Source organism: Oryza brachyantha, chromosome 6, assembly GCF_000231095.2.
Source record: "Oryza brachyantha chromosome 6, ObraRS2, whole genome shotgun sequence".
NCBI classification, from domain to species: domain Eukaryota; kingdom Viridiplantae; phylum Streptophyta; class Magnoliopsida; order Poales; family Poaceae; genus Oryza; species Oryza brachyantha.
In genome coordinates this window covers 16,273,831-16,338,071 of record NC_023168.2, presented here as the reverse complement: position 1 = coordinate 16,338,071, position 64,241 = coordinate 16,273,831, and the positions used below count along the sequence as shown (strand labels likewise).

The 64,241-nt window shown below is 40.6% G+C and overlaps 7 protein-coding genes and 1 long non-coding RNA gene across 8 annotated transcripts; 2 read left to right on the top strand and 6 right to left on the bottom strand.

Moving 5' to 3' along the window:
* Positions 1-5,900: 5,900 nt before the first annotated feature.
* Positions 5,901-9,773, top strand: LOC102712264 (adenine nucleotide transporter BT1, chloroplastic/mitochondrial-like). Its single transcript, XM_006656150.3, has 4 exons — positions 5,901-6,184; positions 6,749-7,438; positions 8,838-8,999; positions 9,074-9,773. The coding sequence occupies exons 2-4, from the start codon at positions 6,806-6,808 to the stop codon at positions 9,548-9,550; spliced, it is 1,272 nt and encodes a 423-aa protein (XP_006656213.1). The 5' UTR covers positions 5,901-6,184; positions 6,749-6,805; the 3' UTR covers positions 9,551-9,773.
* Positions 9,774-10,806: 1,033 nt separating this feature from the next.
* Positions 10,807-12,386, bottom strand: LOC102711983 (uncharacterized protein At2g34160-like). Its single transcript, XM_006656149.3, has 5 exons — positions 12,072-12,386; positions 11,679-11,727; positions 11,321-11,383; positions 11,163-11,227; positions 10,807-11,071 (listed from the first exon to the last, which is right to left on the bottom strand). The coding sequence occupies exons 1-5, from the start codon at positions 12,186-12,188 to the stop codon at positions 10,967-10,969; spliced, it is 399 nt and encodes a 132-aa protein (XP_006656212.1). The 5' UTR covers positions 12,189-12,386; the 3' UTR covers positions 10,807-10,966.
* A 2,682-nt stretch (positions 12,387-15,068) lies between these two features.
* Positions 15,069-17,628, top strand: LOC102711707 (putative receptor protein kinase ZmPK1). Its single transcript, XM_040525294.1, has one exon. It carries the CDS (start codon positions 15,092-15,094, stop codon positions 17,528-17,530), a length of 2,439 nt encoding a protein of 812 aa, XP_040381228.1. The 5' UTR covers positions 15,069-15,091; the 3' UTR covers positions 17,531-17,628.
* Positions 17,629-18,501: 873 nt separating this feature from the next.
* LOC121054799 lies at positions 18,502-19,627 on the bottom strand. Its single transcript, XR_005812087.1, has 3 exons — positions 19,486-19,627; positions 18,902-18,969; positions 18,502-18,800 (listed from the first exon to the last, which is right to left on the bottom strand). It is a non-coding gene; the product is annotated as an uncharacterized LOC121054799 (long non-coding RNA).
* A 6,768-nt stretch (positions 19,628-26,395) lies between these two features.
* Positions 26,396-33,513, bottom strand: LOC102711439 (DEAD-box ATP-dependent RNA helicase 52A-like). Its single transcript, XM_040525345.1, has 6 exons — positions 32,969-33,513; positions 29,847-29,930; positions 29,301-29,543; positions 28,808-28,975; positions 28,601-28,714; positions 26,396-27,426 (listed from the first exon to the last, which is right to left on the bottom strand). Exons 1-6 carry the CDS (start codon positions 33,506-33,508, stop codon positions 26,767-26,769), a joined length of 1,809 nt encoding a protein of 602 aa, XP_040381279.1. The 5' UTR covers positions 33,509-33,513; the 3' UTR covers positions 26,396-26,766.
* Positions 33,514-43,797: 10,284 nt separating this feature from the next.
* On the bottom strand, positions 43,798-46,574 carry LOC102711359 (putative cellulose synthase A catalytic subunit 11 [UDP-forming]). The gene is given in 8 exon segments (XM_006657047.2): positions 43,798-44,177; positions 44,179-44,802; positions 44,881-45,094; positions 45,183-45,307; positions 45,384-45,516; positions 45,588-45,942; positions 46,027-46,310; positions 46,507-46,574. Coding segments are annotated over 8 exon segments (2,112 nt in total). The 3' UTR covers positions 43,798-43,868.
* A 698-nt stretch (positions 46,575-47,272) lies between these two features.
* On the bottom strand, positions 47,273-54,276 carry LOC102711078 (transcription factor HY5). Its single transcript, XM_006657046.2, has 4 exons — positions 53,999-54,276; positions 53,571-53,778; positions 48,399-48,555; positions 47,273-47,742 (listed from the first exon to the last, which is right to left on the bottom strand). Exons 1-4 carry the CDS (start codon positions 54,117-54,119, stop codon positions 47,680-47,682), a joined length of 549 nt encoding a protein of 182 aa, XP_006657109.2. The 5' UTR covers positions 54,120-54,276; the 3' UTR covers positions 47,273-47,679.
* An 8,865-nt stretch (positions 54,277-63,141) lies between these two features.
* LOC102711161 (uncharacterized protein At1g15400-like) lies at positions 63,142-64,237 on the bottom strand. Its single transcript, XM_006656146.3, has one exon. It carries the CDS (start codon positions 64,023-64,025, stop codon positions 63,594-63,596), a length of 432 nt encoding a protein of 143 aa, XP_006656209.1. The 5' UTR covers positions 64,026-64,237; the 3' UTR covers positions 63,142-63,593.
* Positions 64,238-64,241: the final 4 nt, after the last annotated feature.

The window sequence follows — 64,241 nt, the reverse complement described above, 5'->3', positions numbered from 1 at the left end:
TTTATCACTAACGTAAGACCCACGTGTCACCCCCATAGAGTTTTTATTCTTCTATCTAAGCTGATTATAAGCTTACAACCCGCTTCTAATCTCTTTCCTCTCCTCGCTTCTTTAGATCAGCATTTGGCCAGTTTACGACGTGCTATTATACTTATTATACTTGTTCTAATGATAGTGCAGCTACCCTTAAAAAAAATAGTGCAGCTAGCATTTGTTGTGGTGTCAATCCCGACCGGTGAACACGTGTAATGCACTTCAACTCCTTTTCAATGGTCCAAAGTTGAACAATACTTAATTGCTTGATGCACACGAGCGCAGAAACAAAAAACAAATTCCTCCAATTCTGTATTGCTCTTCGCTTCAAATATTTATGCTTTTAAAAAAAGTAAAATCACACAGTACGTAAACTTAGGTGATAAGTGAAATAAGCACAAATACTTATAAATTATAGTGTTCCGGTCAGTGGCATAGCCAAAAAGAATTTTTGATAGTCCTTGCTATAAGTCAATATCTTATCTCAATATAGGTATAATTTTAATTAAAATATAATACATCTTAGAATAAATATAAAAGGAGTTTTCTTGGACAAAAGTTGGGACAGTCATAGGTCCACCTGTCCCTGACTACGTTGTCTGGTGAGGATACAACAAAATATTTAGTTGGTACAAAACCAGAGCCCATAAACTATCTCTAGCTACGTCCCTTGATACCATAAAGCTGATTGTTTGGCTTATATATAGAAAAAATAAATATTATATTTGTAAATAAAAAATATTTTATAAATAAAACTTTTATATATGTGTTCAAGGTTAAAAAATAAACTATGGTAAAAAAATCTAAAATCTATTTTAAATTTAAAGTTCAAAATTTAAAATCTACCTTATAAACGTAAATGAAAACACATACGAGGCCGAATGACATATTTGGTTGGTACGAACCAGTGCCAAATCAGTCAACGCAATCAAAATAAAATGACACGTGCTGAGATGGATCCCACATTGGCTTCATATGGGATGATTGTTTAGTTTTTTCTTAAAAAAATAAAAAAACATATTTAGAAACAAAAAATAAATTATAAATAAATCTTTTATATATATATATTCTTAGCAATCTAAAATCAATAAACATCGATGAAAAAATCCTAAAATTAACTCTAATTTTAAAGTTAAAAATACAAATTTTAACTTATAAGTAACCATAAGTCAAAAAGTGATGGATTGGTCATCTTTCTTTGAGAGAACACCGTTGGGCATTGTATTGGCATAATGGCATCTAGGCTCCATTTATAAGGGTAATGTTCAAATGTAGAGTTCATTATCGACTCGTATCTGATTCAGGTCAACAACAAAAACTTATTTTATAATAATACGTATAAAGATAGAGTTAGGTTATTTTCTTCACTAATGCAATAAAATATTTTTTATGACACTAGTTTCCTTTTTGTCATCCTCGTACAAAAAAGCTTCCTTAATACTAAATGCTAAGAGTTATTGCCATGCATGACAATAGTTTTTCTCTCTCCTTCCTTCTCTTTGTTCACGTCACTAAATTTACTTACATGACAATTGAGAGAGTCAGCTAATAAACGTATTTGTACGTGCCCTAACACTCTAGCACACTTTTGCCCATCTTACGCAAATGATACAAGTGAGAGGTGAAAGACAACCTTAATGACAAATTATCCTTATTGTCAGGACCTAGATTTCATATAAGATCTTATGTAAATATTTTAATGACCATTTTCATCTTGGTTCGCATCAACTAAGTAAGTAATTGACCAAAATGAGCAACTTATAAGTTATTGGCATCTATTTGCGGTCAGCCCAAGTTTATGACCGTATATACGATTTACTCTTCCAATAATATACGCCCTCAGGCAAATTCAAAGTATAACTTTGTAACTCGATAATTTGGTTGCACCTCCGTATTTTTGCTTATGTTTATTTTTATAAGCCAAAATAAATTTTTCGACCTTAAATGTGGAGTTGATTTTGGAGTTTTTTCATCGAATTTTATTTTATAGTCTTAACTTTTAGAGCGCCGCGAATTACGAATACAAATATAAAATTTCTATTTATAAATTATTTTTTATTTACTATGTCGTTTGGTTTTTTCCATAAGACACCAAATCAATCATTTTTTTCGAAGATAGAAAAAGACATCTTTTGAGACTTTAAAAACAGGTGAGATCCTCAACATCATTTGAATGGCTAAGATACAATAAAATCACTACGCTATATTTCTTTCTATATGACAATATACACTAAGTGAGAGGAGATGCCTTAAATTTGATTTATCTTTTTGAAAGTTTACATGCCAATATTGATATGCTAAAAGAGTCACATGTTTTATATCATGCAACTGGAAAAGTTAATTCATAACTGTTGATCATCTATGCCCCCTTTCAAATATAACATGCTTTGGCAATGGCAAGTTGATAGATAGGGACGGATCCAACATGGACGTTAGGGAGGCTCAAAGACCCCCTTATCCACTGGATCTCGATAGAAGATAAGAGGGAGATAGGAAAGGAAAAAAAAGAGAAATAACGAAAAAGTAAAAAAAGGAGGAGGTAATTAGCTCTCCTTCAGTGGACTGGATCCGTCCCTATTGATAGGTGTAGCAGTCCAACCTTAGATAGAAGAGAAAACCATCCTAACATAAAAATAGGCTGCAGCCGAAAGCGTTCTAGGTATAAAAACAATTACATTAGTAGAGTTAGATCCCAGTTAGAATGATATCATCGAAATAAACAAATCCACCAAGATATGCACATGAGTAGATATAAAATGTGGTGCTTAAAGTTGCAATCTCTAATTGGTTAAATTATTATTCAACCAGTAAGGCGAAAAGTAGATAATCACATTCTAAAGCAAGTAATTAGAATCGATAAAACAACATTTCCACCTCTATGGCTTGCTCTTCTATCAAGTGAAGAGCTTGCTATAGCTGAACAGGAAACGGTACCAGAGGGTGCTAACCCTGTTTTACCCAGTTCTCACAAGTCATTTTTTGTTATATTTTTTTACATGTGTAATTTTTGGTGATTTCTCATCATGGAGTCAACTTCTTATCTCGGTGGAGCCTCCAGCACGGTGTTGTGGTCTTGTGGGTGTGGGCCGTGAAGTTGACCTCTATTATCTTAGTGGTAAAAACTCGCACCAAAAGCCAAACAATAGTTGTGGTATCCTCTATTTCTGTAAGAATTTTAGAGCGAGTACTATATAATGCCGCGTTTTTAGATGGGTTATAATTTAGCTTTTCTCGTTTTTCACACGCACACTTTATAAACTACTAATTGATGATATTTTTTTTAAAAAAAATATAGGAAACTAGCTTAAAATCATATCGTTTCATCTTTGAAGTTTTTTATAGCTTAATTAATCATATAATAAACCACTGTCATGTTTTCCATATCGGTTAGTATGTGATGTAACCCTTTCACTAAAGAGTTTTATTTGGTCACATAAATATTTATATAAAATGACTTTGTTGGTGAGCTTGTGATGAACGAGCGGCTATAGAGAAAATTGCTTTGTTGTGCTCTCCTGTAGTGGCGTTTCCATAGTACGGAGTTAAATGAGTTACGTGCGCTCTGTCGCCGAGGTGGCGAGGCAACTTCGCTGCCCGGCACGATCCGTTGGAGGTCCAAGAGGCACAACAATTACTGCATGACTAGAAATCGCTTGAAATAAATCGGGGATGGAAAAACTGAAAGAGAATTTCGTTGGGTAAATTTCGTAAGATTGAACTTCAATAGTAGTAGTATAGTCAACTACTGGCTCCAATTTATCTATAATCAATCTAATAGTTAATTTATATAATAGCTATCAACAAAACATATACTACACTATCATACCTGTTATATATACATTATATCTTGGAGTCCGTGCTATAGCTGACTATAAATCTATAGCTCACAGTTCTTCTCTCTTCTCTCTTAGAGCATGTATAATAGTAGACTATAAGCTAGTTATAACTATATTTTAAAGAGATAAGAGGGGAGAGATAAGAGATGTGGACTACTAATTTGTAGCCAGCTGCAGCACGGACTCCAAGATACAGCGTGTATATGACAGGTGGGACATGTTATTATATGTTTTATAAGTAACTATTGTATGAATTGACTATTAGATTGACTGTAGATGAATTGGAGCCAGTAGTTGACTATACTATTGAACTTGCTCTTATCTTTTTATGTTTAAAGTTGGCTTATAGTCTATTATTGTACCTACTCTAAAACTACGGCTATTTTACATATCCTATATTTCTATCGCAAAACTATATATTCAAGAATGTATATCACAAATTGATTTAATGTAACATAACAAAATTGATTTAAGGACTTACAATAGAATATGCAAAGGTCATATATTTTGTGATATTACTTATACTAAATCTCTTGTTTTGAGATATATGCTATTAAATTTGTAGCTTTGTGATACTATGGATATATAAAATACATGTAGTTTCTAAAATTTACACAAATTGATTTGTAGTAGGGTTTATTTGTGAAATTAAGTAGTAGAGGGAGTGTAAAAACGGATGATTTGTAGGGAACTACTCTGTCTATATTTTTAATGTGTGACGTTTGTTATCGTACATCTTTTTATATATGTTTGGCTTTACAATAAAAATATGTTTAGTAATAAATTTAATTAGAGCAAAATAAAAATAATTATATAAGTTTTTTTATCAGATCAGTGATCAAACATGTCAAAAGTAAGTGGCATCGTCTGTTAAAATAAAATATAGAGCGAGTATTTGGACTAGCCCCATTAGTATGGTCACGGTAGTCACACCCTAGTTGGACTCAGCGTTACCATTGTCACCCTCTACCGTTCTACAGGCTCGTTGTTTTGCTTATAAGTAGAACTATTTATTAGTAATTAAAAAATAACTTATGATATAACTTTTATATACGTGTTGTTATGGACTTCAAAAACAAAATTAAAAAAATAAGACGTAGAAAATCATAAAATCAACCTACATTTAAATTTTAAATTTTATAATTTTACTTATAAGTATAAGCATTTATAAAAAGATGATGGACTGAACCTTGACGGCTCGACGCCGCCCCTCCACTGTTAACAAGTTGTTGTTTTATATTTCGTGATGTATCTCTGCATTAATATAGACTGCATTAATATAGACGTTTCTCTATGCTACCATACTTAGACAAAAAGAAAAAAATAAAACGGGCTATAGGCGGCAAAATGGGAGCAATTATACGGGGAATAAAAACAACACTGAAAAAACAAGGTCGCACAGAAGAAAAACATCGAGGAAGACGGAAAAGCGGCCATGTCTACGTTCGCCTATTGCTCGACGTGCTAAACGCTCGTTTTTGTGACGCTGCCCTACCTGGGTTATATCGGCTGCACGAATCTTAATGCTGCCTTCGATTTCATGAGGTGATTAAAGGCAGATTGAAAAAAATAATTTATATAAAAATTTTTTAAATATGTATTCTTCACGAGGTAAAAATAAAAAAATAAACTTTACCGAAAAACCCTAAACAATTTTAAATTTAATATAAAATTTTAAATTATGAAAAAAAAGCAAGGCATGTGTGTTGGACAATCTCTATCCTGTCGCTTTCTTGTCCGCGCCTGTTAGTTCTTGTCAATGTTTTCTAAAAGATAGAAAATTTATTTTACCTTTTTACTATAAACGTTAATCTATCGCTCAGGGATAAATCTTTTTCCGACCAACGCAAAACAAGCCGGCCCAAAACAATCTATAATCTAAAACCATCGAAAACCGGTCCAACAAATAGTAGAAAAAACAGTCAACAGACAAAAACAGCGGGAATAAAAATATATCGCAAAGAAAGCGAAATAAATAAAAAAAAGATTTTGCGAGTCCAAACCACCAACCCTCCTCCATTCCCTCCCCCCTTCCCTTTCATATCCTCTTTCCCTTTTCCATCCTCCAAAGCCAGCCGCCGCCGCCTCCTCCTCCCTCTCCGGCGGAGGCACGGCCGTCCTCCTCCCCCCCTCCCCTCGCTTTGCCTCCGGCTAGCGGGCGCGGAGGGCGTGTGGGACGGCCTCCTCTCCATCCCTCCCTGCCCCGGCCTACCCCACTCTGCACGCGCGGCCGGTGAGCGAAGCTTTGGTGTGGAGGAGGCGGCGCGGTCGGCCTCGTTCCGCCGGACGGGCTCCCACCTCACCTCGGTCGGAAGGTGTTAGCTCTTCTCTAGTGTGTAGCTTACCTCCTCCTCCTCTAGCGTTCCTTCTCTTGACCCGCTGCCGTCGTAGGCCGGCTGGCCGGCGTGGGGTAGGGTGGAGTAGGGATTTGTACAGAGTGGGATTGGTTTCATTCCATCGGATTAATCTATCCGGTTTATTGCCGTTTATCTGTATTTGATTTTGTAGTGCAGTACTAGCAGCAGTTGTTTCCACAAATAAATTAGGGGTTCCGCTGAACCAAACACCCATGCTAAAGTTTAGTTTCGACTACCCAACAAATAAATTTCGGTTGGAAGGTGTTCAGCTTCTTCCTTGCTTGATGTGATGATGTATCCTTCAAAGGAAGTTTAGTTTTTTGCCTTTTTCTAATGCATAGTGATTTCTGGAGAGTGCGGCTTGGTTCATTGAATCTGCCCATGTTTATAGTCAAGAAGCGAAAGCGGAAATGTTCAATTGGTCCGTTAAGCGTTAGTGGAGATGGTAGAGCACTTGATGCATCTTTGGTTTTCAACCTTTTGGATTGGTGGCTAAGAATATGCTCCTTGCTGTGGCTGCAGTGCTGCCGCCCGCCTTCGCTGTGTGGTGCAGATTGAAGTAAAAGCATTTTCCAGGAGATGGCGGCGACAATGGTGGCGATGTCGGCCAAGAGCAAGAATGGTGTGCTGACCTTGGAGAAGAAGCAGGGCTGGTCTGTCCCACAGCTTCCGGAGCTCCGGTTCCCTTGGGATTTGCATGAAGACAAAAGATTCTCTTTGAGCTTACATAGCTCTGCTTCCCCTCATGGTGGGCTGTTTGCTAGTGTTGGTCTCAAAGTGTCGACAGCTGCACCAGCAGTTGCACCCAGCCCTGCGGAGCATGACTTCAAGATTCCATTCGCTGATCATTGCATAAAGTATGTCTCCTCAGCAGTGGGTTACCAAGTTCCTGGGACTGAGGCTGAATCCGTCAACGAGGAAGAGGTGGTGGATGGGAAGACTGTGAAGAAGGCCAAGAAACGTGGGCTGAAGCTGAAAATTAAGATTGGGAACCCACATTTGAGGCGGCTGGTTAGTGGAGCCATTGCCGGGGCTGTCTCAAGGACTTGTGTGGCACCTCTGGAGACAATTAGGACTCATTTGATGGTTGGGAGCAATGGGGACTCTATGACAGAGGTGTTCCAGTCAATCATGAAACATGAGGGGTGGACAGGGCTGTTCCGTGGGAATTTCGTCAATGTTATCCGAGTTGCACCAAGCAAGGCGATCGAGGTACGTCATACTTGTTGGTTTATGTTGATGCTAGACTAAAAGTCTTGTTGCCAAACTTTATCAGGACATTTAACTTTTTGTCACTATTACGAATGTTCATAACAAATTTATCACTGGACCCACATGTCATAGACTCATGAGGACCCACATGTCATAGTCAGCGAATGGTAAATCTGTTTTAAACACTCGTAAGAGTGGCAAAAAGTTAAATTTCCCAACTTTATCATGTGATACTAGCTAAGCGCCTGTGCGTTGCATCAGGTTATCGAAAATAACAAAATTAAGTTTTGTTGAAAAATATTTTGATAGGCTAAAACAAGATTGCATGTGTGTTGTACTGTGTTTAAAAATACCAAAACAAAATTCATCTAAAAACAAAAACATGACCATACAAAATTGAGTTGTAGAGCTGTGCAAATACAAAGAACAGCTAGAGTATTCACACATATTGTACTGATACAATGACTTACTTAACAGAGGTGGTGGTGGCAGACTTACCACCACCACTATTGTCTTTTATAGTAGTATAGATATATACCTAGTACCTGTTATGTTTGAATAAAGGTGTGACTAATACTTATAAATTTCCCTACTATATATTAGTTGTATGATGATTCTAACCAAGTTTTTATAAAACCAATTAACCATTCCCTTTTCAACTTGAAGCAAATAATAGTTTTTTAACCTTTCATTGAGATGTTAATCTTTGGTGGATGCTTAGGAAAATATTGTTTGGTATTAATACTACTACATAACTACTTTCATTCTGCATATGACCTATCGGAAGCAGTAAAGCATTCCATGAAAGATGGGTTTCCCCCAATAATAAGGCAGTGCATATTGTAGTGAATTTTATGTAGCACTCAGCCTTATATAAATAAAATATGTATCAATTAATGGAGTTTGAGTTCACCTAAATGGTGCTTTAATGTTTTCCTTCATTTTTTTCCAAGGGTGACTATAGTTTTCTATGACAAAAATGATCTATATTGCTATGTACTACTAGTGATCTTGAGACTTTTAGCAAGTCAAAGTTTGGATTATTTATCTTAGGTTTAGATTTGTTTATACGTAACAATTTTTTGCTTTCTTATATTTTGGTTATTGTTCTGTTCTGATATTTTGAGCTCACTCATTTAATTTAAGTGTAATAGCACCTTTGCTTTTGTTAATCTTCACTTCCATGGTCTTACATTGCTGAAGACATTTATCTTGGTTGTTATGGGACTGTGGTAGTATACTTGTTATATGTTGATTGTGAGTCTATGTAACCATTTTTTCCTGCTTATGAATACAGGATGCTAGGAGGACCTAGGATTCGTAGCAATTAATTGAACTTTGTTTCACCTATTAAGACAACAATACCTTATTAACTAACTTTTGTCTTGTCCAAATGCAGCTATTTGCTTTTGATACAGCCAAGAAATTCTTAACTCCAAAGGCTGATGAGTCCCCTAAGACACCATTCCCTCCTTCGCTTATTGCTGGAGCACTTGCTGGTGTTAGCTCAACATTGTGCACATACCCCTTGGAACTGATCAAGACCCGATTGACTATTGAGGTGAACAAAACTCTGCTAACTTACAGAAGTGCGTTTGTCTATGTACGCCCACTTACCCTACTCTCTTTCTGCAGAAAGATGTCTATAACAACTTCCTCCATGCTTTCATCAAGATAGTACAGGAAGAAGGCCCGTCAGAGCTCTACCGTGGTTTGACACCAAGCCTGATAGGAGTGGTTCCATACGCTGCAACAAACTACTATGCCTATGACACCCTGAGAAAGCTCTACAGGAAGACATTCAAGACGGAAGAGATCAGCAACGTTGCGACCCTTCTCATCGGTTCAGCTGCGGGTGCCATCTCGAGCACCGCCACTTTCCCTCTCGAGGTAGCTCGCAAGCAAATGCAGGTCGGAGCAGTAGGCGGCAGGCAGGTCTACAAGAATGTCTTCCATGCTCTGTACTGCATAATGGAGAGTGAAGGGATTGGCGGCCTTTACAAGGGGCTTGGACCCAGCTGCATCAAGCTGATGCCTGCAGCTGGGATCTCATTCATGTGCTATGAAGCTTGCAAGAAGATACTGGTTGAAGATGATCAGGACAGCGAGTGAAGCACTGTAGCATGTGCTCTTTAAGGAAGATGAGTCCCTAGTTTTCTTTCCGTCGAGAAATGCAAGTTGAATGATTAACAAGTCAAGGTTTAGGACTAAAGATATCTCAAGTTTTGGCTTTGGCTTGACGTCAAAGGAATATTGCTTCTTTTATGCTCGAGTTGGAATCTATTTAACAATCCTGCCTTGATAGAGTGGAAACAGTTTTGTCGTGATTTTGTTCGATCTATGCTTATTAGTGTCGTCACACTTCCTCGAGCGAAATTTCTTCATGTTCCTATGATTTCGATCCCTTTAGGCAATTTGCTTTCCTTTATGCCCTTGAGATTTGCTGGATATATTATATACCCCTAAGTTTTTATCCAAATCTCTTGAGTACCGTTAATCATCAGTTTGATAGCGAGTTATTCTAGAATTGACTTTATTGTTATGGGTATATTACTGAAAGCTAGAAATGTGATGTATGTTTGGGTTGGAAAAGAATAAGGCTAAATAACCAAATATAATATTTGTTATAATTAAAGGAAATTATTTTAGCACAAATTGAAAGGCATATTTACAAATTTCAAATAAATTTTCAATCAAATTTGATGAATTTTGTACATCTTCCCAAAATTTTAAATCTAAATAACATATATTTTAGTTCTTAATTTCCATGGATTTAATCATATTTTTTTTGAAAACAAATCAAAAATTATATATTTTCAAGTTTGACATTAAATGGTTCATTCCTATTTATTTTAGTATAAATTATTTTTTCACACGAAAATTTATGAAGTAGCACATAGTATGAGAGAGGGATAATATTGTCATTTTAGTTATGAAGTAGGTATAGAGACCGACATAGAGAAGGTCGAGATAAGTTTAATAAAATTCAGAAGCATGGAGGGGATTGAGAAAATTTCAAGGGTACCGAAGAAATTTCATATACTTTTCTCAAATTGAAACATGTTTAGAACATATGCTTATAAGTCAAAATTTGAACTCCTAACCATAAATTTAGAATTTATGATTATAAGTCAAAATTTGAACTCTTAACCATAAATTTAGAATTTATGATAGTGTTTTTTACCAAAGTTTATTTTCCAGACTTACAAGTGTATAATTTTTTTTAAGTATGCCTTAATCACCCCGTGATACATGCTTCTGTTGTTCAACAGAGAAAGTTCTATTACCTTGTTATATTGTTGTATTCGTATCTGGGTAAAATGATTTAAAGAGGCAAAGAAGCTGTGCGTTGCAATACACATAAAATAAACAAAAATAGACGAACTATGAACTACCATTCAAACGAATCAAATAAGCAGAGCTTTTCGATTACACAAGATGTCTCTTGCTGTCCAAAATAAACTGAAACATAAACCTAAGTAGCAGGGTACTAAATTTAAACTCAACAGCCAACTTAAAATAGTTTATTCAATCTTGTTCTTCGCCCTCGGCAGCAGCTGCGGCTTCCCTCTCCTCAGCAGCAGCCGCCATCAGCTCATCAAAGTTCTCCGTCTTCCCAAGCACAATTTCAATCTGGCCAAGGCAACATTATCAGAATAAGTCATATTGATAAAGAAGTGGCTACATCCTATCATTCATGGAAAAAAGGGGGAATAAGTCAAACCTTTGCCTTCTGCATTGGACGACTCCTTGAGTCGTCTTTAACATCAACAGTTGATGTCATAATCTCTGCAAGAAATTGATCAAGTAATTAGGAGACACTGACTTAAGAAAGAAACTTCCAACATCAACCAACAGGGTAATGATGCAACAGGAACTTACTCTTCTCAATAGCAAGGCCATTATTTTTGAGAATTTCTGCAACAGTCACCACAGTGGCAATGGCTGAAACAATAAACAAGAGGGTCAGTGGTTTGAAAACATAATAACAAGAAGCATGAGCAGTGGCAGCTAGGCTGGAAACAGCAGATTTTAACATATGAATTGCATAAGAATGTTTATGGTTATTACTTATAGTTGGAGGGTTATACATGAGGTTGGCATATAAACAGTTGCACGAGCCAGGTAATACACACTAACAGTTACCATCAACTTGATCAATTTGATGACAACTAAAGATTGTTGTATCGAAACAATAGATACATATATTCCTAGCAAAAGCGAAGTGTTGAGTGCTCACCCATGCCAAGGGCCGAAAGCTCCACCTCGTTATGTAGCTGCATGTACCTCTGCAATCACCAGAACATAATTAGCTACTGTGTCATATAGCATTCAGAAAAGCAAAACACGTACTCCTCGATAACAATTAACAAGTAAAAAAATCCCTAACAAAGAAGGCGACTTTTTAGGGTTTTAGACTAAAACCCCCTAACGGGTCGAAGCGCCCAACCAAAAGGGAATTTTTTTTTCCGGCCAGATGATGGGCCAACAATCGGTGAAATCAAATCGACGAAGCAGCAGCATCCGCTCGCTATTGCCTCACGAACCTCACACAATCTCCCGGGGGGGGGGGGGGGGGAGGGGAAAGAAAACCTAGCGGCCAACCACGAACATGAGGGGAGGAAATCCTCACCTTGGCGAGGTTGACATAGAAGAAGAGCGGCTTCTTGGTGTTGGACACCTGGATCCGGTTCTTCTTGTGCGCCTCCGCGAGGGAGAGGCTGTTCACCGCCTCCGTCACCTCCTCCATCGCTCCTCCCGAAACCCTAATAAATCCCTCTACCTCAAAGCAAGAGCCCTCGAACAAGCCGCCGAGACCACGAACAAGCCCGGCGCAACGGCGAGCAGCGGCGGCGGCGGCGGCGGCGGCGACTACGCGAGAGCTGCGGCGCGAGACTAATCGCAAGGGGAATAAATCCGGTGGCGGCGGCGGCGGCGAGATTGGATTTGGGGGAAGAAGCCCTATCGGGTGTGTGCTTATATTGTGGGGGGTGGAATAGGAGGTGGGGTTCGGATTCGGATTCGTGTTCGTGTTCGTGTTCGGGTTCGGGTTCGAGCCCGGCTCGGTCCGGTCCAGACGTGGTGTCTGGGTCGGGCACGGACTGTCCAGTCGAGACCAGCCACGGCTCGGCCCGGGGTTAGGCGGTTTGGGCCGGGACGTGGTGGCCCATTCGCAAAGGTAGTAAGTCTACATTCCATCCCCTATCCTTAGGTGTCTGCAACAGTTACAGCGGTAAATTTATAATTGGCCTTTATTCCACCCTCTCATTCCTATACAAACCCGCTGCATTCTCTATGTCAACATATCTCCCATCACTAGAGTTATAATCATAAGAGTCAACTAAATCGCAAGTTAGATGAAGTGACCAAAAATTGCGTAAATCCAGAAGTTTATGGGGGTTGGAGAAGGCAGTGAAAATACTAAAAAGGAAGAGGAACATGATGCACCTTCTATTGAAGTACCCACAAACCTTCAAAACAAGAAAATTTGAGGGAATAGAATTGTTGTTGTACCTATTCTAATCGACAGCCCTGAAAAAGGTAAAATAAAATCGTCAATCTTAACCTCTTTTAATTTATTTACTTTATTTTATCTCAGTAGGAATACCATATGATGGATTACTTATCTCACATTTTTTTTACTCCTTCAGGTTGCCCTGAGGCACGATAAACTTCATGTGGAGAACAGTGCCAAAATTATAAGAATTTTGGTCATTGATGTTCCATCTGGCTCGGCTGTTATGAAGATTTTTCTACATTAGCTCCTTGTTTTCATGTCATAATTTTCTGATATATTTTCTAAGCATGATGAATAAAAATTGTTCTGGCTCGATTGTTTCTTTTACTTAATAGCAGTACTAGGAATTTTTTACTTATGGATGGTTGGAGATATATATTTTATATACATAAAAATAGCGTACATACCATCAGTGTATTAAACTCCATAACAATTCGCTAGTATATCACGCCGGCAAACTAGAATTATAACAATGGAAAAATGACTAAATACGTTCACATGTAACTTCAAGGCTGTAGCCCCAAAGCAATCTCGTTTTAATTGAAAAGAAAAATGGTTGACTTCAAGACTTCAGATATGTGGATGAACGATCCCATGCAGTGTTACTGGGAAATATCAGCCACTATTTTCCCAACGCACAATACATCCCCTTGTACTCCCTCCATCTCTACGCCGTTGATTTTTTTATACACATTTGACCATTTGTCTTATTAAAAAAATTTATATAATTATTAATTATTTTTATATCATTTCGTGTATTTATTAAATATATTTTTATGCATATATATAGCTTTACATATTTGACAAAATTTTTAAATAAGACGAATAGTCAAACGCGTATAAAAAAGTCAACGACGTCATACATTTAGGGACGAAGGTAATACTTCAGAAAGTGATAGCATAGCAAGAATATTCTTTTGATTCGAGATTGAAAAGAAAACACCGGATAACTAAATCATACTCCTACTATTACAGTACAGTACAGACTTCCATGGCTTCCTCTTTGACACATACTCCCTCCTGTTTTTAATAGAGAATGTAATTCACTTTTTATTTATATGTTTCATCTTATTTAGAATTTGTCTGTGAATTAAAAAAAATACAGTCATTCTTGAAGTATATTTAATAATAAAATAGGTCATAATAAATAAATTACTATTATTTTTTAAATAAAACGAATGGTCAAACGTAAGGCACCTCCCTCGTCTATGAAAAACCAAAACGAAAGCAATTGCTAATTAAAAATGACTTAGAGGAAGCATGTCTGACATTTGTGGAGCAATAACAAGGTGCTATTTATCCATAATTTTGCCCTAGATGTGTGAGGCAACAAGCATCACCAAAGAATAAAACATGATGTGTTTACTTTGTTTGAGATTAAGGAAAACATTCTCCGATATTTTCGGTGTAGAAAAATGCTTGGACAGGAGGGTTTACACTTCTCCACGAAAAAGCTATTGACACTAGTATTCCAGAAATCATATCCGATGACTGGCCAGATTAATATGTTAAATCTACAACTCATTATGAATTTTCCTTATCGCATAGAAAAGGATGGCCAGCACGAAATTATGGACCATAGTGCATCAACGGTTACTGATGTGCTCGAGTTTTCAAGGTTTGAAATGTCTTGTGAAGAAGAGATAATGCCCATGTGCAGCAAGCCAACAATGAGAACGAAACTACAACGTTTACCAATTCTTCCTATTTGAGCAGAGTTGTGTAGAAGTTCAATACTGTACAAAATCGTTGTTAGGACGGTTGAAGTAAATGACTAATCATCTCACTTTTCTGCTGCATGGATGATGAACCACAAGTCATTAGAATGACATCTCTGCAAATTTGCTTGACGAGTATACATCAGCTAGCTGAATAGTCAGAAACAAGAGGCAAGTAGGTGAGACTTAACGTTGAAACAAAACAGTATGGGCTCACAGTAAATTGAATGGTTGACTAACTAAAAGATGTCAGTCTAGAAAGGGCCAAAGAAAAAGGTAAAGGATGGGAATAAGCTGCCAATGTAGATAGATAAGGATTGGTGCATCCCCCTCCTATGGAGTCTATATGGCTTGTTGGATCCTATAATACATGACTTTTTGATCATTTCAAAGATTAACTTGAGAGGGAAGAAAACCATGGATGCACACTTTGCTTCCATGTTTGTCCTCACTTTGGTTCATCTTCTTTTGCACATATCGGCTCATGATTTCCTCTCACCAGGCTCCTCCCTCTCAGTAGAGCGCAATTCTGACGTGCTCTATTCACCAGATGGTAGTTTCACCTGCGGATTCTACAACATCTCCCCCAATTCCTCCATCTTCTCTGTTTGGTTCTCCAACTCAACTGAAAAGACTATTGTGTGGAGTGCAAATCTTCATCGTCCTGTGTACAGCTGGGGATCCAAAGTCAAGCTAAACATTGATGGAAGTATGGTTTTACAAGATTACAGTGGTCAGACTGTGTGGACAAACAACGTGAGCTCTTCAGATGCCCAAGAAGCTCGGCTATTGGAGAGTGGGAACCTTATCGTGAAAGGCCAAGGTGATATTATTCTATGGCAAAGCTTTGCTTCTCCAACTGATACTTTGCTACCCAATCAGATCATCAATGGTACTATAAAACTGGTATCTAGTAGCAGTAGTAATAGATTGCTTTTTCCTGGCCACTACAGCTTTCATTTTGATGATCAACATTTGCTTACATTGTTTGATGATGAGAAGGATATCTCTTTTATCTATTGGCCAAATCCATTTATAAATATCTGGGGAAAGCAAAGAATATCATTTAATACCACTATGCTTGGAGTTCTTGATAATTCAGGGCATTTCCTTGGGAGTGATAATGCAAGCTTTATGGCTGCTGATTGGGGTCCTGGGATTATGAGGAGATTAACACTAGATTATGATGGTAATCTTAGGTTATACAGTCTCAACCAAACACACGGGACTTGGCTAGTCACATGGATGGCATTTACTCAACTCTGCTTTGTACGTGGTTTGTGTGGCATGAATGGAATATGTGTGTTTACACCTAAGCCTGCATGTGTATGTGCCCCCGGACTCAAGATCAGTGACCCAAGTGACCTGAGTAAAGGATGCAAGCCAAGGTTTAGAACTAGTTGTGATGGAAAGCAGAAAATGAGATTTATGAAACTACCCACTACTGAATTCTTAGGGTATGATCAAAGTACACATAAGCGGGTTTCTCTTAGCACTTGCAAGAGCATATGCATGAGTGATTGCAGCTGCAAGGGTTTCTCATACTGGCAAGGAAATGGTAACTGCTATCCAAAGTCTTCACTTGTTGGTGGTGTAACAGTCCAGTGGTTGCCTGGTTCCATCTATCTCAAGCTTCCTGCAGCTCTACAAGTCCATGAATCTTCCATTCCCCAATCACAGCCTTTTGGTCGTCAGTATGGCCCAAATTGTAGCGCAAAAGACCAGTATTTCATTGCAAATTTTACAGACATGTCAAAAGGCAGCCAAAATGAATCACGGTATTTGTACTTCTATGGATTCTTATCAGCAATATTTTTCGTCGAGGTAATATTGGGTGCATTAGGATGGTGGTTTATTTTGAGAATGGAGGGTAGGCAATTAACAGGAGTATGGCCAGCCGAAGCCGGCTATGAAATGGTAACCAGCCATTTCCGTAGATACACTTACAAGGAGTTGCAGAGAGCTACTAGAAAATTTAAAGATGAGCTTGGCAGGGGAGCATCTGGTGTAGTGTACAAAGGAATCTTGAAAGACAAGAGGGCAGTAGCCGTGAAAAAATTGGTAGACATAAGCCAGTGTGAAGAAGGATTCCATCATGAGTTGAGTGTGATCAGCAAGATTTACCATATGAATCTAGTGAGAGTTTGGGGATTCTGTTCTGATGGTTCACACAGGATGTTGGTTTCGGAATACGTGGAAAATGGTTCGCTGGACAAAATGTTGTTTGGAAGTGCAGGCTCACAGATCTTACTTGAATGGAAGCAAAGATTTAAGATTGCACTTGGGGTGGCCAAAGGTTTAGCTTATCTTCATCATGAGTGCTTAGAGTGGGTTATCCATTGTGACATGAAGCCCGAGAACATACTGCTGGATGAGAACTTGGAGCCAAAGATCACCGACTTTGGCCTAGCAAAACTCCTGAATAGACGGGGATCCAATAAAAACGTATCGCGGATTCATGGCACTAGAGGTTATCTAGCTCCTGAGTGGGTTTCTAGCCTCCCAATAACAGCGAAGGTTGATGTCTACAGCTTTGGAGTGGTCCTTCTAGAATTACTGAAGGGAAATCGTGTTTCAGACTGGGAAAAAACTGAGGATGAAGATGATGAGGTTGAAAAGGTCCTTCGACGGGCTGCTAGGATGCTTGCAGAGAATGTGAAGTTGCAGGAGGGGGAGGGGGAGGGAAGCAAACAATCATGGATCGGTGACTTCACTGACTCCAGATTGAATGGTCAGTTCAACCACTTGCAAGCAAGAGCAATGATCAAGTTGGCTGTTTCATGCATAGACGAGGACAGAAACAAAAGACCCACCATGGAGAATGTATCGCAGAAGCTTCTATCAATTGATGAATAAAGCACATAGCAAACTAGCAGTACTGCTTCAAATTTAACAACATTTGCAAATTATGATCATGTAATCTATTACTATGCTGTACTATAAGAATATATATATATATACATATTACATTGATGAGCTATTCATATTACATTGATGCTGCTTCAAATTACATTGATGAGCTATTCATATTGAAGGTTGAAGGTATTTCTTCTTTTACTTCTTTCTTCCATTGCGAAGATACTTCTTCGAATTTTTCGATTATCTTCCGATCAATATATTCACCATCTAGAGGATCCACCCCCCTTTGTTAAGCATTCTTTATATGTGGGTTTTTTAGATAGCCCTTCCTCCTTTATATTCGTATAATATGATGATTCGGGAACTTTCTTATTTTTAGCCTTCTTGCATTTTTGTATATATTCTTTTGCTGCAGGCTTAAATAGTAGTTTATTCCCAATATTTTTCTGGCTTGGCTTAGTGCCTCATCAATATCTATATATTTTTTCCATGATATACCTCCCATTAATTTTGCATCTATTTTTTGGGCAATTATTTCTTCAAATGATATGTAGACTCCCGGAACCTTCCCATCAAATACCACATATATTGGCTTCTGTTGTATTATCTCGGGATCTTCTGCAACTGGTATTAGCTCATTTAATAGGTGAAAATATTCAGCGAGGCTATTTAATATTTATAGCATATACCCCTTTTCTTCTCTCTTGTTATTATATTGGTACCAGAAATTGTCTAGGATACATTCCTGCACTTCTCCCAAGCGATAACGTTTGTTTTCAAACAACTAAGAAAAATATGCACGAGCATACAAGCCCAAAGATCTATGAAATATTCCGACTATAATTTTTGCAACAAAATAGTTCAAATTCCATTAGCCTATGGAGAAGAGAGACATAAGATTAAGAGAAATATTAGACCCCAAAATAAAAATAATAATAATATTAGAACAAAGAGGAGATATTTCTTAAGGACCCTTATATGCAAAATTAAGAAAAAATGGCCAAAGATATTTTAATTCTGAAGACATAAGGTTAGTAAGAATAATAAAGGAAAGGGTCAAAGGGTTAAAACCCTTGGAACTGCCTTTAGACAATAACTACTTCATTATTAATGAAACAGATGCATCTCAACAAGGTTGGGGAGCTGTGTTAAAACAGAGGCCTAATAAATATTCATCTAAATCAGAAGAGAAAATATGTCGATACGTCTCGTAGGCATCAGGAGAAACTACATCCGTAAGAGAAGTGCTCCCTTTGGGTGGAACTGCCTGGGAAGACGATAAGCGCTCATTTAGTTCAAGTCAGCTAGAGTTTGTTATAGAGGAGTTGCTGAATAATGTTTTAAATAAGTACAACATATGGTTAGTACCGAGTAGGATTTTACAACTTCTGAAAGCACCGGCTGTCGTAGTAGGTCTCGCCAACCCTTGGACGATCCTGAAATTAAATTAAATAATAATAATAATAATAATAGTGAACAGTAACCTTCCATATTTCCTTGAATTTTCCGTGCTTAGTGTGTGAAGCAATATCTGCTCCAGCATAGTAGATTTTTTGTTCTTAACAAATGTGGTTGTAAAAATTACTGCACTGGTGTTTACATGTATAGAATACTATGTGGTGAATTTATTTGCCTGTGCAAATCGTGCCTGCCCTGAATTTGTTTTCTGGCGCCAGGTTCAACAGAAACGCTGTTCGATATACATAATACAGATCTAGCAAGCAGTGCAATACATTGGCTCAGAACTTCAAAATGGTATCTCCATTACATGGAATTCCAGACAGCGGCAGCACTAGGGGGGCATGGATTCAGATTTGCCCGCGGGGGGGGGGGGGGGGGGGGGGGGGGGGGGGGGGGGGGTGGCGAGTTTCGTAGAGCAACACATGCATTCGTCCAATAGTAGGAGAGTGGAAAACCCGCCGCTGCTTGTTCGTGGGGTAGGCTAGCCATACCTGCGGCGAGGAAGCGGCGGGCGGCCGCGCGGTGGAGCCGTTCGCGTCGCCTCGATCTCCTCCGTCCAGCCGACGGCGCCAGGGGCACGGGACTCGTTCGGCCGCCGGCGTTGGGCGAGGAAATGGACGACGGCTCGAGAGCTAGGCCATCGTAACCAGGTGGGCTTGGCCTAGCTCTGGCCGTTTGAGTTGGGCCCAACCGAGCGCAATATGGGGTCACACCCCTATATGGGCCGGGCTTTTATGGGAGGGATGGCCCCACGCGGCACACCTTCTGCCTAGGGCCTGCTACTATATTGGGCGTGCATAGGTTGGAATAAGTTCACATGTCGTCCCTCAACTTTACATTAAGTCTGCGAGACATCCCTAAACCCCACTACCAGAAATCTTAGCCCATCAAGTGTTCAAAACCGTGTAGATTAGGTTCAAGGGCAGTATGCATGAGTGGTTTCGCTGATGTGGTATCCTAGTCAGCAGAGAGAAAATAAAAAAATATAGGATCCTCCTCTCTTTCCTTCTTTTTTTTTTCAGTTTTGCTATTTGTCAGTCGATTGATTTTTTGGTTGTGCGTCAGTCGATTTGTTGACCGTCCGATCAAACGGCAAGATTAGTGGGCTGCTGCCAGAGTTTTTTTTTCATCCGCTGGCCCATGCCTACAAGCACGTTTAATCCTGGAGGTGGATCACGTAATGGGAAAACATGAGTAGACCAGAAATGTCTTTGTTTCTTCTTTTAGAAAAATACTTTACTAAAACTGTCTTGCATAGTCTATTCAATCTCTTTTTCTCCTAATTTTGTGATGCTGCTGTATTACATTCTTTTGTTTTATCCCTCAAAATTTGATCTGAGATTTGTTTGCTTCCTCAAAATTTGATCTTAATTTTGCTATTTACTAGCTCTCATTCTTCGTCATCGGTCACCTATACTTGTTCAATATCTATACGAAACTTGCACCTAGTTTAACACAAGTTGTAAGATATGGAAATAAGCAACTTTAGTATAACCAATATGCAACTTTAATAAAAACTAAGTGCAATAATAGGTTTGAGAAGTATTTTGTTTGAGCTTGCATAATTCATATACTAAACTTGCACGTAGCTTACCCTAAAATTGCATAATATGGAAAAGTGTAACTTTTACTATAGATTAAGTGTAACTTTAGTATATATGAAGTGCAACTTCTTGTATAAACATGACACATTAATGCCAAGGTATAAAAAATACAAAAGAATTCTATAGAACACATACAACCTAGCCGAAAATATATCTAAATTTTGAGAAAAAATCCAGTACCTAATAGCAAACCAGCCTAGTAACAAATCCAAATATGTTAATGTAGTCATTAGTCCATATTGAAATTTAGTATCCTGGTCTCTATTGGAAAGCCCAAAACCAAAGCCCAAAAAATTTAATATCCATCAGTTTGACCAAGGATCAACTCGCATGGGGTGAATGACGTCGGATGCATATCTTTATGATCTAGAATGAATCGACTGATACATTTCAAAAATTCAGTCACCTGCTTAATAGGCAGAGCCTGTTTTTTTTTCCTCTTTTTGTCTCTTCATTATCTCCCTCTTATCTTTCTTCTTCTTCTCTCATCTCCCGTGCAGGTAGCTTGGAGCGCGGGCGACTGCGGTGGTCAGCCGGCTGCGGACGAGTGGCGGGCGGCCGACAAGCTGGGGCAGTGCGACCGAGGCAGCTGGGCATAGCCGGGTGAGGGCGGCCGGTCTTGTGGCGGCCGAGGCGACGACCGGTCTCGAGGCGGTGAGTGCGCGGGCGCGGCGGTGACGGCGACAAAGGGGACTGTTGGAAAGTGGACACCGATCGAAGTATCGAACACCTTTCAGCTGCACTGTAGCAGTCCGGCACAGCAAGGAAAAGAACAGAGCAGAGCAGAGATGACAAAGAAAACTGAAGAAGCAAGAAAGGAATTTCTGAACAGAGCTTTTGGGGCAATTTTCGTTATCTTTTCAACTGAAATAAAACTGAATGCACGAATACAAAATGATGCGACCACAACTACTAATAAGCTATGAGTTAACAATCTGATCCTAATAAGAAGGAAGACTAAGGGAATGTCCAATGGGGTTGGAGTGTTGTATGTAACACAATGCCACGTTGGATTTTTACATAGGTGGAAGAGAGAGAAAGAAGCAAGATGTTAAATTTGTGTCGACCATAAAAGAATGTTGATCGCTTTACATACGATCTTTTTAGCCACTGTGGATAAGCCGGCTCGTAGTCTGATGGGTTTTTGATCCAGTGCGCCACGTGCGCGCCAAAAAAATAAAACTCACGATGCTCAATGATTTATCGTCAAATCCACCGCCGTCGTAATCTCCCATTTCCTTTACCCCCAAGCACCATTATCGCTCCATTCTACTGATAAATTTGCTCTACGTTGTTTCCACCAGAGTATAAAGATGTCGCGCCGGCATCTGCGAAGCATCCGCCGCCGTCGTTGTCGCAGCCGCCAGCACAGCCGCAGCTGTCACAGCCGTAGCGGTCGCCGCCACAGCCACCCCTGTCGTCCGCCTCGTTGGAGCATGCAGGTTCGAGTGCTTCTTGGTCCATGCTAGTCAACATTGCTGCTGCTCATTTCACGTCTCTCGCCGGTGGATCTGTTGGAGTGAACTCTACTCATTGGGCATCATCGGTCAACACTAATTTTGGCTTGGATCTAGCAGCTAGTTCCGATTTTCTGCACTAGTAAGTGTCACTCATCTTCCTTGGATTTACTGTTGCAGCCAGCTTAGTTCTTGTATAGATTTTTAATATTGTTCTCCCTTGATTTTAATCTCGTTTCTACAATTGAGATAGGTGGTGATTTGTGTGTATGTCTGAACTTAGACTGCTGTAGCCAGCTCAGTTCTTGTATGGATTAATATTGTTCCCCCTTGATTTTAATCCCGTTTATGCAATTAGATAGTTGGTGATATGTGTGTATGTCTGAAATTGTTCTTGTTACTTGCTCTTGCCGTCGTCCGCCATGGCCGCTGCTGCTCCGTCCTCACCGGCAGCTCATAGCTACAAGTAGAAGCAAAACGAGCACTTTTGGAGAGAAACAGATAGTAGTAAGATAGTAGTAAGACCTTGATGCATTTCCAGTTAAAAATATTGTGGTTCGTAATGTTAGCACATACATCTGTACTTTATGTCCCCAGGTTTGAGAATTGGAACTAAAAGATAACAACCTAAAAAACTAAGAATTGATATATAAAAATAGCCACCACAGGATTTTACACTCAACATATTTGTTTACCACCTCACGAATCAGTGTACATGGACATGAAGTGTACTTATTGTTTCTTTCTATCCAAAAAAAATGATATATAGGCCTTGTTTAGTTTCTAAATTTTTTTTCCAAAAACATCATATCGAATTTTTGGATACCTAAATAAAGCATTAAATATAGATGAACCAAAAAATTAATTGTACAGTTATGGAAGAAATCTTGAGATGAATCTTTTGAGTCTAATTAGTCCATGATTAGCCATAAGTGCTACAGTAACCAACATATGCTAACGACGGATTAATTAGGCTCAAAAGATTCGTCTCGCGGTTTCTAGGCTAGCCGTGAAATTCGTTTTTTCATTCGTATCAAAAACCCCTTCCGACATCCGGTCAAACGTTCGATGTGATGTTCTTGCCAAAAAATTTTGGCAACTAAACACCACCATAGTAGGGATGAAATTCTCGTGAAAAGATACATGTAGGAGAAGGTTGCATCTGATATTGTTCAGACTTCTGCTCTTCTTTGGTGCAGCCTTTGTATTTAAATAAGTAACACAAGATGTCATAAAGAGATGGTCGCACTTGATCGCTTCGTTTTGTTAGACCAAAACTAGTGTACATATAGCCTAATTAACTCCTCATTGTATACACCGTCTCATATGCTGTATCAAGATGATGTGGAAGAAAATTACATATAACGCTATCTCAACCATTGGACATGCCCTAAGCACGATCCCTGCCATGCATCCTGCATCACCACGTTGCAGACCGTTATGTCCTGCGTCGTCAGGATCAGCTAGGGCCGCGCCTGGAATAACTGTAACAGGGACGGCCATGCTGAGGGTGGCGGCATAAGACGACTGAGGCAGCGCCACAGAGGGATGGCGCATCCAGGCGGGGGTCACGGCGAACGGGCCGGTGGCGGCGGCAGCTGCAGCTGCTTTAAACTATAGCATTGGAATTTAAACACACGAGTGCATGTGTCATGGCAATTTCATATCAAGCGACTACTACCTGAAGCCTTTCGTGAGTGCAGAGCCGGAGGTGAGGGTGGTAGAGAGGACGAACAACTGAACAACGACGAGTTCCTGATCCTGGCAAGCGACGGGCTGTGGGAGGTGGTGTCCAACGAGGTGGTCTGCAAGAGCGCCGGGAACTACCTCAACGGCAGCGCGACGGCCATGTGGCATGGAGACGGCGTTGCTGAAGCGGACGGAAAGCAACCGCCCGCTCAGGCCCGCTGCAAGCCCCCGCCACCCCGACTCGCTCGGCTCTGCCACAAGCTGCCACCGACCCTGCTCACCCCCTCTCACCCGGCTCCGGTGCCAACCATTTGTGTTCGTGTTCGCGCCGCCGCCCGCCACTCATCCGTAACCCGTCAACCGCCACAGCCGCCCGCGCCGCGAGCTACCCACACCGCACGGGAGAGGAGAGAGGAAGAAGAGAGAGAAGAGGAAGGGAGATAGTGAAGAGAAAATAAGGAAATAGGAAGGAAAGAGAGTAGGAGACTTACTTGTGGGTCCCATATTTTTTTTATTTTTCTTCTTGCTGAGTAGGATGCCACGTCAATAAAACCATACATGCATACTGCCCTTAGACCTAATCTACACGGTTTTGAACATTTGAGAGACTAAGATTTCTGGTATTGGAGTTTAGGGATGTCTTGCAGACTCGATGTAATGTTGAGAGACGACAGATGAACTTATTTCGCATAGGTTCTCAGCTTCACTGTAGAGAGATTACGAGAAGAGATTTTTTGAATTTTGAATTTTATTTATTAAATAATTTAGAAATTTAATTTTGCATTTCAAAAAATTACAAAACTAACCTCTTGCCGTCCTCTGGGAGGACGGAAATGGCCTAAATGCAAAATTCGCTGTGTTGCCGTTTCGGACCGTTCGTTGCGACCGAGTGACTGTTTGTCACATCACCTTTCCACTCTCCTAGAGGGCGGCAGGAGGTTAGTTTTATGATTTTTTTGAAATGCAAAATTAAATTGGTAAATTATTTAATAAATAAAATTCAAAATTCAAAAAATTCTACGAGAAGATAATGCAAGAAAATTTGTTTATGGGCTCGTTTTTTGTGGTTGATTATATTATGGGCCTTGACACGGGGTTTCGATGTGCTTTGGCAGTGTGCACGGGAGCAAATCGACAAAAGCCCATGTGCGTCCGCAGCCAACCCAGTCCATAATGACTTCTTTCTTTTCTACCTCCCGTCTAACGAAAAAATTAGAATATATTTTTCGCACCAATGGTTTTTTAGGCTCAGCTAGATTTATCTATTGATGAAGACATATAATTTATACTTGTGTCTATATTCATTACCACTATATGAATAGACATGACTAAAAGGTAAAATAAAGGGAGTATTTTTTATGTAGGTTTTACTTGTATATACACAGGTGAGAAGAAAATATAAAAGTTGTGCCTAATGACGCGCCATCGTGATTGGTACCACACTTTCACCATGCAACACCAGCCTTCCTAGTAACCACCGTCGACCAGTGCCATGTAACCACCCCGCGACACCAGCTGCCCTCCTGCAGTCCTGCTAAAGTGACAATGCGGTGAAATACACTGGTAACTAGAGTTTAATAGTTTATGAATGCAGTATCGGAGCTGTAACGGTGAAAACCACGGTAAGTTCTTCAAAAATTAAATTCAAACTCTAAGGTCTCCATGGCTTCCTGTGGTTTTCTTGGGAAAACGGTTTTAGATGATTATTGTGCGGTTTGGGATTAAAATCGTGGTTTGTTTGGTCTGAGAAAAATATAAATTAAAAAACTAAGTTAAAAAATGATGGGAAAACAGGAATAAATCCTATAATATATTTGGTACATGTAGAATATATTGGTTTAGGTGGTGAACAGAAAATTTTGGCATGAGCTTTGCTAATTGACATTCAAATAATTATAAATGATAATTCCTGATTGGGAGATGAATATACAACATAACTGAATTTTAAAATTCATGCATGTACCATTATAAATTGCTTTGATGCATTAGCTATAGCACTTAGCTTTTGCACCAGTGGTTTGAGTTGATTATAGTAAAACAAAGGTTTTTCCTTTTTTTTTTCTCATATATTCTTTTGCCATGTGTAAGCTATAAGCATGTTATATTATCTCGCATATAGATTATATATGTGGTGTTGGTATATCAAATGGATTTGATACCATCAATTTTATTTTCTGAATTTGGGCCTAAATGAACAGTGTAATTTCCTGAAAGTTTTATTCAATTTTGGAGATTTACAGGTTTTTCCTTAGACTTTTTTTTCTCACCTTTTGACTTTTTTTATTTGATTCATGTCTTGTTTTTTAAAAATTTCTTCACCACCAAGTTTAGAATAAATATAACTATCATCATTTTTTTTTGGATTTTTCTGCTAATTTTTTTCAAAACTTTTTGCATTAGGACGATATTTACAATGCCGTATCACCAAAAACTTTTAATAGAGGTTTAGGACGAAATTTTTTAATTAGCAGTGACGCACGCATTGTTTGATGTTACTGCATTAGCCGTGTCAGAAGCTTGGATCCAAACTAGCCCAAAACCGTATTTAAAAACTTCCACAAGCAAGCATACAGCACGAGACCAATGCACTAGGAACAACTGCCTAGCCAGCCCAGGCTCCAGACAAGACAAAACATCCAGCATCAGTGAGGAATTGGTCCTTTCCCCTTAAACATCCGTAAATATAGCAGTATCGATCAGCAGCCACTATCAATAACAAAAACCAACAAGTTTAAGCACCAAGTGGAGCCTGATCATCTCAATGTCACAGCCAACACACCCTTGCCAAAACCAAAACCCCAACTTCCCAACAGGGCCACTTGCCACTGTGCACCAACGAGGTAAAGCCAATAGATCTAGGTATATCAAACACGCGGAGACAGGATCAACAAGGCAAAAGCGCAGCAGAGACCAAGGTGCGTCCACTCCATTTTGGTCCCTCTACTAGGTAACATGGGTATGGTGGTTTTAGTATATACGGTATGTGCACCGAGAAGTTTGGACGACGCCATGCGATCCCGGCTTAGTTCCAGCCGGAGGCGTTGATGTCGGCAGTGCCCATCGGGTAAGAAGGGTAGTAACGCGGGGGTGGAGCACTTCCTCTGTAGGAGTCTCCACCCGAGTAGCCGCCGCCGCCGCCGCGATCACCTCGACCGCCGCCTGAGTAGCCGCCGCCGCGATCACCACGACCGCCACCTGAGTAGCCGCGGCCACCGCGATCACCACGACCGCTGCCACCACGACCGCCTGAGAAGCTGCCACCACGTGAGTAGCTGTCACCACCGCCAGTGTAGTCAGGATAGTCACTGCCCTGACGAAAATCCCTGCCGCCAGAGCCACCGGACCTCCGTGCTCTTCCACCGCAGCTTGAGCCTCCATGGTGTGGCCTCGCGGCATACTGCACAAGCCAATCAGGCACGTCCTGCTTTGCCTCGGTCATCAGCTCGAGCAAGCCCTTCGCCAGGGAGTGGTCAGACTCAGTGAAGAAAGCGGTGGCCGATCCAGCCATCCCAGCTCTCCCAGTCCTTCCGATCCTGTGGACATAGTCCTCTATGCTCTTGGGAAGATCGTAGTTGATCACATGAGCAACGTTTGGGACGTCCAGGCCCCGTGAGGCTACATCAGTTGCGACCATTATAGGAGTGTGGCCAGTCTTAAAGGATCTCAGTGCACTCTCCCTCTCCTACAAATGGCATGCATCAACAAATGAGAGTTCTAGTAAAACAAATGATTATTAAAATGTTCAATGCTGTGTATCACGTAAATAATACTTTCTCCATTTTTTATATGATGTTGTTGACTTTGAGATCAACGTTTGATCGTTCGTCTTATTCAAAAATTTTGTCTAAATATGTAAAGTTATAAATCATACTTAAAATTCTTATAATAATAAATCAAATTATAACAAATAATTAATAATTATATATTTTAATAGGACGAATGATCAAAGCATGAACATAAAAGTCAACTGTATCATATTAAAAAATAAAGGGAGTACTACATCTAATTTTTTATTTGACACCGTTAACTTTTAAATTTATCATTCATGTTTCACCATTCGTCTTATTCAAAACAATTATATACTTATTAACTATTTTGTTGTGATTTATTTACCAACAAAGCTAATTTAAACATACCTTATAATTTTGCATATTTGCAGAAAAAAATCTGAACAAAACCATTTAGATCCAAAAATCAATGGCGTCAAAAAAAAAAACAAAAGTAGTAAAAACACCTGGTAGTGAAGACTAAAGGCATTATCTAATAGGAATCTAGCAAATTAACAAAGGGCATTCTTCGGCAGCTATCTGCATTGATAATAAAATGTCTACACTTTTTTCTTTGCAGTTGATCAATACTGTAATGAGGAACAACCGTTGTACGCTAACTGAGCCAAGCGAACTAAACATATGAGTTACTCCCTCCATTCCAAATTATGACCTCTCTATCTAGATTCATCCATGGATCAACTTATATGTTTTGTATGTGTCTTGATTTATTAAGATCCACAGGAATCTGGACGAGAGCAAAAAATTCTTATAATGTGAAATGTATAGGGCACATAAAAGAGTAGATGGAGCATTAGAAGATACGTTCCATGCAGAACCTTGAGTTATCAATATATAGCCCTACGTTGTTCATGAAAATGCAATCTTGTAAAGCTCTCGATGTTTTAAACTGAAAACTGGTTGTCAACTAGAAGCTATGAGTTACAACAGTGGGGCCACAAGGAATGAAATAAGATCGGCAGATCCTATAAACTAGAATTGTGCAGCATTGCTTGGGCTTTGCAGTGTTACACTGTTGCTAGAGAAACAGTTAGGTGGTTAGCAAGGACTACAGGCAAACACATTTACCTGCTGTGTCCTGCCACCATGGATTGATGTTGTAGGGAAACCTTTGCTGTACAACCAGTAACGCAGTGAGTCAGCCTCCCGTTTTGTCTCCACAAATACCAACGTTAGAGGTTGCTGCAGCCACAGAACATGCATGCAAACATAAGGACGTTCTCAAGTAACAAATAGAAAAAAACAATTAATGGCACCCAATAATAAGTACCATACCTTACTGTTAGCCACACCGACAGATTGCCTCTGCAAAAGATCAAGCAGGTAGCCTCGTTTCTCTCCATCAGAGAGGAGTTCGACTTTCTGCATAATTAGGTCAGTACTCGACCCCACTCTCCCAACAGTGATAAATATGTAGTTTGACAAAAAGTCCAAAGCCAGTCTCTGAAAACAAAAGTAAATTCACAAAGCCAAATATAGGTCAAATGTATCTAAGCAAACCAAGACAAATACAACAGTTAAACTATAGCAGAAAAGCTACAAGAAATGTATTAAATTATTGCAGAGATGTTAAATTTGTCATCACAACATAAAGAACGTCAAGCTTTGTGAAGTATAAAACCTACACTCTATCTGTTATATTGTTTTTATGACAAATTGACTGGAAAGTTAAAAGTTGATTTGCTGCCATAGCCGAAAGCATTATAGACACTCTATCCTTGATCCCACTTTGCATGGAAGTCCCTTAGTTAATAAAATCTAAATTTACCTGTATCTCTGGTGGGAAGGTTGCACTGAAAAGCATAGTTTGTCTCATAGGCTTTCTTGGCATGTTCATCCTTTCAACAATCATCCTTATCTGAGGCTCAAAACCCATATCCAACATCCTGTCAGCCTCATCCATTACCAGGTACTTGATTGCCTCAAGAGACAATCTTGATCTTTCAACCATGTCCACAAGGCGACCAGGTGTAGCAACGAGAATATCAGCGCCCCTCTCTAGATCACGCAGCTAAAAACAGAAAGCATAAAAACATTAAGATGGATATTGCATAAGGACAGAGCAGAAAGAAAGTATAAAACACAAACCAAAACATCCAACAAAGCTACATCTTTACTTTTAAGCACTGCATGAAATATTTGCAGGAAAGGTGACATACAAGATTTTGCAAATTAAATTATCCTTCTACTTTCTATTCATACATCAAAGTCATTCAGCATATTTGAGAGACCATTAAATATGTTCACAAATAGGGAAAAAAACAAAAGGCAGAATATAAAAATGGAAGAAACAAATGGTATAGGTATCACCCACCTGGTTATACATTGGAGTTCCTCCATAGGCCACAACAACTCTGAGTCCAGTTTGTAAAGAGAACTTCTTGGCCTCCTCATTAATCTAAAATAATAAGATGTAAGCCCATAAGCATTACCACAGGTAATATACGCATATATGAATCCAAACCTATATCCCTTCCAATTTAAATTCAAAAGAAAATATAGGAGTACAGGAAATAATAAGATATAAGCACATAAGCAGACTGTCATGCATATTTTGAGGACCAAATATAAACTACAAATAAAATGTGCACATATAACATTTTTCAAAAGGGTGGCCAGTGAAATTACTAGTGCACACATAATAGTTGATTGTGTCACACATTGAATGTCACAAATGGCCTAGTCCTATGGTGAGAAACACATCTTATTCTAGGGTTTGTGTACAGTAGCATGCATTCACATGTGTAAACTCATGCCAAACAACACCAGCTGGGACAAGGACAAACACATACAGGGTTAGAGTAAATGAACGGAACATGATTTAGATAAATATGTGCATGTTCTAGAGCAATCCAGTAAGTAGAAACTAGAAAACTATTTTGATCAGCCCGATAAAATAGCAACAATTTCTCAAAACCTGAATGAAAAAAAATCAAGCAGAAGTTTGTCACGAAAATTATTGAAGAGCAAAAGAATATTAGGTACACTGACAGATTGATCCACAAGGAAACAGGCCCAGAAAGCCGTTTAGGACTGGAACAAAGTTTCTGTTGGACAAGAGTAAACTCAAATAACTGCAACTAATGGATAGTGATTCTACCAATAATAACTAGGATGCATGACAGTTTTCTAAGCTATGCTAGATAGCAAAGCAGAGCAGCTACAAAATGCTTCAAAATTCTACATTCGCAGCAAAGCATGCAGACCAGGGTTCACAAAGCCAACAAAAGCCAATTCAGTTTTCATGGTTTTTTGACATGGCTCAAAATCAATTTCTGTTGGAATTTTGAATATTTTTGACAAATGCAATGCCAAATAGTATATTTGATCAAAATTCAGTCAATTTGACAAAACCAATCAAACTTTATCAAAAGAGCTGTTTTAAGGTCCTCCTTACCTATAGGGTGGTAAGAGCAAACAACAAATCGTAGCCATTGAATTTTTATTTTCTTTTTCAGTAATAAATATATATATATATATATATATATTATTTCAAATCAATAAATTAATGCATAAAAAGAAATTACCAATTGTCATAATTACCCTTTCTAAATTTAAGCATGCATGCATGCAAGAAATTTAAAGCTACAACGTCATATAGGCCATTTGGATTGACCTTCACGTTTATGAATTTGAATATTATATATTTTGTTTGGTTGTTTAAGTTGGGCTGGTAATAAAAGTTCTGCAAAAATGTAGAGAATGAAATGAAAATGCATCCAAACAAATTTATAGTTTAAAAATATCAAATTCTAGACATTCAAATGAAATAAAGTACTGCTTGGCTATCGTAATATTTGAATTCTTTTTATAATTACTTGAACTTTTATACATATTCTGAATATCCATGTTCTATGTTATCAAATTTCCTATGGGATTTGATCATAAAATTTAAATTTCTCGTATTTATATATTCAAAGTTTAGATTTAAAATTAAGTACTTTTGTGTATTATAATTCAAATTTAAAAACATGGAGACTGATTATTGAATTACTTACTTGCCATATTGGACACAATACTTGAGTAACTTGACATAGTTCTCTTTCCATTTTAACGTTCTATTACCTCCAATGAGGTAAGACTAATACTATCCATTGGATTAATATGTAATGGACGGTCTAAACAAGTTTGGAGTATTGTAAAATAATTTTTATCATAAAACTTGATATTGACAGGGCTCAAAATTTGGTGATCAATCGGTGATATAGACAGGCATTCATGATTTGGTTTCCATCAAAATCCGATACCCATCCATACTTTGTTGCAAATCCTTGACAGTAGAATTCAAAACAATCAAACTCTAAGTAACGAAAAGATAACAGAATGCATTGCTACCTGACCACAAATGAAGCTCGCAGGGATGTGAAGTTCTCACGAGAGTAGGCTTTTCCTCCACATATTACCAACTCATCAAACCACTGAACCAGGAAAAGTAAAGCGAAATGCACAAAATTGTGGAAATAACTTCCAAAATTAGCTATCTGCACAAGATGCATCTGCGCATCCTAAAATTTCAGTAAACTAAAAATGCAGAGTGTGGCGGTAAATTGCTCACAACAGAAAAAAAGAGAAATTTTGGTTTAATTCGCCAATGAAACCATATTATCTGGTGACAGCAAGCACACTAAAAGAATGCTTAAATTGGCAATTGGGGATCCAAAAGTTCGCCTAAGAGACAACATGCTACTCGTACAAGCAGAAAAATAATAGGAAGATCCACATTCAGTACATATACCTTAACAATTGCAAATGAGCAATGCAAGCAAGCACTGTGGCAATCAAAACTCAAAAGCAACAGAGGGCGTGTTCTCGAGTAACACCGGAATGAAACGCTATATTTTTTACAAACAAAAATTATATGAAAAATGTTTAAAAAATCAGATTAATGCATTTTTTCAAGTTTATAAAAGATAATACTTAATTAATGGTTTGCGTGTGTTGTGCGCTGATTACACTGGTTGTCACCCGCAGAGTCTACAGGAAGAAACGTAAACTAAACCCCTGTGGCCCTGTGCACGAGGGCACCAACCCACAAAGCACGCAACAAGGAGCTGGGTGCAGACCGCCACACGTATCCAGAACTCGCACGATGCGCGCACGGCGATACGTGAACCGAACAGCGTTACTTGCGCGTGCCTGCATAATCTCCACCACGAAGCAGTCACGCACGCATTCACGCGACCCGACGCGACGCCGACGGCTACTGACGGCGCGCACAGAGAAGCGCATGGCGGACCCTATTCTACGAGAACGCGAACGAGCGCGCGGGCGCAGTGAAAAAGGCACAACGCACGATACACCGCCGCACGGCGCGAGCAGGCCCGTCCTCGCAGCGGCTCGGCAAGACAAGACACACTAACCTGTCCAGCCAGACACACAGAGCAGCAGCCAGATCGCGTAAACCCGTACTGAGAGCAAGGACGTCGAGCCCGTTACCTGCGCGGCGAGCTCCCTCGTGGGCGCGAGCACGAGAGCGCGCGGCTTCGCGGCGGCGCGGTTGAACGACGACCTCTCCCGGGGCCCGATCCCGCTCCCTCCCGCCGCGAGAAGGCCGCTCACCACGGGGAGGCAGAACGCAGCCGTCTTCCCGGACCCCGTCTGCGCGCACGCCATCAGGTCCCTGCCGGCCAGCGCGATCGGTATCGCGTACCGCTGCACCGGCGTGGGGCTCTCGTACCCGCACCTCGCCACGTTCCGCAGCACGGCCTCCACCAGCCCGGCCCCCTCGAACCCCACCGCGGGCGGGGGCACCCCCTCGCCGCTCACCTCCACCGGGATGTCGTACTTGTCCAGCCTCCGGTCCCCGATCTCGAGCCCCGCCAGCCCCTCGGCGACCTCCGCCACCTTCTCCGCTGCCACCACCCCGCCGCCGACGGCCGTCGAGGAGTAGGAGGAGCGGGAGACGGTGGACCACGCACCACCATCCAGGTCGCCGCCGGCCTCCACCGCATTCTCCACCGCCGCCGCTGCCGCCATCTCGCAACCCCCTACCCCTACCACCACCACTAAACCCTCTCGACTGGGAACGGGAAGGGAGGGAGGCCAGGAGGAAGACGAAGGGGTCGGCGTGTATATGTAGGTGCGGAAGTGGTGGGGGGAGCTCGCTGCACCGAGTCCACAAGCGTGGCCAAATCCTCATCGTCCATCTGTGCGTGTCAGACAATTCAACGACCCAGATTCGTTCCCTGAGAACAACACGGAACGGGTCGGTGGAACCGGTGTATGGACGAGACGCCATTCCCATCCGTCGGATCGGGGACGGAAGGGTGATGGGGGGCTTTGGTGGACACGGCTCCGGAGTTTCCCGCGAGGGGCAATTGAAGTGGGGCCCACCTCTGCTTTTGCCTGACACTGGAGATGTGTCGCTACGCGTACCCGAGCGATTCGTACACGGGTACACGGACGCTGCCATGTGGGGTAGGGCATCAATTGTGGATATCGGTTTTTGCTAGTTTATGATGGGAAGGTGGGTTTTCTCCTCAACTTTCACAGTTTTTACCCGGCTAGTACCGCTGCACTCTACAGCTGTACTGTAGTACATTACAGTGCAGCAAACCTCGAATCTTTTGGTTGGGCATCGTTGAGCATTACGGAATGCTTTCAAACTTTTAGGTATTTCATGAAGAATAAAATGGTGTATAATTATAGATGGCATTTAAAGAAATATACACTAATCTTATTCTAAATAGTATTTATAAATTGCCTAGAAAATTCCTAGCATCCGGAGTGGATGCAAAGTACTTCATGGTTCACATATAATACCAATAAAATTTTACAAACACTAGCGAAATGCACCATATTTTGCTATGGCTGAAATAAAACATGTTAGCGTCACTTATTTGCTTATTCAGAAAAATTGATATTCACTTTTTTAAACCAAATATTAGGATGTTTCAAAATATCAGCATGTGCCCGAGATCAATTTGTAAGTTCTGTTAAATTTTTAGTGGGATGGCAGATTTACTATCACCACTGAGGTTTTTTATAGTAATAAAGATAATAAAAGTTAATGTGTTTTATTGTTTATATGTGCAGCGATCTCTCTATGTAATAGAGTATACAATAGAGTTGATACCCTAATACCAATATACTTGTCTAGGGCAACTGCATAAACATGAACTTATCATAGGAGTACTACAAACCTCAACTCAAAGACAAATATTCCATGGACTATTTGGGAGAACAAATAGTTAGAGATGATTGTGGGTTAGTCCTAAGGTTAGACTATAATTTAACCAAACAAACTAAGTTTCATAACAAAATAAAACCTTTATTAGAACTCATTTAATTGAATTGGAGTCGTCCGGACATTTCTCGTGGTTCGATGTGTGCTTATCTTTTCGCTTCTGTTTAGGATTATAAGCAAAAATTTTAATTTTTAATGTTAGATTTAGAGTTTACTTTGGGATTTTTTCCATCAAAGTTTATTTTTCAGTCTTAGCCTTTAGTCGCTAAGAACGTATATATAAAAGTTTTATTTACAAATTAATTTTTGTTTGGAATATGTTGTTTGATTTTTTCTAAAAACAAACGATCGCTCCCCATGAACCACTCTAAAAGGTCGAAGGGTAGATATGGAATATTAATTATTATTTCCTCTATCCCATGATATAACATTTTTGTCCTTTAAAATTTGATCCAAAATATAAATATTTTTATAATCTTTATACAACACTTTATTTTGCAATCTACTACTCTCTCTGACCAAAAAAAAGATTTTTTTTATCTAGCGTTTGATCATCTATTTTATTTAAAAATTTTATTTAAAAAATAAAAAATAGTCACATGTAAAGTATTGTTCATGTGTTATCATGTAATAATAATAAAAATATTAATCACACAAAATTTTTAAATAAGACAAAGTAGAAATTGGAAAATTGACTTATGTTGGAACGAGAGTGTAGTTTCCTACATGCTAGTACTATTTTATTCCTCCAACTAACCCTTGTATGTGTGCCATGACTTGTATTTTTAATTTTTTTCTTGGTATTTTTTAAAGAAAATAACATAATCTTAGACAAAGGTACTCTATAATTTTCAGCCTCATCGTTTTATTCTATCTATGCATATAAGCCCTAAATTTAACTTTTTTAACTTTTAAAGTTGATTTTGATTTTTTCATTATAGTTTATTTTCGAGTCTTTCCTTTTATATTGCTATATATATAATTCATAAACTATTTTTTATTTTTTATTTATAAATATAATGTTGTGTTTTTTTCTCTCGTAGAACGTATAACAGTGACCGCCTCCGTTTTTTTGGAAATAGCAACTCGAACGGGAGAAAAATACGAGACCGGTGCAGTACTGTGAGGCTGCGTTGAGTTTGAAAAACTTGATGGCACAAAGGTCACGTCAACACGAGTATGGTAATGCGTTTGAAGTATTAAATTTAGTTTAATTAGACGAATCTTTTGTGATTAATCTGTTATTAGCACATGTTGGTTATAGTAGGACTTATGGCTAATCATGTACTAATTAGGCTTAAAAGATTCGTCTCACGATTTTTCCCGTAACTGAATAATTAGTTTTAATGTTCATGTATATTTAATGCTTTGTTTAGTTGTCCAAAAATTAGATGTGATGTTTTTAGAAAAAAATATTTTAGGAACTAAATAGGGCCTGAGACTAGTATACTCTTGTGAATATGGGACTAGTGCAGTACGAGCAGGTACAATAGCAGGCTATAAACTAGCTATAAATATATTTTAAAGAGATGAGAGAGAAGAGTAATGAGCTACTAATTTATAACCAGCTGCAGCATAGGCTCCAAGATGTAGTGTGGATATAATATGTGAGACCATGTATTAATGCTCCAAGATCAACTTACCGCGGTAACCGGCCGTCCCGCGGAGGCTCAATACGGTATGTACCACGGTTTTGAGTTTAAATTTAAGAAGAATTTACAGTGTTGTACACGTTGTACATAATGTTGAAATACAAATATATAATGATGGATACAGGGAAAATATGTATGAAGGAAAATTATATATGCATGTTATTATTTGTTCGTAATAATGGGTAGTAGGTATATATGTGACGCAATAATTAAAATAAAGTTGTTGTTACTCGTTATTGGTATGAATCATTTGGTGAAATGTAATATGAGCGTGTATGTTGCAATGTCAAGAATTTAAAAAATATCATGTCAAAATTTTCTTGTTTTCCTATAACATGTCCTAAATGTCACAAATATAGTCACAAAATAGTTTTCTTATTTTTCCGTATATTTTCATATTTTTTAATTTTTTTTGCATTTGACATCTCACAAATGTTTAAATATTCTTCTCCGCACAGTTTCTGCGGCCGTTCTCACGCGTTGTTTGGCACGCATTAGCTGCAGTTACCGTGCGAAACCACACGATTTTGGCGCAAAATCACGTGGTAACCGTGACAAAAGGTTCAGTTACCGAATTTACCGACAAGATTTGAATATTTTTTTTATTTTTAAATTTATCGTGGTTTTTGCGGGATCCATGGTCTACCGTGCTGCCGAGGCACGGGCGGCAAATACGGTAAGAGCAGATATAATAGTAAGCTATAAGTATATTTTAAAGGGACGAGAGGGGAGAGAAGAGAGGGATGAGAGGGGAGAGAAGAGAGATGAATTACTAATTTATAGTTAGTTGCACACGAACTCCAAAACACAGTGTATATGATATGTAGGACTTTGTACTAATATTTTGTAGATAATTATTATATAAATTGGCTATTAAATTGATCAGAGATAAATTGGGACTAGTAGATAGTTTTATTGAACTTGCTCCAAGTTGAACGATGGTTCACCGTAAAACTTGCTCTACTATCAGACTAGTATACGATGGATGGATCGTAGCGTCCTATCGCGGAAACGCGGTCTCGTCACCGGCTCGGCTTCCGCTACGCCGTGGTGGCGACGGTCGGGCTGGCTTCCTAATCTAGGGAAACGCGGCGAATGATTACTACTCGCCGAGTCGCCCGAAGCGTGCTAAGCCCTAGCAGACGTGCCGATCTCGAGCTTCAACCTCCCGCGGGCCGCGGCCCGGCCTCACCCCTCTCCCTACTGCAGTCGCTGCATGCAATGGCAAGCGCGTTCATTCCCGTGGCGAGACAATACCACAACCTTGTCTGCCGGTAGGTACTCCAAAAGAGTGCCACCAAAACAAACAAGGAAAAAGTAAAAGTTTCAAGATTAGCGGGCCTAATTTTTCACTAAGCGGGGAGTCTATCTACCCAACCGCAGATCATGTTCAATGAAAGGGCGATTTCCATGAAGAGAGTATCGGTGATGCAATGCTATGATATGATAGATTCATGCACGTATAACTTTAGGGCAACGCTTCGCTGTATATTACTTGTATAATACTGCTAGTAGAACTAATCTCGTCTATTGATTTAAAAGGGTATTTTTGTATTTTGATTAATATTATATTTATATTTATTTTTTATCACATTATGCACGGATCAAAAAAAGTCCAACAAGGACCACTTATTATCACAGTAAAAAAAGACGATATCATCCTGTTAGAAATCTACTACATCTAAAATTGTTAGTAGTATAATTTAATCACAATCGTCCAATAAAATTAGATCAGCGGTCTGGATTAAATTATACTACAAGTAATATGCACCGGAGTCGGTCTCATAACTTTACTGTTTACAAAAGTTTAAGTTCTGTTATTTGCAAATATTACATACTCAGGAACACAATTTTAATAGAATTTTAGTAATGCTAAGCTGTAGCGCATGTACGCAGGAGTGATAATGTCCTTGGTTCTTTTCATAACTCTACTTAAATCAAACAACTATAATATTTCAGCTCACCATATTTTAGACACAACCCTTAAATTTTAGGGTTAATTTGATCTATACCACTACAATTTTTTTATTAAAAAAAACCATTACTATTTATGATATCGGCTATATGTCACTGTGATTTTATAAAATTGAATCCATGTCATCGCCATCGGTTTTTCCACCCCACTCTCATTTCTTCGTTCTCTCTTTTCTTCTCCTCTACTACTTCTCCGGCAGCCTCCGTCACCATGTATTTGTCTGTTGTCCGTGGCCGCATCCATGTCAAGCAGCCGGTGGTCATCGCCTTGCCGATCGATGCAGCACTTGAACACATCAAGCAGCTCAGTGCGGAGAGCTTCCACCTCCTTGTGCCTTGCCACCAGGAAGGTGAAGGAACCTACTGAGTTGGAGCTGGCTGTGCTTGTCGTGCTCTTAGCGAGAGAATCGAGCTGAGAGAGCTCGAGTGAGACGGAGCCCTCCCGACGGCAAAGTGCCTCGATGTGGGAGGTGCGCACGTCGAGGAAGCAGTGCTTCGCGCAGAGCGTCTCGGAGCGCGCGACGAGTCATCGCTCCAGCGAGCCGAAGTGCTCCGTGAGCTGCTGGTACAACCGTGTGCACATCGCTAGCAGCAGCTGTGGTCGCTCCAGCTCCGCGAACCCATCCCTCACCGTCAAGACGCTCGCCGCTGACTCCACCTCCACTGTTGCCTCTGCCGCCGGAGCGGCCATCGCGCACCCTCAAAACCCTAGCCACTTCGTTCAATTCGCGAAGCCAGGGGAGAGAGGGTGGAGGAAGAAGATGGAACTGACATGTGGGTCCCACTTCTAGGGGTATTTTGGTCCATATATAGGCGGATAAAGTGACGGCGATGGCATGGATTTTATAAGGTTACAGTGACATATAGCCAATATCATATATAGTAATAATATTTTTCTAATACAATAAATTTATAGTGGCATGGATCAAATTAACCCTAAATTTTACGAAAAAACAGTGAGCCCATTACCACCCCTGTCTGTATGTAATCGACCAATTCTCAGCTTCGCTCGCGCGCGGCTCATCCCTCGAACAAATCTCATGTACGTGATGGCGGTGCCACGGCAGAGCGTGCATGCTCAGGGTCACTACAACATCTCCTGCGAGACATCGTCTCTTCCCGTCGGGGTTATCCACTTTCCATGGCGTCGACGACGATGGCACACGATGCTAGTGTTCATGTGGACCGTGCTCGTCGATCGTCATCGCCGCCATGGCCGCACCTAGCTCGCTGATGATAAAGATCATTAATTTCATAATATGCTGTAGCTATACCAACTCCAGTACTCCAGCCAGCTTCCTCGAGGCAACGGCGATTTTACCTCTCCTTGACCTGATCGGCTGATCCCGCTACGTGCTTGCTTAATTACATTTGTTAATCAATTGCTGATCGATCCTTGTTTGTTTGCATGCAGATAGGCTAGGAGAGTTACGCAATACGCGAAAAGATGGAGCGAGACATCATGCTTTATGGAAGTTGTGTGCAAAATGATTTTGATAGGAATCCCGATATCTATAAGAGAAAGTTCAATAGTATAGCCAACTACTAACTCCAGTTCATCTATAGTCAATCTAATAGCCAATTTATATAATAGTTACCTATAAAATATATACTATCATGTCTTACCTGTCATACACATACGGTGCCTTGGAGCCTGTGTTGCCGCTGGCTATAAATTAGTAGTTCACATCTCTTCTCTCTCCTCTTATCTCTTTAAAATATACTTTTAACTGGCTTATAGCGTGCTGCTCTACTAATTCAATGTTTGTACATAAGCATCCCTTGACCCCAAATTTGAAAAGACTAAAAAGAAGCCCAGTGTAATTTGATAGAAAATTTCAATAATAACTTATATATTGCAGACAACCGTATCACTTTTAGATTCCTCCAAACACTGTCAACACTAACCCTTTGTTCCTCTCTCTCTTCACCTCCATTATCGACACTACCTTTTCTCACTTGGCCACTCCCTTCGTCTCCTTCGTTGTCACTTCTCTTTTCCATCTAGTTTTAAGGTCGCCAATAATGTTAGCGGTACCCACTTGACCTGTCCCTTTTAAGCATGTCCTCAACTCCTAATCAAGCTACAAAAGATGTGTCTCCGATCTACCATGTCATATTTCTCGCTTCATCTCATTAGAACAGGTACAGTAGGGCTGAATCACTAGCTGCAAAAATTGCCAACTCATCCTTTTTCCTACGTGGAAGAGCAATGATAACCAAAGAGAGGAGAGCAAGCGATAAATTTATCGCCCGGCTATAACGTATCTTTTCTGCCGATAGCGCCCGCTTGCAGCTGAGATGAGTGGTAAAATACACGGTTTGTGAGCCCCACAGCAAAGCAGATCGATCTCGTGCGCTCGAAGCAGATCAATCCCATGCGCCGTGTGCCAACGAAGCCCGTCAGCCCCAGGCCCCCAGCCCGTCGCCCCTAGCCAGATCGCATCCCGTGACTCCCTCTCTCACGTCGCAGCCCTCCCTCTCTCACGTCGCACCTTTCCCCTCTCTCTCCATTTATCTAGCTCTGATGTGATGTATGTGTGGTGCAACAAAATGCCCATAGATATACATGCTAGTGTTGATCACAACAGCTACTATTAGCATGCATGCATTAAATAGTACTCCTGCTCAGAACTCTGACATCTTTAGAGGCAACTTGTTATATTTTGTTAGCTATAAGCTATCTCTTGCTGAGCTAGATATACATGGGAGTAAGCAGCGGGCGTCCTATTAACCTTGCTCTTAGGCCGCCAACATTGTAATTGGCGGCTCACCGTCGTCCTTGTCTTCTAACCAATAGCTCTGAATTGTCTTTACTACCAACACTAATTTATTGTCCTGCCGTCAACCCTACATCTTTAGTGGTGACTAGCCCTCTAAGACGAGGGGAACTCCCTCTTCTCCCTCTCCTATCATACCCTACCCTACTAGCCCAATCCCAATACCTAATTGGTTGGGATTGTCATCACTATCACCCAATATGCACTGAGCTCACCGAAATGGTTATGGTTCACAAAACTGTGTCAGTTGTCGCAGTAGTAATCACAATAATTGAGCTTATCATCGGGCCAATAGTGGCAACAGTCGGTTTTACTTGGTGAAATTTATCCTGATTTAAATTTTCTTACTTCAACGAGCGATGGTTTTCCATTCAAACCACATGGTATTTGCGGCAAACCATGTGATTATCACGGTGAAACCATGGCAAAATCATCCCTACATTGCATTTATAATCTTTCCTTAATTCAACGAGTGACGGTTTTAAAACCATCCCTATTGAGGATTTTGCTTTCGAATTTTTGAACGTTAAATTCATTGCAGCTTTCGTGGTTAGTGCATGGCAATCGCATGCGCTGGGCATTGGTTGGACAGCGATGTTGGCTTGACGAGCAAGTAAGTAAACCATAAGAGCAAATAGAACAGCCAACTACTACTTTCATTCATCTATAGTCAATCTAATAACCAATTCATACAATAATTACCTAAAAAACATTAATACATGGTTCCACATATCATACACACGTTACGTCTTGGAGTCCGTGCTGTAACTAGCTATAAATTAATAGCCCACTTCTCTCTCCTCTCTTATCTCTTTAAAATATTTTTATAACTGGCTTGTAGCCTGTTATGTGCCTGCTCTAAGAGAAATTGAGATTTTCTGACGTAACTATTCACCTTAATAGGATGGTTGATATATACGTCCACGTATCAGCCATTATATTAGAACAGGTACAATAACAAACTATAAACTAACTATAAACATACTTTAAAGAGATAAGAGAAGAAAAAAAAGAACAATGAGCTACAGATTTATAGTCAGCTGTAGCAGGGACTCCAAACACAATGTGCGTACGATAAGCAGAACATGGTTGTATATATTTTGTAGGTAGCTATTATATAAATTGACTAATAAATTGTAGCCGGAAGTTAGCTATATTTTTGAACTTGCTCTTACTGAGCAGAGGAGATTGGAGGCTTGCATTTTTTTTGGAAAAACTACGAAACGGGGTTCCGTTCGAACGGGAAAGTTAAATGAAGCCGCATGCATCTTACCTAACTTTGAGTCGAACGACAGGTTCCAAGCCTCGCTGTATGCGAGTAGCGAACTGCGATCTTGATCGAATCGAGGGGAGCGTAGAACACCACTCTATACAGCCATCCTGCTGTTCGACAGGTAGGTAGGTACAGCTACTTCTCCTTAATATAAATGTAATGTTTTGCTCGCTTCGTTTCAAAAAAAAAGAAGGTAAGTACAACAGGCACATGTTCTTGGATTCTTTTTTGCGGAAAAGCCTACCGGACGACGGTGGGTTCGTCAGAGGAGGAAGGAGAAGTCTGTAGTCATCCGAAATTTACACTGAATACCGAAATTTACACTGAATACCAAAATTTACACTGGTTGATACGAGTATCAACAAGTATCAATATGGTATCATCCGGTGTAAAAATTATAACATGTGTATATATGCTGAAATTAAGTGATACTTTTTGGTATGATTTGATACCACAAAGTACCTACTGATACCAAATTTTATACCATCAGGTATCATATGATACCTAGTGATACTAAGTGGTATCAACACTTGTTCCATATGATATCATCCAGTGTAAAAATTATAACTTGTTGATACATGCTAGAATCATGTGATACCTTTCGGTATCATGTGATACCACTAAGTACCTAATGATACCAAATTTTATACTCAGATATACCATCAGTTATCATCTGGTATCATTTGATATCTTGTGATACTAAGTGGTATCAACACTTGTCCCATATGGTATCATCCGGTGTAAAAAATATATTTTTTACATGTTGTTCCATATGGTCTGACGGTTAAGTATCGTCGGCGGAGAAGTATCAACAGTGACTGTACGGCGAGACCGAGCAGAGACCGTGCGTCGGCGTGGTATCAACGATAGCGGCCGATGATACCAAGCAGGAACCGCGCATCGTCGGTGAGGTAGGAGCAGCGGCGGTTAGGTGACGAGGTACGCGACGGCGGCGCCGCGTCGAGGTATCGACGGCGGCACGGGGGAGTGCGGCGGTGCGGCAAGGAATTAAATATATATTAAAAATATTTTTTAATATATATTTATTAAAAATTTATAATTACTAATTATTTTACTTATAATTTTATATATTTATATAAAAAAATTAAACATATATAAAAAATTATATACGTTAATTTTTTGAAAAAACGAGAGCATTGTACGAGTACTACTGTACTAGTGATCGATCGAGATGAACATATTTTGGTTCGGAGACGGAGAGGGAGCAAACCGCAAAAGTGGCCGTGCGAGTCGGGACTTATTCCGGGCAAATCCAGCGACGTCGCCGAGGAAATCATCGACGTTACCCCGTTTTATTTTTAAGCATCCGGTCCGATGAGATGCCATGGCGTAGTCTTTTTTTTTTTTTTTTTGTTGGGAGAAGGTTAGCAATTCCGAGAAACAAAACACAATCCATCTAAATTTATAAATAGGGGTAAATAGGGGTAATTGAATCCCTCGTAACTCTGCCTCACAAGATCGGTTGCTGCGTTGTTGGCGGCGCCGGCGACGCCGAGAAGGACGCGACGTGGATCCAGAGCAGCGACACCACGGAAACGAAGAGCACCGACCAGATCACGACGATGGCCGGCGCCCGGTCCCGCCGCGCCATGAGACCCGGGAGGAACCCCTGCAGGTGCGCCACCACCCACCCGGTGAACGCCAGCTTCGCTCCGAGCGGGCCCCACGACTGGTACCCGTGGTCCACCCCGTACGACACCGCCACCACCACGCCGGCGAGGTTCGCCACCAGCACGCTCGTCGGCGGCACCAGCAGATTCGGCGAGGACGTCCGCTGGGCTGGCCCGCGCGTAGCTCCTGAACGCCGGCCGCGACGGCGCGCAGTACGCCGACGACCACCCACGGGTGTGCATCCTGAACCCTGTGGCCATGCCGGCGGCGGCGGCGCCGTCGCCGCCTTCGTAAATCCACCCAAACGCTTTGCCCCATCTCGTCCTCTCCTCGTACGCGCAGCTGACGACATGGATGGCCTCCTTGAGCAGAGCGCCTGCCACGGCCGCGTCCTGCGAGCCGCCGCCGCCGCCGCAGCCGCGCCGTCCGTGCTCCTCGAACGCCGACGCGATGAACGCCGGAGACTGGCCGAAGTGCCGCTCCAACGCGGCGCGGTACGCACGCAGCCTCCTCCTCCTCCTTTCCGCCTCCTCATCCTGCTCATCGGAGTCCTCTTCCGAGTCCAGCAACGGCACGGCGGACCTGGATCTCCTCGTCGCGCCAGTCCTCTTCCCCCTCCTCAAGCAGCATATCGTCCAGTTCGCCGCCGTCTCCATGTCGTGGCCGTCGTCAGCCATCGCGGGCTCGAACCCGTACAGCGCCTTCCGGCTGAAGCAGCAGCCGGACCCGACGTACACCGGGCCCTGGATGCCATCGAGGCATTTCATCTCTATCTGAACCAGATCGATGAGCAAGAATCAGCGAGAGCACGCCATCCATCCAGATGTTCGTGAGCTGCTGCGATCTCTTACAGCGAAGAAGACGGAGTTGCCGTTGTCGTCGTCGTCTACATCGCCGGCGCCGCCGTGTCGCAGGGCGAACTGGACGAAGCACGTCCTGTTCCCGGCCGTCGAGTCCATGAAGAAGCACATTGCCTCCCTCAGCATGCTGCTGTTGTTGACGCAGTGGTCGTAGTCCAGGTTGAGCACGTAGGCGCCATTGGTGAGCACGGCAGAAACCCGGAGTTGCACCGACCAAACCAAATTCACGAGCGGTTCATCGGAAAACCAGACCAAGGTGCCACGGGTAGGCAGTGTCGGAGGCGGCACGCACCAGCGCGTTCATGGCGCCGGCTTTGCCGTGGTGCTGGAAGCCCGGCCGCTTCTCCCGCGACACGTAGAAGAGACGCGGGAGCTCGCCGCCGTCGACGTCGCGGTCGCCAGGATGACCAAGAAGCACCTGAGGAAGAGCCAGCTCGATCAAATGGCGACAAGCTGATCAAGAGAGGAGGTGACAATGGAGAGATTTTGGTCACCTGAATCATGGCAGGGTGATCACGCGGGTTGTTCCCGGGCCACGGCGTGCCGTCCGACATGATCCACCCTTCCTCCGGCACCTTGCGCGCCCTCGCGGCGAGGTGGTTCATCCTCACCTTAAACTCCTCGTAGATTCAGTCAGGCACGCCGTTGATGCGATGCGTGCATGGCGTCGACGGGAAGGTGGTCGGCGGGATCGCTTGCGTACCTTCATGGCGCGGCGGTCCTTGACGAATGACGGCGAGGTCCTGTCGCGGAGGTAGTCGACGCCGCGGGCGAAGTAGAGCTCGGGGGCCCTCGGCTCCACGCCGTGGCGGCGGCAGAAGGGGATCCACCGCCTCGCGAAGCCCGCCGCCTCGAAGAGGGACTCGAACACCAGCATGTCGGCGCCGTCGTCGTGGACGTAGCAGGTGACACCGCCAGCCGGGTAGTCCGCCGCGAGCACCGACAGAACGGTGTTCGCCGTCGCCAGCGGGGGCTCCCTGCCCGCGTCCGCCGCGGTGACGAACACGTCCACCCCCGCCAGCCGCGACGCCTCCCTTCCTTCTCGTACCTGCACTGCATGCAGGAGGGCAGTAATCCAGTAATCTCACCTCGCTCCCATGGCGGCGGCCGGCCATGGTGATCACTCGTCGGAGAAACAGGGCAGAGGGTACGACCTTGACGCGAGCCTGTCTAGGTAGGTGACGCGGTTGACCGGGGAGAGCTTCAGGAGCTGGCCGACCAGCCATGACACGGCGAGCCAGATCTCGCACGCGACGGACGTCAGCCACAGCGCGCGTGCGTCGGCGACCGGGTGGGTGACGCGGTAGTGGAAGAAGGCGGCGAGGAGGACGAGCCGGAGCGCGACGGCGGCGCGGTACAGGTTCAGCTCACCGGACGGTACTGGCAGCTTGCTGCTGAGAGGCTCAGGAGGCTCGTCACCACTGCGAACACGGCCGCAAAATTTTCATCTTTTTCAATCTTGTAAAAATGAATCATATGCAAGGTAATTGATCGGAAAATCTTTATCATGTTACTAATTTGATCACCTGTTCGCAGAACCGATCTGAATAATTATCATATAAATGGTTTAGCGTTGCGGGGATTGATGCTATGACTGACATGATTTTCAGTTCTCACCTTTCTGGAGATGCAGGCTCAGGATCAGGGCATTCTGCAGGCAAAATCTCTGGGACCTCTCCGTCCATCTCGAAGCTAACAGGTATGCTATTCAGAATTCAGTATTTACTGATACATGAAATCATTTCAGTAGGATGAGTTTGGATGTTAGCATCTGGCCAACAGCAAGCAAAACTCTCTTCAAACTGGTTTCTGAATATCTGTACAACGGTGTCAAATCCAATCCTGAATCATATATAATTCTGTTCCAAGTATGTATCCTTCTTTAAATGATAATTAAGATGCCGAGCTAGCTTGTTACGGTGTTTGCGAGGTAGCCTTAGTGAAAGAAACAACTTAGCTAGACAAGCTGCTTCTCTGCAGCATCTACCGCTTGAGGCAAGTAGTAACAGACAAAGTGGATACTACAAAGGAGAAAATCGTTATGTACGTGCTGAAGAAGTGAGGAATCAGCAAAGATAGCATCTATTAATTCCCTTAGCTATATTTTAGAATGAAAAGAGTGGTTTTTTACTTATGTCTATAAAGTGTGAAATAGATTTAGATCTAATGAAAAACCCACACATAACATTTTTAATGTATATATTTTACCATTTGTCTTAAAAAACACAAATATTCAAAACTATATATTATGTTTAAAGTACATTTTAGTAATAAAACAAACCATAAAAATATACCTTTTTTTTTAAAAAATAAGATGGACGGTCATATCTAAAAGTTAAAATATCATACATTTAAAAATAGAGAGAATGATGTACATTTGGTTTTCGATGATGGAAGCTTTATTGAACTTAATTAATTTATATCGTTGGGATACAATCACACCCAAAACACTCCACTATACTTTTGCAGAATGTTTATATACAATTATACATCATTACCCGGCCAGAATTACATACATAATTATTACACTTTTTGCAGACATGGAACCAGTCATATGCCTCCCATGGTAATAAGTTCATTTGTATTCGTCTTGAATCTGGCTAGCACTAAACAATTAACATAATGTCAAAAAAACTATAAATCAATCAAGGGTCCGAGCGACTTCCCTTTTTAAGTCTTAGTTGTGACTCTGACAAATAGAGCTAGTCAACCAACAAAATTAATCGAACTCCGGACTCCAGACGGCCATGTATTCAAATATGATAGTCGAGATGAATCAAACTGCGGTTACTAGCTGTCTCCGCCGGCACTGCTGTCTGGCCCTCTTCTGCTTACAGTTGTGTTCTTCAGTACCTGGAATGAAAGAAGTTAAACATTTGGCATCTCAGCATCTACTAGCAGTATTTGTAATCGTCAGATACCCTTCTATATGCTGCCTTTGATTTTTCTGCATGCCCCACGTTCTTTGCAGCCTTATTTAGCTAATTATTGGAATTGATTATTTGCTTCACTCTTCTTAAAACATGTTTTCTCAAAAAACTTTCTTATACTGCATTGTGTAGGCCACTTGTTTTTAAGCTATTTTTTAAATTTAATATCTTAAAATATTTAATTTATCCCTATAGTCATCTGATATAATGGTAATAATAATATATTTCAAACGCTGCCATATGCATATCAGGGATGCTATTTGACAGGAAGCTTAATTTACAAGGTTATCAACTTAATTAAAACTGTGTCAACTGTCAATGACCTTTAGTGGGCATGAAGATCTGATCAGAATTATGAATGCATGTCAGTTAGGGAAATAGGAATACACAGCGGGTCATTGTTTGGCAACGAAAAATAATTTATGAATAAAAATTTTATATGTGTTCTTAGCGATATAAAAGCCAAGGCTAAAAAATAAACTTTGGTGAAAAACCTCTAAATTAATTTTAAATTTAAGTTTAAAAATTATATTATAACTTATAAGTATAAATAGAAACGAAAAGACAACCCTTTATTACCTGCCTAAGCATCTGGTTCTCGTTTTGCAGTGTAGAGACCCTCTCCTCCAGCTCTGAGTTGCTCCTCTCCAGGTCCTTCACCCTCGTCTCCAGCTCGCTCATGTACGCCTTCTTCCTCTCCCGAGCCTGCTGCGCTGACACCCGGTTCCTCAACAATCTAGTGGATTAATTAATTCGCAAACACCGACCACAAAATTAAGCTCTTAAATAGAGAATTAAGGAGAGTGTACAATTGAGAGAAATAAAAAGTATGTTCTATATTGTCAGTCAAAAATAGATATGTTAGTCACTGTTTTTTTCAGCTTGAGATTATTATAATCTATATTATTAGGAGTAACCTAAAAGAAATAGATAACTTATTGAAGTAGATTATTATAATCAGGAGTCTAGCTTATTATAATCCGGTAAACTCATTTAGGTGAGTTTTTCTAGATTATTGAGTGAAAAATTATCCACCATGCCACACCACTCCCCTTTTAAACCTGCAAACCCAATAATCTAGGCTCTAATAATCTAGAAAAGAAATAACTTATAGTTTATTCTACTACAGATTATAACAATATAGCTTATAGTAATCTGACTCAACAATCTAGATTATAATAATCTTAAACTGAAAGAAACATGACATTAATCTTTGATGATAAAAGAACGCCATTTTAGTTCGTATATAGTCAACAAAAGTTAATTTTGACCACAATTATTATTTAAAATGCATTTTACACTTTATAGGCATATAAAGACAATATAGCCGTAGTTTATACTTTATTCGTACTTCCATAGAAATAAGCCGTAGTGATGGTGAACCGATGAATCTATCACCTATCCCACCATCAACTCTCTTATTTTTTGAAATAAAAAATAACTAAGACATATATATATATATCAAAATATTTTTATCAACTCTAATTTAATAAGATGTTAATAATTTTTTTAATAAAATCTCGTTACAATGCATGAGCATGCAATATGTTAGTAAACATACAAAGACAATATAGTCAGCTTTGTCCTAACAGCACCTTTCTACTTAATTATGCATAAGGAGTAGCCAAAATTACACCTCGTTGATGTTGAAAAGTACGTCGAAAACTTCTTTCTTTTTCAACACGAAGGAATAATATTAAAAAGTTGTCATTGTAATGGGAATGCTATTGTTGAAGATGTTGTTCACTATATCCACGTGGTATGCTTCTCCTTCGGTGGTGGCGGAGCTAAAGACGACTGTGACCCTCCTTTCGCCCGCTAGTCTTATCATTGGTGGCATCCTAGCCGCCCTTCTCTTTCCTCGACCCCGATGTTAACATAAAGATTTAGTAAATTTTCGTATTGGATTCAAAAAAGAAAAAGTGTAATCGTCGATAGATATTTTATACGGAAGAGTTCGAATTCAACAGGGAATCATAAAGACAAGGCTTGGAAGCGTAATTTTATTTAGTAGTTAGAGTTAGTTAGAATTTTATCTCTAAGATATTAGAGTCCGGTTGAGACTTGTTTGTTTTCTTTTATCTATTAGAAACCGTGTCGTGTTAGAGATAGAGTTTGTTATTTCTTTTTATCTATTAGGAGTCGTATCCGATACGGATTAGAATCCCTCGAGGGTATAAATATATATGTCTGGGGTAATTGTAATTCATCTACACATCAATTAGATCGATTATCTTCGGCGCATCGCCACCCTCCTAACCGAGGTTTCAACTCCGGCGAAACTTGGCACCTGACGTGGGGCTGCATCGTCTCGATCTCCGACGGAGGGGTAAGTCCTACGTTCCGTCAGGCCACGGTAATCGTCCGACTAGATTAGAACTGTCTCGGTTCAGTCTGATCTTCTAATCTAGTTGCGCGATTACTAGTTATCGTATCAGCTTCAAATTAGATCACTTTCGTGTTTTGAGTTGATCTGGTCAACCACTTTGGGCGATCTATGTTGGTTTGATATTCGCTATTTGACATATTCAATCTAGTACTGTCTCGGTTAGGTCCGATCTAGTAGATTGCATTTGTCAGATGGTTTATATCAGATTGGTGTATTTTACTCATTGTTTTATCGGAGTACCAGCCGATAAGTTACCAGTCATCGGCTCATTGGCTTGATAGCAATCTAATCTGTTTAGTATCTATCCTGACATTGCTAGTTCTAATCTTGAATTGTCTCGGTTGGGTCCGATCTTCTACGATTATTCTTAGCAATCTGGGCTAGCTATTTTATAGATCTTGTTTGTTTGTCCGCCGTCTATAGCCGATGATTTTTGTCGATCTACATGCTTATCATATTTACATCAATAGAGTAGCCGATTGTTTTACTGCATTCTTTCTACACCAATCGGCTGGATTTAGTTAAGATCAACAATTATTTATGTTGCATCGGCTTGTGAGAATCATACGCAAATTGGTTTTAGCCGATCGTAACATATGATTCACCGTTTATTCCAAGAAATTCGTCGTTTTATTTATTGGCTTTATCGGTCTTCATGTTTCCTATAATCATATCATGCTCGACTGCATACTGTCCTGGTTAAGTCCAATCTTTGTACGTCTAGTTCGATCTGGTTATAGGGACTTGTCCGATCGATTAAGATTAATGAGTAACTTTTTACAGCCGATCGTTTATCCTATCGGCTAACCTCTGCAGCATCAACATCTAATTAGCTGGACTTTTATTTACCTATCAGCTCGATAGCTGATCGACTTGTTTTATTTTTCATCTTATCAGTTGCAGGATCAAATTGACTGGCACGCTCACGCATCATTCTAAGAATTTAGGTCCTGCACTGGAGCTATCTAAGATTGACTCCCAGACCTTTGTGTGTGACACGTGGATTCGCATTTTCGACGTCTAACACCCGATCACCATCGCCACCTCCTCTTTCTGCCTTTTTCCCACACAACAAGTCAGCCGATTAGTGCCATCGTCTCTCACACACAACGGTCAGCTATGCTAGGAGTAGTCATCCCACGTCTCCTCCTCATCTAGAAGCTTCATGAGAAGCACCACCCAATTGTCATTAGCTCTGGTGGACTATGTCATGCCCATCTCCTAGTCAAAGAGGCTACCACCATGATAGTACCGATACTTTTGCTATTTGCTTACGGAAACACATTCCTAAAGTTTTTTTTTTAAAACATCGCATCAGATTTTTAGACACGTAAATAAAGCATTAAACATAGATAAACTAAAAAATGAATTGCACAGTTATGAAAGAAATTTTGAGACGAATCTTTTGAGTCGAGACGAATCTTTTAAGCCTAATTAGTTCATGATTAGCCATAAGTGCTACAGTACCAACATATGCTAATGACGGATTAATTAGGCTCAAAAGATTCGTCTCGCGGTTTTTATGCTAGCCGTGAAATTCGTATTTTTATTCGTGTCAAAAACCCCTTCCGACATCATGTCAAACATTTGATGTGACATTTCTACCAAAATTTTTCATAAATCTAAACACCACTGGAAAGAGTGAAGTAGTGACGGGAGAAAAGAGAGTGGAGTAAAGGGGAATCATGGTACTTAGTATCGCCCTATTACCGATAGGTATCGGGGTACCAGGTTACCTATCAGGAATATCAGGTTGTCATCAATGGTTGTTACTAGCCAAGCATTGATGGGTACAATAGTATAATGTCTAGTATCAACTCATACAAAGTACCTTTTGGAAAGGCTGTCTTGGTATCCTAGCCTCAGTAGCCTGTAGCAGCCCCTTTTCAATTAGCAAACAATGGTTTGTTTATCTTTGGGTAGCATTAATTTTTTATTGATACCTCTGATGTATGTGCATAGAGCTAAAATAACAATTAATACAAAATATGGTACTAGTAATAAATAAGTGGATATGGATTTATATTATGAGTTTTTTAATCAAAGTTAAGATAAACGTGAATTAACATGAAAATAGGTAAGATTTTGGTGTTATTTGCTCACCTGAATCAATATAACCCCTGTGCGACAATATCATCTCTAAAATTCCACATATATAATCAATTACACGATCTCATTTTCTTATCAGGCGCATGTTCCATGTGTCAAGAATTTGCAAATCATCATTATTGGAACAACATAACGATAGGCTAAAGTACTACTAAAGAACTTCCCTCATTAACCTGAAAATGTCGGGCCCATTTGCCAAATATAGGACATAATCTTCACGTGTAGATTCGCTCCATTAGGAAGCATCAAACAACTTGTCCAAAATTGTTGGAATATTGTTAACTACTTCGCATCACGAGAGAATAATCTTGATTACACATTAACGTATCCACTATTTAAAGTTATTGGTTTATAAATATATTACGCCAAATTTGAAAGTATACAAATGTAAGCATCTCAATTTTGTTGGTTACATTAATTTTAAAAGGAAAATATGTTCATTACAAAAATAGGATTTTAAAATTTGGCATCGGCGGTTTACATAGTACATATACTCTCCCTCTTGTCAGTAATATATAGTATCATTTTTGGTTCAAAATTTAAAATTTTGACTATCAATAAATTTTAAATACTTAGTTTTTAAAATTATACGGCATGCATAATTCTTAAAAATACTTTCATAATATTGTAACGAAAGTTGCTAACTTTATAAACTTAATTATTTTAGTTAGGGATAAAAAGTTGAACAGACAAGAGACTGGTGAAAAGTTAACATACAGTAGTAGTATTTGTGACCAAAGGGAATGGCGCGTTCTTTTTAATTTCTTCACCGATTATTACCATAGATTATTTTCTTCATGCTACTAACAAAACTACGCTTCTCCAAAAGCTTTTCCAATTAACTACATTGTTGTAGTACTTGTTCTAAGCTATTTTTAAAGTTCATTTCCTAAAGTATTGAATCAACTAGGTACGTAATCCCTCTTAATAATCTGGTAAATAATCTATTTCAAACGCCTCCAATATATAGACTTTTCCATATGGATATCAACAATTATTTTTTTCGTTCTAAAACAGTGGTAATACTAAAGCAAGCTAGCTAGCCTCTTAGACCATAATAACCACTATATACAGGGAGCTTTCTAATTAAATAGCAACGTGTCCTATCGTATAGCGCAGTATACGCCTACACTAACTACAGTAGCGAGAGGTAGCACGAGGGGTACGTATTGGTGGATCGAGCTACGTATTGTATACCAGTATACGTACGTGTACGAAGTGTGGAAGCCTACAGCCCTACACTAGATACACACCTTTTGAGCCGCCGGTGCTCCTTGTCGGCGGGGCTGCGTCCGCGGCGGCGCCCGCTGCTGGCCTGTGCCGCTGGCGACGACGATGTCCCGGCCGCCGCCGCCGCGTCGCCTGCAGCATGAACACCCCTGCCCGACGTCGACGCCGTCCCCGGCAGCGCCAGCCCGAACTCCGGCACCCTCCCTATATCGTCGTCGTCGCTCTCCATCCCTAGCACACACCCCGTGCATATGCAGCGACATCGATCAAAGAGATAGCAAGAAACGAAAAAAAAAGAGAGAGCGTAGAACTAACAAATCGAAGCAACAAGATCAGCTAGCTAGACGGCCATGGAACATGGTGATCATCGATCAAGAACAGAAATTAATTGATTAGAGACAGAGCAAAAAAATCAAGCTAGACGACGACGACGAGGGTGTGGGGGGCGTGCCTTCCTTGGCGTCGTCTGTGTTTGGGGCGGAGCTGGACGACCTCTCGCTGCTGGAGTCCGCCGCCGGCGAGCTCTGACCTTGGTGCATTCTTCTTCTTCTCTCACTGTCTCTCTCACTCATCACTATCACTCTGTTTGCACACTCGTCTGGGAGATGGCAGCACGCCGCTAGCTAGCTGCTTAGCTAGGGAATTAGTAATTGTGGGCACGTTTCTGTGTCCCCTGGTGTCTCTGGATGGATTCTTGTTTTGTTTGATATGATTCAAGTAGGGGCGGCACTGTGCTGTGCGTCCGGACATGGCCAATCTTTTCGTTCGAAATAGGCAAATGGAATATGGGACTTTTACACCCCAATCCCTATTGTTTTTATATTTGGCATGCTAGTCCTTACAATTTTCTCCTCAAAAGTGACATATAACTGGCTATAGCCATATCCTTATCTTTTCGCTTATATCAGTAAAATATTTAATTTTGAAACATAAATTTAAAGTTAATTTAAGGAGACTCTTATTGTAGTTTATTTTTCGGTATTTGCTTTTAGATTACTGATAACACATCCAATCACACTAAAGATACGTGTAAATACACATTCGTGAAAAATAAGTTTAATGAGTAGGAGGTCAAGTGCCATACAAATTATACCTGTGTACGCTGTTTAAACGATTTGTTCTTCTGTATACGTAGCAGTGCTCCAAATTGAATTTCTTTTAATCATCAATCTCAGTTGAGAGATCCATGAAGTTAATAGAGTGAAGTGCACCTAAACTTGTATGCATGTGTCATCTAGGTCCTTGAACTCTCAAAATGTATTTTTGAGTCCCTGAACTTATCCAGGGGTGTCATATAGGTCCAAACGAGCTCTAACCCGTTCCATCCGCTGACGTGGCATGCCACGGTGGCGCTTACGTGTTGGTGGTACCACGTGGGTCCCACATGTCAGTTTCTTTCTCTCCTCCTTATTCAATTCTCTCTCTTCTCGTAGGCGCTACCGTGATATGCCACGTCAGGGAATAGAGCGAGTCGGAGCTTGTTTGGACTTATATGACACCCCTGGATAAGTTTAGGGATCAAAAAATACATTTTGAGAGTTCAGAAACCTACATGACACATGCATACAAGTTTAAGGACCGCTGATGCACTTTACTTAAGTTAATACATGTGACAATCTTCATGTTAACACATAGGGAGAAATCCCATATGGGCTAGTGGTGGCCCAGGAATCGCCCTAATAACATAGGGAAATCCTTTACTTGTTAGACAATTCCAAACAAAAAAATTTTCAAGAAACGAAGGGGTCATGTGGGGGGAAAGGAGGCCCTTTTCGTACATCCACCCTGGCGTTCCCACCCACGCCGAGGGCGACTCCCGCGGCGATCGGACGGCCAGGGTCCCGACGCCGCCGGGTCGATCGGGCGGCCGCCCCTCCGCCCACGTCTCGCCACGCGGGGCCACGCGTTTGGCCGGTGCCATCAAGAGGCGGCCAGCCCCGCCGCGTGGCCGCGCTCCCGTCCCCGCAAAAACCCGCACGCAGCTTGCGCGCGCGCGCGGCCGCTCCCACACTCCGAACCGAACCCCCATGCACGCCCGCCGACGCCGACGCCGACGCGCGGGCCACCGCCACGCCCCACGACCCGATCGAGCGCCCGCGCGTTTGCTGCCCGTGCGTGCGTATACGTGCTGATGCATATATGGCTCGCCGTCGGCCACGCGAAGAGGGGAGGGGGAGCCGCGCGCGCGGGGCGCGACAGAGCGAGCTGACGGTGGATTCGCGAGTGCGGCCGGGCGGGCACGTACTGCTTGTGTTGTCGTGGGTGGCGGCGAGCTGTCGGCGTCGCCCAGATGCATGGTGTAGCTAGCCGCGCGCGGGGGGGGGGGGGGGGGGGGGGGGGGGGGGGGGGGGGGGGGGCCTGCACGGCTGCACTGCACCGGCGCGCGCGGAGGTAGGTAGCTAGCCCGCCCGCCGTGTGTTCGCTTCGATCGATCGAGCGGTACGTTACGTACGAGATATCTATGTCCTCTTTAACGATGGTGGTCCTATTTTTCATGAAAAAAAAATAACCAAAACTTACTTATGAAGCAATTTTATTAGCTCTACTTTAATAATATGCTGATAATATTTTTTAATAAAATCTCATTGCAACGCATGGACATATAAGATCGTGATCGATCAGAATCATTCCATTCCACCACGTAGAAATTTCATTTTGTCCACTAGATTATCACAGAAATGAGTCGATCCATGGATTTCTTGTGTGAAATTTCTACGTAACATCGTGAGAACAGAAAATAAAGAGACCGTACCCTTCGTTTTTTAAAAATTTTAACACCCAGAAGCAGACCTAGCATTTAGGCACTCTCTAGGCCAGCTCACATAAACCTTTGCAACCAACCTCCGGACCATGACATAAGGGTATGAATAATGCATGGACCCTTAACAAGGATCCTCATCTTCTAAATAGGATGAAGCCATTCAAAGGAAACACTGCCTACAATACATGTGGTTTTGAATGGTACTAGGGATTTTTTTTTATTTCAGACTCTCTGTCCTCTCCACTCACACCGTATGTTGCCCGCTTTCCTCTCTCTGTCGCTGCCCATGGATCCTCTCCTCGAATCCAGCTGCAAGCTCCCCGCCCCTCCACTCCTCATGTGGATCTCGGTGGCGGGCAGAGCGAAGGACCTCAGCGATGGATCTCAGCGGCGAACGGTGGCGGAACAAGCTTGGGGGCAACGGATCAAGCCGGACAACAGTGGAGCGACCGCGGTGATGATCGATCGAGCTCGGTTGTGACGGATAAGTTTGGGCGGCGACGAATCAGAGAGTTCGGCAGTGGCGGATTGAGCTCAACGGCGGTGGGCCAACCTCAGCGACCAACGTCATGTACGCCGCCCCACTTCATCCCCGGTGCCTCTCTCCTCCCTCATACTCTTTTGGACACAGATCGGGCCGCTTCATCTAGCATTCTGACGAAGCCATCCGTGGCCTCTGCAGAGGTGTTAAGATGCTTATGGTACTTGCTCTAACGACATTGATTTTTATTATAGGTTGGACTTCTCATCTTATTCAAATTATTTATAAATATACATAATATAAAACGTGCCAAAAATTTCTTTAATAATAAAATGAGTCTTATTTTACAGTTTTCACGAATCCCTAAGTTATCTAAAGAGGTTTGGATTGATCAATGAAACAAGAGATCTAATGTACAATTTCATTTCTCGGTGTAATATGCTAATTATAATATTAATAGCGAAATATGTGATTAGCTGGATGTATAGGATATAAAACACTTTAGCCTCTAATGCTATTTTCATACAGTTTCATATTCTTAGCAATATTGTATACCTAGTTTCATACGGGTGAAACCCATCCCCTATTTCTCTTGGTAATTATATTTTCATATCATAAAATTTGCTCACATGAAACCCTATTGAATCGAAATGAAACTCCTATCGAGAGTAGCCTTACACTATTCCAACCGAGAGGTTTCATTTCTATATTTCTATAGAGTGTCACATAAGCGACGTAAGAATTAATTGGTGATTGAAAAAGTTTATATAATACATAAGTTTTATTTGTTATTTCATGGTAATAGATTTGCGTTGGAAATACTGTAAAAGAGTTTCATCTAAATAAAACTCATTTTATCTTTTTTAATTAACTGCTTGCCATCATAAAAAAATATTAACATGACACTATATTTAATGAGTGTCAAACTTCCATTAAAAATATTAACATGAAACTACATTTAATTAATAATGAGAATGAAACTTCCGAATTGTCTTTCGTATATATGTTCAAATGTATGTATACGAGCAATCGGGCATGATTATGCTTACGATAGTACAATGACGTTGGATTGGGATTGCAGTGGTCCAGTTTGAGACACTGCAGGACGGTGATATATGCTACATGCTCCCTCCGTTTTACTCCTACGTTTGAGATAAACTCATTTTACTTCATCTTAGTTTACCCCAAAAAGATTTTTTTAAGTCTTAATTGTCCGTCTTTGCTTATCAATTTAGGCTTTTAGATTCAACTGGTCGGTGCATACAACTTAACATATGATTAACATATGATTAGAGTCAGAGGTCTCAAGTTTGAAATATTACACGCTTGAGACTTGAGTGTTCTCGCATGAGGGGGAGTGTTAAAATATATAAAGTAAATTGCTAGTCTTTCGCTATCAACTTAAGCTCTTGGGTGCAATTGGCTGGTGCATGTAGCTTAACATTTTGGAACAATAAATATTATGTGCTTGTGAAAGTAGAATATATATATATATATATATATATATATATATATATATATATATATATATATATATATATATATATATATATATATATATATATATATATATATATCGAAAGTTTAAGAAAATGGGTTTAAATGCATAGTAGTTTATGAAAGTGAAACTAGAGTTTGATAAAAGTCCATATCATTTTAGTATTTTTAGCTTTATATTGAATGAGTGAGATGAACAAAAAGACAAAATCCTTTTAGGATGGATACAACAGAATATATTCACTTCATTTTAAAATATAAAACATATTTTATTTTGTTAAGGCGTGATCAAATATTACTCTATTAGGATTAATTTTTATAACCCAAAATAGTTGATATTATTAATTGTGTTCAAAACTACTTTCTTGTAATTATATTTCTGTGGCATATATGAGATATACTAATAGATTAATCTTTGATCTAACTCTTCTTTTTAGTAAAATAAAATACTTATATATTTTGAGACAGACTAAGTAAGAAAAAATCCAATTAGGAAAAAAAAACAAATACTCCACATTTAAATGTATGACACTTTGAATTTTGACATAACTTTTTACCATCCATATTATTCAAATTTTGAAAATATTATTTATTTTGTGTGACTTGTTTTATCGCTAAAAGTACATTAAATACACTATTTAATTTTAATATTGTACTAATTTATTAAATTAGATGAAAGGTTAAATTTTGAGTCTAAAAGTTAAATATCGTAGATTAAAATTGAAATGCAGAAGAGGAGTAGTTAATATTATGACTTTATGAGATGGAAAAGTACGTAGCGACTAACGAACTTCCTCGGGTATCTTTCACAAATCTCAAAACATATATCCGCGTCACGTGGCGTTGCATCTCTATCGAAAGACTTGCTACCCCTACCAGTCATAAATATTATTTTTTGGACAAATACGACCAAACTTTTCAGCCTTTAGCCACCCATAATATCTCAAATACAGTCACAAGATCACAAATTTAACGATTAAAAAAATCAAAATTCTGACTAAATAGTGTTCTAAGCGACGAATAATCTGATAGAGTAAAATGCTATGGCCTCATTGTTTTGGAAATTGTATATAAGCATGTACCAAAATTTAAATTTTACAATATTTGTTTTTAAAACAATAAAAATACATATATAATTTATCTTTAAATTATTTTTAATTACTAATATCTCATTTCGCTTATGCTCATTCTGAGCAAGGCAGTGAGGCGGCAGTGTTTGTTTTGAACGTTTGAGCTTTAGCTACTTTCTCGTTTTTACCACACTCCCCTAACCGAGATAAAAAAGCGTGTAACTTTCTGTATACAAATTTCTTTAAACAACTCATACAAATCCATTTTTTTCGAATCTAGAATATCCAGCATTTATAAACTAATAATGTTCTAATGATCTCTCCTATTAGTGGGCTTGTGAGCGTTGTAACATATGCTTTAAAACGGGCCTGACCAACATGACCTAGAAAAAAAAAGGCCCATGGGCTCATTTATGCAGGCAAGGACGGCCGTCAAAACGGACTACGCATTGATGACGTCAGCCGGCGATCTCCCCTCCTACCCCTACCTACCGGAGCCAGCAGCAGCAGCAGTACGACGGAGTATACTTTAATTTCCGGGTTTTCGGACAGCTCAAAAGTAGCAAGTACCCCTTAATAAAACATGGCCCATTTTTCCCCTAATTATATACAGTACTCTATTTGAATTAGGTGAACAGTCTGGATCATAGATGATTTGTATAATTGTTATCACCATGTTTCTGTGTGCTAAAGGAGGGGCAGAAACAGATTGTTTTCTTTTTTTTGACCTATGGAGGATGGGAGGAGGGTGCCTGGTTATTTCTTATGTAGAGTAAAAAATGGTGCAACAATATGGTTCCCTTTTCATACCATGCTTTCAAAATAGCTGCTCCCTCTGTCCCAAAATAAATCAATTCCTAGAGTTTTAAATTTATCCCAAAATAAATCAATTTCTATACTCTCGGCTACCCTTGGTTCGCATATCAAGAACGTTTATCCCTTCAAAACTCTCACCTACCCACCAACAACATAGTTTTGCTATTAATGATGAATATTTTTGTTATTTGGCTAACTCCTTAGTTTTTCCTTGGAAATATAGGGATTGCTTTTTTAGGGACAGAGGGAATGTATATTGGTATGATTTATTTCAAGTTTAACCTATGTCAAATATTTTTGAGTTTAACTAAGTTTATAGAAAATATTGTAGTACTTTTTAACACAACATAAATATATTATAAATATACATTTAATGGTGGATTTAACGGAAACTAATTAAGTGTTATATATCTTGCTATGTTTTCTAACTTGGTCAAATTTTAAAATTTGATTTATGACAAAACCAAAAAGCTTATAGTAATCGATTATATAATACTCAATTAAATATTGATTTTATATTTGTATGATGTTCCGAGGACTTAAGATCCAAGGAATTTATTTTGAATTTGTGAAATGCATGTAAAAAAAATAAAGAAATAACTCTTTTGTTTCTGAAACGCGGAAGAGAGGTATGCATCATTAGACCAAGAACAACTAAAGTTGATAAACATTAACAAATTTGGACAAGTTTTTGCTAAATTTGTACAATATTTCGCTAAATTGAGAGAGATACTATATATATTGCCAACGACACATCGTACCAGTGGTACACCCGAATTTTGAGAAACCCTGTTTCGAAATTGTGAACCCTACTCAACGTAGAAAGTTCAGTGACAGAGACAAATTTAGCACCAATCATTGAGAGACCAGGTCTTGCACTTACAACTCCTAAACAAGCTTAGAGCCTGTTTGAGAGAGTTTTATATTTGGAGAAGCAGCTGCTTGATAGCTAGATTCTGAGAATCTGGAAAAACTCCCAAACCCAGCTTCTTCAGCTTCTGGATTCTTAGTTCATATTTTCAGAATATGTCATTATAAATTCTCAGAAACTGAGAACCGTTTTGGGCAGTTTCTGGCAGAAGCAGCTTTTTCGCAGCTAAGAAAAACTCTCCAAACAGACGCTTAATGCTCACCAAAATGATCTGATGATATCAATTAAGCCAGCAAGGGCCTGAACGCCACCTGATTGGCTCCAGCCAAAACCGCAAAGACAGCGGCTCAAGAACACCCCAGAGAGAGACTGAAAGGGACGAGCACCAAGACGAGGAGGACGACACGAGAGTCAATTATTGGGGCACTCTCTTAGGTGGACGGTACGAATCCAATCACGCTTCTTCGAGACTTGAAGATAAATATTCATGTCAGCGTCGCCATGGATGGCCGTCTCCCTCTCGATTCGATGCACACAGCTGAGGGTAGTGAACGGGTAACGATCGCCATGGGACCATGCGATGGGATGTTAATTCCTCGTGAATTTAATGGTCTGTAGCAGGGTTTACCTGGTCGATAGGATTTTATGCGATTTTTCTTCGTCATTTAGGATATCTATGATTTTTACGGGCTCATTTTTTTTATGCTTATAAACTAAAATTTGAATTTTTAATGTTAAATTTAGAGTAGACTTTATATCACATATTATTTTTTCAGTTTTGACTTTTAGATAAAAAAACACTTATATCGTTTGATTTTTTCTATAAGTAAGCCGAACAATCACCCAAATAGAGCTCGGACAAATTATATGGTGAGCGTTTGCAGAGAAATTGGTGTCTTCAATCCATAGGATAACATGGAAATTGTATTTGATTGTTTTCCCCGACAAGTACGGGTATCCACTCGTGGTTGTGGGGCTGTAGATCCTCCCTTATTTTTGAGAGGTATTTTATTATTATAATTTTCTCGGCAGTTTTATGGGATTGGAGTCTAATCACTCTCTAACCGCATACCTTTTGCCCCTGTCGTGTGCAATGCTGTGATCCATTAAGATCATATCAATCCTTGTCAGGAATCACGTTGCAATGTGCCTCTATGATCCCTTGTGCTGTGAGGGAAGTTGCCATATCTCAAATGCCATCGTCTCATCTCAATTCCTAAAGGAGGCTTTTGTAGCAAACGAAAAAGGTCATCATGGTCATCAGTTTTGAATAGACACAGCTTTTGGAGTTAACCTTGTAAGGACATGTTTAAAAGTAGAGTCCATCATCGACTCTTATCTGATTCACGTCAGCTGTAAGAACCTATTTTACAACGATACGTACAAAGATAAAGTCAGGTCTGATTTCTTCGTTAATATAATAAAATATTTTTTATTACACTAGTTTCTTTTTTATCCACCTTCATGCAAGAAAGTTTTTCTCTCTTTCTCTCTTTTTTTCTCCATATCATCAAATTTGCTTACATGACGATTGAGAGAGTCAGCTCATAAATATCTTTGTATGTGCCCTAATTAGACATTTCACAACGGTTACATACATTATGAAACCCCAAAGGGTCATTTTACTACTCTTAGAAAGATAATGGAAGATACCATATTTTACTATAAAAACTTGTTACCTCTAGTTTCTAAATGATCATGAAATTTCTCAAACCGAAAAGCCTTTTTTACCATAAAGCCTTTTTGAATACAGGGTTTTTACAATAATTTCATCAGAAAAAGGAAATTATGCATTCAAGATTTTTGAGATGGATGAGTTTGCTATATTGTCATACATAAAAGAGAATGCCAGATCAGAAATTAATCATGCCTAGAGAATATCGAAAACAAAAAGATCATACCTAGAGGTACGGTGTTAGGGCGGCGAAATCGCCCGGCCGACCATGCCATCTGCACCCATGATGAACCATGATCATGTGCGCCACATCCCCACGACACAAAACGACCAAAAATAATACTCCAGCTTTCCAACAAGAACAGCCTCAAAAAATTAATCACAAACGCCACATGCCCCCATATGGCCATATGCATGCCAGCCTGATGAATATCATGCCAAATTCTTTATAGCAGTTTGCTCATGCTCATACAGGCGACAACACAACACACCACAAGCTCACATGCAAAGGCAATCAATCAATCACAGAGATCCAAAGGCTCGCCCAGCAGCTGCTAGCAGAAACGAGAGAGAGAGAAGAATTGCACCAGAACAAGCACTGATGAAGAACAACAACCCAAATCTCAATAGCTGCTGGTTGCCACTACTAAGCTCTAAGTATGGTCTGAGCCATGGATCTGGATCGAGGAGCTCGATCAAGACCAAAAGAGAAAAACTAACCTGACAAAATATATGTATTTATAAGCAGTACAAACTCTCATGTCACTCGAGTGTATAGACATGCCCAGATCCATGGCTCACACGGCTTTACAGTAACAGATGATGCACCACCGTACCAGAAGGTATATGTGATTTATATGTCACCGTTGGTTTTTTTACTTCTTCCTTGGCTTGGCGCGGCGAGACGTCGCCGACTTGCTGGAGCCCGAGAAGATGGAGCAGAGGATGCAGCCGGACACCCTCGGCGACGGTGGGTCGACGTCCGGGGCTATGTCCTTGGTCCGGAACACCTGGTGGCTGCCGTTGTCGTCCTCCTTGCCGTCCTTCTTCTTCTTCTCCTTCTTCTTCTGCTTCGCCGCCTTCTTGTTGTCGCCGTCGTCGGCAGCGACGCGGCGCATCATGCCGATGCTCCCGACGCTCTTGGAATGCCGCAGCTCTGGTTGGGGCTCCTCCGCGCCGCCGCCATCTCTGGCCTTGGCCTCGGCCTCGGCTTCCTCGGCCTCGGTCAAGAATCGCTCGTCCCAGACCAGCCCTGACGAACCGGACCTTCTGAACGTCGTCGCTGATCTTTGTAAGCCAGCCATCATCTGCACCACCTCTCCTTTCTGCAAAAAGGAAGCAACTTATCTGCAACTATGGAGAACAAGAGGTGAGGATGAACTGAACGGTGTGTTCTCTTCTTCTCCTGGGGTTGCTTGCCTCTGCAGGCTTCCAATGTGTATATATGTGAACTGCAAAGAGACAGCCATTAATGTACAGACAGAAGAGCAGTCAACAGCCGGTGCCATGGGAAAGGTACCAGG

Coding starts and splice junctions, on each gene's coding strand:
- LOC102712264 (XM_006656150.3), top strand. CDS start 6,806: ATGGCGGCGACAATGGTGGCGATGTCGGCCAAGAGCAAGAATGGTGTG. Junction 7,439..8,837: donor CACCAAGCAAGGCGATCGAG/GTACGTCATACT, acceptor GTCCAAATGCAG/CTATTTGCTTTTGATACAGC. Junction 9,000..9,073: donor AGACCCGATTGACTATTGAG/GTGAACAAAACT, acceptor CTCTTTCTGCAG/AAAGATGTCTATAACAACTT.
- LOC102711983 (XM_006656149.3), bottom strand. CDS start 12,188: ATGGAGGAGGTGACGGAGGCGGTGAACAGCCTCTCCCTCGCGGAGGCG. Junction 11,384..11,678: donor GCTTTCGGCCCTTGGCATGG/GTGAGCACTCAA, acceptor TTATTGTTTCAG/CCATTGCCACTGTGGTGACT. Junction 11,072..11,162: donor GTCCAATGCAGAAGGCAAAG/GTTTGACTTATT, acceptor TGCCTTGGCCAG/ATTGAAATTGTGCTTGGGAA.
- LOC102711707 (XM_040525294.1), top strand. CDS start 15,092: ATGGATGCACACTTTGCTTCCATGTTTGTCCTCACTTTGGTTCATCTT.
- LOC102711439 (XM_040525345.1), bottom strand. CDS start 33,508: ATGGCGGCAGCGGCGGCGGTGGAGAATGCGGTGGAGGCCGGCGGCGAC. Junction 29,544..29,846: donor GAACTCCAATGTATAACCAG/GTGGGTGATACC, acceptor TTCTGTTTTTAG/CTGCGTGATCTAGAGAGGGG. Junction 28,976..29,300: donor CCTTCCCACCAGAGATACAG/GTAAATTTAGAT, acceptor TTTTGTTTTCAG/AGACTGGCTTTGGACTTTTT.
- LOC102711078 (XM_006657046.2), bottom strand. CDS start 54,119: ATGAGTGAGAGAGACAGTGAGAGAAGAAGAAGAATGCACCAAGGTCAG. Junction 48,556..53,570: donor GAGCACCGGCGGCTCAAAAG/GTGTGTATCTAG, acceptor TTAATCCACTAG/ATTGTTGAGGAACCGGGTGT. Junction 47,743..48,398: donor AGAACCAGATGCTTAGGCAG/GTAATAAAGGGT, acceptor CTTTCATTCCAG/GTACTGAAGAACACAACTGT.
- LOC102711161 (XM_006656146.3), bottom strand. CDS start 64,025: ATGATGGCTGGCTTACAAAGATCAGCGACGACGTTCAGAAGGTCCGGT.